Source organism: Phoenix dactylifera, chromosome 8, assembly GCF_051530095.1.
Source record: "Phoenix dactylifera cultivar Ajwa chromosome 8, Ajwa_hap1_PhDact_Kaust_v1.1, whole genome shotgun sequence".
NCBI lineage: Eukaryota > Viridiplantae > Streptophyta > Magnoliopsida > Arecales > Arecaceae > Phoenix > Phoenix dactylifera.
The window spans coordinates 747,148-818,284 of record NC_143197.1 but is presented as its reverse complement, the minus strand read 5'-3'; the positions used below and the strand labels follow the sequence as shown (position 1 = coordinate 818,284).

The 71,137-nt window shown below is 41.3% G+C and overlaps 5 protein-coding genes and 2 pseudogenes across 7 annotated transcripts; 3 read left to right on the top strand and 4 right to left on the bottom strand.

Moving 5' to 3' along the window:
- The first annotated feature begins 13,670 nt into the window (after positions 1-13,670).
- LOC148702601 (small polypeptide DEVIL 11 pseudogene) lies at positions 13,671-14,755 on the top strand (annotated as a pseudogene).
- Positions 14,756-24,181: 9,426 nt separating this feature from the next.
- Positions 24,182-26,927, top strand: LOC120110148 (zinc transporter 1). The gene is made up of 2 exons (XM_039124156.3): positions 24,182-25,442; positions 26,432-26,927. Exons 1-2 carry the CDS (start codon positions 24,197-24,199, stop codon positions 26,821-26,823), a joined length of 1,638 nt encoding a protein of 545 aa, XP_038980084.3. The 5' UTR covers positions 24,182-24,196; the 3' UTR covers positions 26,824-26,927.
- Positions 26,928-31,340: 4,413 nt separating this feature from the next.
- LOC103715658 (laccase-4) lies at positions 31,341-33,709 on the top strand. The gene is made up of 5 exons (XM_039124158.3): positions 31,341-31,694; positions 31,938-32,182; positions 32,275-32,403; positions 32,523-33,491; positions 33,579-33,709. Exons 1-5 carry the CDS (start codon positions 31,549-31,551, stop codon positions 33,707-33,709), a joined length of 1,620 nt encoding a protein of 539 aa, XP_038980086.3. The 5' UTR covers positions 31,341-31,548.
- Positions 33,710-35,304: 1,595 nt separating this feature from the next.
- On the bottom strand, positions 35,305-40,907 carry LOC103715660 (E3 ubiquitin-protein ligase SDIR1-like). The gene is made up of 9 exons (XM_008803369.6): positions 40,644-40,907; positions 40,157-40,325; positions 39,999-40,056; positions 39,845-39,897; positions 39,515-39,743; positions 39,219-39,354; positions 39,022-39,073; positions 35,923-36,048; positions 35,305-35,679 (listed from the first exon to the last, which is right to left on the bottom strand). Exons 2-9 carry the CDS (start codon positions 40,232-40,234, stop codon positions 35,554-35,556), a joined length of 858 nt encoding a protein of 285 aa, XP_008801591.3. The 5' UTR covers positions 40,235-40,325; positions 40,644-40,907; the 3' UTR covers positions 35,305-35,553.
- Positions 40,780-44,015, bottom strand: LOC120110149 (aspartic proteinase PCS1 pseudogene; annotated as a pseudogene). 2 transcript variants are annotated; one of them, XR_005510891.3, is made up of 2 exons: positions 42,102-44,015; positions 40,780-40,912 (listed from the first exon to the last, which is right to left on the bottom strand). The product of XR_005510891.3 is annotated as an aspartic proteinase PCS1 pseudogene, transcript variant X2 (transcript). The 2 variants fall into 2 exon arrangements; XR_015967691.2 differs by lacking the exon at positions 40,780-40,912 and having other exon boundaries at positions 41,951-44,013.
- An 8,950-nt stretch (positions 44,016-52,965) lies between these two features.
- On the bottom strand, positions 52,966-54,149 carry LOC120110139 (uncharacterized). Its single transcript, XM_039124084.3, has 2 exons — positions 53,788-54,149; positions 52,966-53,330 (listed from the first exon to the last, which is right to left on the bottom strand). The coding sequence occupies exons 1-2, from the start codon at positions 54,036-54,038 to the stop codon at positions 53,192-53,194; spliced, it is 390 nt and encodes a 129-aa protein (XP_038980012.3). The 5' UTR covers positions 54,039-54,149; the 3' UTR covers positions 52,966-53,191.
- A 3,939-nt stretch (positions 54,150-58,088) lies between these two features.
- LOC103715661 (putative E3 ubiquitin-protein ligase RHC2A) lies at positions 58,089-60,175 on the bottom strand. The gene has a single exon (XM_008803370.6). The coding sequence runs from the start codon at positions 59,590-59,592 to the stop codon at positions 58,396-58,398; it is 1,197 nt and encodes a 398-aa protein (XP_008801592.5). The 5' UTR covers positions 59,593-60,175; the 3' UTR covers positions 58,089-58,395.
- Between the last annotated feature and the right edge of the window lie 10,962 nt (positions 60,176-71,137).

Here is a 71,137-nt window from a genome sequence, read left to right as displayed (position 1 = left end):
CTGAGCCCTAATGCATGCTTAGTGCTAACGTCAACACTTTCCACCAAAACTTTCATAGGGAAAGACCATGCATTCTTCAAATTTTCCGGTAATTATATATGACCAATGGGTTGGGGGTGTATCTCCCACGCGAAAGAAGGATTCACCTTCGCATGGATCAACGTTGAATCACGCAATAGCCGCTTTAAGATCTGTGCAGATGGATGGTCGAAGGTGTTTAAGATGCTATCTTTGCAATAAGTCTTATCCTAGCAGTATTCAAAACTTGTAATTTTTGCATAGACGTTGTTAGCGTAATTTTAGAGATCACATAACAACTTATATCGGAACATATTATTTTTCTTTGTTAGCGAAATTCTGTATCAATCGGTTTTTTTTTTTGTTAGAATTATCTTGTTAGAGTGATTTTAGAGATCATATAATAACTGTATCAGAGAGTATAATTTTTTTTATTAGCATGATCTTATATCTGTCTATATTATTTTTCTTGTATAGAGTCAATATACAAGTATTTATAAACCTCGAGATGTACTAAATATGATGAAATAGAAAAATAAAATCATTTTTTCTCTCTTCTTTTCTTTTATTTTTCTCTTCTTCTGCAAATATTTTAACATGGTATCAGAGCCATCAATCACCTAATTTGTCGCCAGCATCTTTTTCATATTTGTTGTGGTCGCGTTGCCATATTTAGAAGCTTTGAAGACTCCCATTGCCAATCTATTGATCCATGTCCTCGCATAAATCAACACCCGAAGATCCTTTATTTTTTGGTAGATCCATAGATCCTTTGTTTTTCCGCACATCCTCTATTTTTGATAGATTAATACTCGAAAATTCTTTATTTTCAAATGGATCCGCAATTCTTCTCCACCACTTTTTTTCTTAGCTTCATATTTTCGATTGTCTCTCCTCACCATGGCTCAGCCTTTTTTCTCTCTCTGATTTTATTTGTTGCCTCTAGCTCCTTCACCATCTAGTTTGAAGTCTCTTGCTTCTCTTCCATGGTGCCTTCGTCTATGAGAACTATCAACTTTTAGTTGTCTTCTCTCTGAGCTCTGTTCTCGCTGCAACTATTATCTTTTATGTATCTTCTTACTGCCACATCATCGGACCAATCATTCAACTAATGCTTCTTTTCCATTGTGCCTCCGTCTATGAGAATTGTCGATCTTTAGTTGCCTTCTCGTTGTGCTTTGTCCTTATTGTAACTATCATCTTCTATTTGTCTTCTCACTGCAACACCATCAGACAAGTCAATCAGCCATATCGACAGACATGTCCGTCTGTCACGTCAGTCAAATATATCAATCTGCTATATCGGCTTTTAAGTTGTTATGTCAACTCCTAATATGCCACACCAGCTTTTAAGCTGCTATAACAGCTCTGTTCTACCTCATCAGGCTCTATGCTGCCACATCAACTCTTGATCTACCACCACATCCGTCGCTTAGCTGCTATGTCAGCTTCTAATCTATCACTTTAGTTTTTGAACTGCTACTTCAGCTTTTGATTTAGTACGTCAGTTTCTAGATATATTCGTGATCTAGTTTCTAAACTTAAGTTGCCATCATAATAGTACCATTTTGAGTTTGAAGGGCAATGTTAGTATAATTTTAGAAATCACTTAATAACTTGTTTCAGCTCATATTATTTTTCTTTGTTAGGGTGATCTTGTATTGGTCAATACTATTTTTTTTTGTTAGTATGATCTCATTAGAGTGATTTTAGGGATCACATAATAACTTATGTCAACGAGTATTATTTTTCTTTATCAACATGATCTAATATTAGCCTATATTATTTTTTTTTTGTATGGAGTCTGTATATGAGTATTTATAATCTCTAGGATGTACTGAATATGACAAATAAAGAAATAAAATGATTTTCCTCTCTCTCTTTTTTTAAAATTTTTTTCTTCTTCTGCAAATATTTTAATAGATGTTAACCTAACATAGCAATAATTTTTAAGAGGTGGTTTTGGTTCTGCAAGTTCCCATGCAGGCTATCAATTGTCTCGTTTATGGCAGAGGCAAAGAAAAATTACTATTGCAATTCCATAAGCATGACCAAATATTCATCTCCCTTGGTCTTGCTTTCACCCCGGAATTTAGTTGGACTGATCTCACCACCGTAATTCCAAACATCCTCGTCACCACTAGACCACAAGCTAGCTCTCACCCGTGACCTCCAATTTGAGCAACTTACCATCAATACATCATCTCACCAGCACTCCTTTGCACTACCCGCTTTTATAAGCAAAATGCTAAACTTATACGATCAAATAAATTCTCCTTCTCGAAACTGTTTTCAAATTATTGACCATCTTAAAGAGCAATCAAAGGAGTTATTCTTTACATTGTTTTGTCACTGATCTAGCCAATTAGTCATAGGGACACGTCTCTAAGCCTAGACTCTAGACATTAATACCTGGTGACGAAGAATGGACGAAGCTAGCTGGCGAGTGCGAACCTTGAGTTACCAGAACGGCAATGAGAAACCCCAACAACCCAAAGGGTGGAACCGTCACGAAGGAAACAGGTACATATTGAGCCACGCACCTCATGTGCTGGGATCGGTCTATTATTATTATGAAAGATTCTTTGGCTATCTAATGTTACACTTGATATGGAGAGTGGGAACCAAATGAGACTAGCTCAAAAGAGTTGAGAGGGAGAAAAAACCAGAGAGAGAGAGAGAGGGGTGGTGAGGGGGATATTTTGGTTTGGCGGTTCGGGGTTGTCAATTCGTGGCAGTCTCACGTTTGAATGCTTGCGGGAAACGCAACAGATCCTCCAAACCTAAAGACAGAGAGAGAGAGAGAGAGAGAGTGGGAGAGAGAGAGGAAGGGCGTGGAGGGGTTTCCTTTTTCTTTTTGCTCTTCTTGTGGTCTGGTGAGTTTCCATTCTGGGAAGGTTCTTCTCTCCCTCTTTTTCTCTCTTTTAATTGTTGGCGAAGGGTGGGTGGACGTCTGTGGCAAGTGACCGAGGTCAGGAAGGAGTAAAAGTCTTGGGGTTTTTGGGGAGCCATGGATTGAGATGTGTAACTGTTGCTGCTGGGGTACAATACTTCTCTGACACCACACGCACCCCACACAACCTCCATGAGGACTTCACCCCTTCTCGCTCTGCTTCAAACTTCATACTCACCAACCAATCCATCCACCACCACCTCACATCATCCTCAGGCACTATATTTATACCCCTCCTCCCCCCAAGCTCCTCATCACCCTGCTTCTCTTCTTCTTCTTCTCCTCCTAGCTAGCTCCATAGAGTTCTTTTAGCTCTCATAGGAGGTCATTCTTGTTTCTTCTTTTCACATTTCTTGTGGTTCTTATGCTACTGTTCCTCCCTCTTTTCCGTTTCTTGGTGGGCTTTGAACCAATGAAGGCCTTCTTTGTCTTCTCTTTCCTAGTGCTGGACTCTGTTGATCGAGAAGGTACTTTTGGCTTTTTCCCACTGTTCGCCTCCTACCTCCAATTTTTGTGCTTTAGGGTTAGGTTTAGGAGTATTAGGTTTTTGTCATGGCTGATGATGAGAGAAGAATATATTGATGGAAAGTTGCAGGCCTATTAATATGCGAAAGCTTCAACAGTCACTGTTTGCTGGTGTGGCATCATCAAGATTCACAAGCTCTTGCGGATAAAGCTCCACTCAATTCTGAGGGTTTTGATGCTCGGAAGAGAGGTTGAAAGAGAGATGAGAATCTTGATGATGCTGCATCGGCAATAAATGACTATTTCTGATACCTCCAAAAGCTCTCCAATGCTTCCACGTCAATGGAAGAGGAGGAAAGAAGGGAGAGATTTGCACAGGCAAAACCCTGGCTCCTTGTCTTCTTCTTTTCTAAGTAGAAAGATAAATTTTTTTTCTTGATGCGATGGATCATGATCTGAAGGCTTTCTTATTTGAATTTTATATGATTTTAATATTGTCCTATAAGAGCAGTGCACTGACTGAGATCTTGAGCAGGTCGTTATGGTGGACGTCGGACACTGTTAATATAAGCCGAACGTGGTAGAATATTATGAGCACAACGAGATGTATACATTAAGAGAGCATCCTTTATTCCATGGACACTCTGATCCCTGCATGGACTTTGAATTGAAAAATGCTGCTCCCTCTTCCCCTTCTCTCCCTCCCTCCCTCCCTCTCTCTCTCTCTCTCTTTCAAGTAGTAGCAGCTTTTCTGGGTTAATGCATGACGAAAAAGCGGTCTCATAGGCAATCATTCCTCAAGGATTCCGTACCTTAGAATCATGGGCTTTTGTTTGTGTGCTTGTTTCTTGAGGTGCATGCTTTGACGTGTTCTATTGCTAGGGGCTTTAGCATGCCTCCAAAATTCAGATAAAACCTTCCATGCCATTGCTACATCATGTATTTGTTGTCAAGAACTACATTACTATAGAGAGAGAGAGAGAGAGAGAGAGAGAGAAAGTGCTGCCTCTCAGTACAATGTTCTTATATTTTTTTTATTCTCCTGGTAGAAAAGAAGCTCTCTTATCTGATATTATGGTTACATCACCTAAGTGTGCATTATTTGGCCCAAATATTCGATTTGCAGAAGAGCACCACTGGCATTGCAAGCAAGATATTCAGCAATGTGGACCACAAAAGCTCCTCAATTGCCTTGAAGTACTTGGGATGCTCTTCTAGTGTGGCAATAATTGATTCCATCTATCTACTGAGTTCATATTGCCATAAACGTCCGTAGTCATGACCTATCATGGGTATGGTCTATGAATTAATCACCTTCTGGTATTTTGATCAATATCTTATACTAGTCATGCTTAATTAAACTCATTTTCTTTCATAGCGAGTATTTTCATCTTTATTTAGACAAATTTCTTCTACAATGAATTTCTGGTTGTAAGTAATATTTTACCGATAGCGTGCTAAAAGGCGGCTTGTCTGACAGTGTTCCAATTGCTTCACCCTTGTTTACATTCCTTGCTCCAGAAATGTATTCCACCGGCAGCACCATGGAGTAGAATTTAGAGCTTAATTCGAGGCAGTATGTTTTGAGACTTTGGCCCACAAAAAGCTGTTATAGGAATACTAAGGGACACTTATGATGTCGCAACGGATTCCATAAATCCACTGACTGCTCACACCGGTCATACTGAGTGACTGCTCACAGATACTTTATTGATCTCTTGCAGCTTCTTAATCAAATTTATGTTTTCGGCTGTTTATGGTGTTCCTATTTGTTACAGTTTCGTATTTGCTTTAGGAAGAAAAAATGATTCTATATCTTAAGAAGCTATTCAAAAAATTTCATCAATCTAAATTTTTGCATTATGATGTAGTTCGGAGTATTCATTACTTCTTAAATGCTTTGTAAAAGCAGATATCGACTACCCTATCACAACACCTTCATGCCGAAATTAAAGCGAGATTAAATATTTTGCTAGAAAACTTCATGATCAGTTCTACATCCTGCATTTCGATCGGTATCATATATATTGTCCTTATATTGCTACCATATGACATGGATTTCTTGCTTGAGATATCTTTTCTTGCCAATATAAAGGATGGAGGGAACTTATCCACAACTAATTGTTTCGAGCATAAGATAGTTTAACATTAAAATCCATGCAGCAGGAGTTGGCACGAAGCCTGGGTTTTGCAGCGGGAATTTGGAATAAGGCCCATGTTTAGAGCTTCACCTTCTATATATCCAGCCTGAGCTGCCTCACAACCTGATCGACAGTATAAAGCACTACGAGCACAAGCCTCCAGGCTACCCCTCCCTCCCCCTCCCTCTGGGAATATGTGCACATATGCCTCTGCATGTGTTCAAAAAATTATTACTTTGTGCATGGTTTTGTGGCAAATGCCACCTCCCGATCCGGTAGAAGTTCTTCCTGGAAACTATGGGAATTTAAAAGTTTGGAACGATTTCTGTAGATCTCTTGGACGTTAATCCATTCTCTCTTGATTTGTACGTGGGCTAGGTACTCTCTTCGAGGATCGTAGCTTCGCTCGACTTAGAGCCCGGCCTATCCAAGCCTGGGATAGCTGCACTGGGTTTCACCTCACCAGTGATGGCCTGTCTCGTAGTTAAATTCCCTGACGAGAAAATGACGTGAATTCCGGAGGCTACGTTGAAATTACCACCGAAGATGATAAAATAGAGTAACCCTTTTTGTTTTTTGCTTTTTGTTTTTGTTATTGGTAACAGGGAAGTGAGAAACCTTTTTGAGAACAACTTCTTTGATAATATAGATGTTATCACCTCCAAAGGTAATTACATAGCCAACAAGTTGCTTTATCGTAGAGCAACTTGTTTGCTATGTAACTGCCTTTGGAGGTGATAACATGCACCGATACCGTGAAAAATTGCAAACCTAATTAGAAATACCAAGGCTTAGAATCCATCACATTTTTATGTTTTTAATGTACAAATTTGGTTTCTTAGCATCATATAACATGTCATTCCTAAAGGCTTGATGCTTTGATTTAGCGAATGCATGGTGTCATAGAATATATTTTTTACAAACTAGCCCATTTTCAAGCTGAGTATATTGGTGATGCAAGCATGAGATGGTTGATGACCAAGAGTAAGTTAGTTTTCTCATGTTTTTCCCTCTCTCTTGGTAGTTTTGATAAACTTATTTGAACGTCACAACTATGCCATACGTGGGATAGTAAAATCTATGTCTACAATTCAGCAGAAGCATTTCTGTATGATAGGATTTATAATCTAGAGACTGAAGGTAGACTAAATAGACTGTACAATGCGTCAAATTTTTCTGTATAGCATACTTGTTAATTCTCACCCATTCTCCAAATGTTATAAATTTAATGAGAAGAAGAAGCGAGACTTGATTTCCTAGGCCATATATAAAGAGAACAATGGCTGGTCCGGTTAGTTTTCAGATCAGTTTTCAAATTGTTGGCTTGAATAAAGACCGAATTCAAATTGTATAGTGCATCAAAATTTATTTACATAACCCATTTTGACACGAGAAAAATAATGTAGACTAGAAATATCCTCTAATGATCTAAATTTAATTCTGAAAAGAATAACTTGGACTTGATTTCCTAATTTGGTTCATGAATAGTTAATTTAGTAAATCTTGCAATTCTTTTAGTTGGAATATTGCTAGTAGGAGCACTCATGCTGATCATCCCCTAAAGATCATCAAAATTTCTATGCCATTTTTGGGAACATCAAAACTAGGTCTACCAGGTCGGATGATAGCTGGAATGGACCACATATTCGTGTGGGCTTGGCAATAAACTTTAGAGTAAATTATAAAATCCCCCTTGAGATTTACGTTTGTTATGCTTACATCCAATAATTTGTAAAACCTATATTTATATCCAATTAAATTGATGTCGTTAGTAAAATTGTTTACCTCATATGAAAAGTCAAAAATGCCTTTGGATAAAGAGAGATGCATACGTTTTCTTATATCCTTTGATCGTTGTTATATCATTTAAGGTTATTTTGGTCATTTTTTAATTTTTTTTGATGTGATATCTGGGTCCTTTTTTAGGTTAACGATTTGAGTAATATTTTGTTAAATTATGGATTAAAGTGTTAGATGAAAATAAACTTTATAACCTGTTTAGAAAATCCAATAGGATTGAGCTGGATTTTCTATAAGAATGAAGCCGGTTAGCCTACTCAACCTGTTTTCTTTTGGAGGTTCGTCCTAGTTTTGGCCAAAATCTCATCGATCGGCATGTTGGATTGCAATGGGACATGTGGAGATCCTTTTCTTCTTCTAATAGGATTTGGGCTGGATAGGGATTACTTAGATATGGGCCTTACTTAAATAAATTATGTAATCCATGATCCTATGGAAATTTCAGTCCATTGCCACTAGATTTCCCAAACAGGCCCTTAGGATCTTTTTTGGATATTTCTGTAAGATTGGGCTGAAAATTCTGTAGGATTCATGAATTAGGCCGTCTATTTAAGCATAGCCCTGCAGCAACCAAATACCATCCATCTCAAATCCTATAGAAAGAAAAAAAAAAAAAGACTTTGCTCCATAGTCTTTTTCTTCTTCCTGTAGCCCAAAGGCTAGTACCTGGGCTGGGTTGTATAGGCTCTTGAAAAATGAAAGATAGATGGGCCAACAAGCCCATTTTCTACAGATTTTTTAGTCCCGTTATATATAAATATCCAAACAGACCCTTGTACTAGAGGGGTAAGTGAGTGTAGGCTTAATTTACTCCTAATCACACAACGTTTTTGTAATTTACTCTAAAGTGTATTAGCTTTAAGAACGCGTGCACCGGAGAATATAGAAATGGCTGACGGATTTCTTTCTGAATCGATGGGCTCCTCGATGGGCAAAAACAAGATGCCATAGAATAGAATTGGGTCAAAACACTTGTGGGCCGAATCTATAAAAAAAATTTACAAAGCCCATATTCTCCAATCTCTCTCTCTCTCTCTCGCTATATATATATATATATATATACGGGGCTTAAATAAAAGAAAGATGAGTAGACTATAGGTGGGAAAGACAAAGAAGATGATTAAACTAGCAGAACCTACTTCCCTCGGCTAATGAATAAATTCTCCCTTCCATGGAGTCTACCACTGCAAAGATAAATAAAAGGTCTACAAGTCATATTATATGTCTAGAAGGTACTTGGGCTTGGTTAAGAAAATCCAACTCGATATCTTTCGTGTTCTACAGTGCTGCAGTAAAGATTTGCTCTTTTCTTTCGTACACCTTGCCCCACTCTCAATGAGTAGCGTAGGTCTGAGGGTTTGGGTGAGAACTTGTGTGTAGGGTAACCGGCCTCTACTGCAGGCACGAATATGGACCATCACACTGTCCCCTGTGGGATCTCCTTGGCTGCTTGGACGCCACAGTGGCTTTATGCATGCCCCCTGCAGCCCATGCATGCCAAACAAAGACTATAGCAGCTGCCAGTACTAAACCAAAGGCCATGGCTTTGTCATCAACCATCCCTTTATCTCATGGGGCTGAGTAGGGAAAGGAAATGGGACCATGCATATGTGTTCACATGCTTCATGCTCCTTTGTGGTTGTTGCTGGACTAGAGAAAATAATGTATTCACTTTGCATGTAAAATTGGTGTTCAAATTAAAGTAGCTCCAGGAGTTGGCTGTATATGGCTTGTTTCTTGCATCAACTTTCTACAAAATATGGAATTTTTCTATTACCTGCTCTTTAGAAATAAAGCATGCATGATGTATTCATAAGTTCATGTCCAAGTCCTAGAAAAGGAGTGTATCTCCCCAAATTTATTCAGACCCTACCTCATTCTCTCTGGGAATCTTTGTAGAACCCTACGAGGCAGTCTGATTGCAATATTCAAGGAGGCATAACATTCTTTTACAGCGGAAAATCTGTTTTGTGGTAGATGTATTATCAATACTCCTAATTGTCTTGGGAGAAATTGATCAAATTTTGCTTGGCCACCTGCAACTTGCTTCGAGACAGCATCAATTAACTTGGATTTGATACTATAGAATGATATGAAGAAAGGCAGAAATGAGCTTGGAAGCTTAAATCTAACCAATCCAGGCATCAAACGTCTCTCCGTTACAGCATAACCAGCTCGCAGTTTCCCATTTCTCCTTTTCTTTTTCATGCGAGAAAACAAAGTCTTGGCATCTGTTGTTCTCCATATACAAAATATCACATCTAGTAGCTTAACTCATAACAATTTGGCTGCTTGGCAGAGCTCCATATAGGAGTTAAACTGATGCTGTCACATGATTAATAGCTGCTAAGTTTTCTTTAACAATGGAAAGAACGTAAGAAAGGAATCCCTAGCCGTAGTCCACAGTTCATGATATAATAGCTGTTTTTTTCTTTTAAATTCTAGACCAACTTCAATGGCCACATGGAGGAGTGAGGTTGGAATCTTAAGTCTCTTCCACTCTCGTAGATGTCCATGCATGTATGGGTACCAGCACTATTCTTATCATCGATCTAATGGATGTTAAGGTGCAGGGATTTATTTCTACTTTTGAACTTTTACTGGTCAAGCAACGTAGGAATCTTTATGTGCTTTTATTTTAAGAGACCGGCATATAGAAGGTAGAAGAAAGGAAACGGGTTCCAACCGAGTTTAATTTCATACAGGAGGAACACGAAGCAAGTAATCCATTGAACATGGCAGTCTCGTTATAAGCTTTTGCTTAATTATCTAATACGACAGAAAGTATCGATCCCAGTCAAGTTTCACATTTCTTTCAATCAGCTAGGCTTGAAATGCAACTCGATTTCCCAAGTATCATTGTGTATTGTGTACGCCGACGCCCAAGCACTGATCTACACGAGGAACCAAGGAAACTAGGAGTATTGGATCATATACCCCTTGCAAATATTAAGATCTGCTCTTCAAAAGATGATACAATTCTTGTTTTCTGTTTTTCTTCTAGTTTATACGCACTAACAGGTTGCTATTTTTTTGCTTTCTCATGAATTTGTTTGATTACGATTGACATCTATAGTTCTTCTGTAACAGACGGTCTACTTTCTTTAACTCATTTTCTCTGTAATTATCAATTCTTTTAATAAAGGCTTACAGGATTTTGCCTCTCTTAATATAAAAACAAGACATTAAGTCTATTTTCAAAAATATCCAAATATCAATTTATTTAAGATGCAATTTATATATGGCTTTCAGATAGTTTGGATCCTCTATCTACACTCCTTAATCTACCCTGTCATCCATTTGCGGAGGCTGTTTACTGATAAACAGAGTAAGATGGACCTCGTCAAATTGCCAGCCATTCATGGTACGTTGTTGTCATCCATTTGCGGAGGCTGTTTACTAATAAATAGAGTAAGATGGACCTCGTCAAATTGCCAGCCATTCATGATACGTTGTTTTTGAATATTTGATAGCCATCTATTTTCGGAATCAGATTATTTGGCGATGATAAAAAAATATACAGATTTCTGCACCCGCACGGCAGAGGTTCCGGCTCTTGCGTTTGCGTGTGCGTGCGTGTGCGTGTGTGTGTGAGAGAGGGGAGGTGCGCTTTACCGTGCAAGGGGATGGGCAAACGCGGCGCCGTACATCGCTTTAGTCCAAAGGCTATGGGAGTTTGTGTCCCCGAGTGGGCCATGACGTGAGGTGAGGAAGGTAAAGGAGATCTAAATATCGTGCTATGTGTACTCCCTGTTGTAACTCTGCTCTTAATCTGACATCCGTCGTATATCCTAGCCCCCTCCCCATCAGTTTGTGTGAGATGGGTTTTGTAATAATGCCATGATTACTCAAAGTTACAAGGGATGAGCACTTATTTTCATTTTGTAGTTAGAATTGTCAAAACGAGGAAATATATGAGCTCAAGTATACATTATATAGTATTGGACATCAGAGCAACTTATGTTGTTAGCCACAAGATGCCACAATGATCCGAATACTACTAATGTGTGGGTACAGTAGATTGGGCAATAATTGAATGGAGGCAGAAGGACACTTACAATGTTAGTAAAGGAAGATTTAACAATAACTGTGTGCAGACTTCTAAGACATGTGAGGTCATGTCACAGATTACTTTTTTTTTTCATGATATGATTTGTCTTTCCAAACTTCTTTGATGGTTAATTGGGCTTTGATGTGCCATCTCAAATCTTTACGTCATAAGCACTCGGTGCATGATTTATTATAAAACTGGCCAAACATTGCGTCCATGTTTCACTTAGACTGCATTTACAAGGACAGATTAAAATGTCTGATGTTAATGTTAGATGATACCGTGCAATCAGTTGCACTATATGATAGAACCTAGTGAGGTCATGATTAATTACGAGAACACAATCAATCAAGTGATCATGCAGACGAAAACGACAGCCGTCCGATCAAAGTCAAAGAAGATGGTCTTTGCGGGTACACCACACGTGGGCGACCACCTACTTAGGGTCCCAACGGAAATAGAAGGCGATGGTGGCTTTTGTGTGTGAGTTTGTGTTTGGGGGCATGTGCTCCCTTGAGGATAGCGCCAAGACCCTATTCCTGTGGGCGCCTCTATATTATAATATCTATGGTCCCCCCTGCACGGCCGCACCCTATGATGCCGACTCCACAAATCCTGTCCCTGTATCAGCCCCACGCCTTACTACCCCCTCTGGAGTCTGGACCCTGGACGCCTACGTGGCCCCGTAACGTCGTCCCATGTGTCATTGCGTCAGCTTCACGGGTCCATGCAACACAAACCATATATGGGACCACAACTTCCTTGTTGACCATTGACTAACGATGGATGGACTCCCAGTTACGGGGATCGCTCGTTCCTGCCGTCGGACACGTGTGAGCTCGACCAGGCCTTTTCGCCCCACTCGTGTGGCACACTCTCCCGCTCGTGCGGTCACCATCGGTTGGATCACCTCCACGGCCGAAGGAGACGGGCCTGTTTTGTAACAACCAGAGGAGAGCCGGGGGATGTTACTTCCATTTGCTACCTGTTAGACAGGGGGTGGGCCCGCTGATGGAGGTGTGATAGGCATCTAAAAGCTGCGGTTGGGGACCTTTGGGCTGCTCCCTCGTGTGCTCGGACGCACATCGGAGGGCTGTCATTGGATCAACGTCGCATCATGGAAGCAGGTAACCGGAGTAGCTCGCCTGTCACCATTTACAAGGCAGAGAGCTACACCTTTCGCATCACCACGTTGTGACATTTTTTTACTCCACACATCACCACCTTATCCTATCTTCTTCTCTCTCTTTTTCTTTGTTAAATGTCCTATCGTCTTCACCGTCCTTCTTCTTTTCTTTATTTTCTTTTTTTTTTTTTTTTTACTCCACAAAGGATACTTGCTGCTGAATTCTAATACCTGAGATGGGAGGAACAGCAGTGGGGTGGATTCTTCCACGGAGCACTCGAGAGCGGCAAGTACCAGCCACAGAAGTAAATACCCTGTCGTGCGGAGCAATAATGGGAGAAGCAATGGAGGACAGGGAAACGCTGCTATACAGTGAATTTATAGAAGTTTGGGAGGAAGGAGAGAAGGTCTTTCCTGGGCATCTACTGAGAAAGCGTCACCCAACAGTTGGTATTTCCCGTAGGAAACGGGAATTATGGACACAGAATAGTCGTCGGAATTTGGCAACAACATGGGCCAGTCGAGCCACAGTATAGATCCTGATCAGAGTTGCTAGGCCGGCTACTGTTACGTATGTACCACCTCACGTGGCCCAGGGTCCCACGATTTGCTTTTACCTGCACGCGCGTCGCGACGCGCGAACCAAAATATAGGTCCACCTGTCCATGGTTGACTGCTGTCCTGTGTGCGGGGTTGGGTAGCTGATCGAGCTTGATACGTTATAGTAAAAAAAAGCTTACGTTAACTGATGACTATAATAATAACGTTTTATTTACCAAAAAAAAGAATACTAGCGCTTTGAAGCTAGAAATAGGATGGCCGCGTCACGCTTGGGAGAGGGGGCCATGCAACGAGGAAGAACAGTAGGTGTTTTAGATCTTGATGTCTTCCCTGCTCTCGTGTTTTAATCCAAAGCTAGCCAGACGGAATGGATGGTAGAGCCGAAATGAATTAAGTTATATTATTTTCTTCTACTGCACGGCTTACCCTACACTATAGTTAAACGACCCAACGGTTCCCTTACGTTAGTCTCTGGACCAGACTCATTTAGAAAAGAATATATCTCTCCCATCTCGTTCGAGTGATGGAAAAGAAAATAGAGTGAGAATGGGGAGGCGGAGGAGTGGGGCTCCCGAGGCAGAAGGACCCAGGCGATCGATGCCCGCTTTCCACCACCCATCTCCTGCCCCTCCTCTCACTACCCACCCCTACCCTTCCCTCCCCCTTTATAAATATCCAACCCCCGCTTCCCGAATCACCTCACCGCACTAAAACCAGTCTCACAAACATAAACCAACACAAGTCCTCTGCTCCTCCTCTCTCTCTCTCTCTCTCTCTCTCTCGTTTTCTCTGCCGATTTCTCTCACACCCTGTTCTCACCCTCTTTCTACACCAAAACCATTCCAGTGCACTTCTATAAAACCTACCAAGAAGAAGGGAAAAGCGATCCAGATTCAGGGAAGAAGAGTAGTATAGATCTATGGAGCTGTACATGGACGAGAAATGGAAGCTTCCGAAGAAGGGGAGCAGGAGTAGCAGCTGCAGCTCGAGCAGGAGGGTGGTGGTGGGCGAAGGCGGGCCCTTCCTCAAGGAGTCCGCGAGTATGAGAGAGGGGAAGGCGAGCTCGGGCTCGCTGCGGTCCTTCTCAAGCCGGTGCGCCAGCCTCGTAAAAGAACAGAGGGCCAGGTTCTACATCATGCGCCGCTGCGTCATCATGCTCATCTGCTGGCGAGACTACCCTTAACATCGTTCAACAAACACTTGTTCATTCCCTTCTCAACGCCGAGAAGGAAGGAACGAAGCAAGGAAGCAAGAAGGTCGGAAGATAGATAGAGAGAGAGCGCGCCAGAGATGAAAGTAGAGATCGGACGTGTTCTTTTTCTTGTACATAGTTTGTATGTTGTTATTTTTACCTTGTTTTGGGTAGTTAGTTACCAGTGATTTCGGAGAGATTTTCGGGTCTCTCATTTGAGGTGCGGGGAGATGGATGGATCTGCTGTGATCTCTGGTGGCGACACGATGTGAAAGCCGGAAATGGGAAGGGAAGGTGAAACTGTGGAAGAGAATAGAGAGTTATATGATAGGTTTTTTCTCCGTTGGCATCCGTTTGGGAAATCAATAGATTTTTGGGTGCTCCGCCCACTCCTTACTGTACTCTTTTTCCCTTGTTTTTGGCTACCTCTTCTGTTGCTTGATTCAAACCAGGGATTGATTGATTGATGGATGTGAGAGAGAGAGAGTAAAAGAAGAGAGGAGGAGACAAAATTGAATGAATGAATGAGGATGAGGGTGTTGGTGATGGCATCACTCTGCCTACGGCTCTGCCGAGACCGGCGTGACGCACTGACACGTTGAATTATTGCACTTCGTAATTAGTTAATTCATTTATTTATTTATCCAAATAAGATACATTATTTCTTTTAGTACAATAATACGACAAAATATTAATGTGCTTCGTCGCTTCAACGTACGCGAGTGAAACAAAGTAAATGGAGTGGAAGGGAATCAATCAACGTGCGGGGTTGTGTCAGGGTGTGAGCGGCCTCCTCTTCCATTCCGTGATCCACCTTTCAAACTTTCCCTAATTCATTACTGTTATTTTTTCTTGTGAATAAATAAATTGTTCATGTTGATATTATTAAAAAAAATTAAGTCAGGAACGGGGAACGGGTCTCTACTTCTAGTACTGGACGCAGTTGAGGGGCTCCGCTAAGGGTTCGGGCGGAGGGGGTGAGATGGCGAGAACAACGATGGGCGTTCGCGGTTGCTGGGGAAAGCTGGCCCTGCTGCATTGGATTCCTTTAGATTTGACCTGTAAATGTAGTAGCCAGTGGTCATAAGACCAACTACAATACAAATAACAGGAATTATACTGTTTTGTTAAAATTTTTATTTAATGGATAATTTCTCTTTGAAGAAGTTAATGATCAGCAATAGGCATCCATGGTAGATGATGAAAATTTAGTTATGGCTAAAATTTCTTCAAAGAAAAAAAAAATTAAAATCAGTAATAGGCCAATCACCAACTTCTATGTCTCTCAATCAACCGGTGACAAGGAATGCTATCTGTTGAAAACTATATAGTGAAGGCATAAATTTTATTAGATCAAATACAATCCTAAGTTGAGATGGTGAGATGATGAGCTGAAAAATCTTTTCATCATGGACAGCTTTGAACCTTTTTTTGGACTGATCCAAGAAAAGACCACCCATGTGAGTTCAAACAAGACGTTTGCTGGCATGTCACTGTTGTCATCAGCCAAAGTTCATGTGCCTCCTTATTTACCTGATCTCCCTAGAGAATACAACCATAAATTTTTTTTTTTTTAAAAAAATAATTCCACGGGCTCCCAGCTGGCCTGGCGGTGTGACCCAAATTCCAACCTTTTCATCCCTTGCTTCTGCTACCACGTGCATCTCACGTGCATGATATTCTATAAACCTGGAATGATTGTTCTACCAAGCTGGCGGTACGATTGCCAATTAGGCCTCAGGAGGCTTCACACGTGGCTTTGTTATCAGCTTTACCCGAGCTCGAGGTTCTCCATCCCTTTTTAACCCTCCCTTCCCAACTAATTTAATTGATTTGATTTGATTTGATTAACTGGAAGGTTGATCGATCTACGGATCTAACATCTTAGCCGTTGGATCGCATGGAGAGAGGTGTCCCCAGGGACAAATGATCCGGATCCCACTATCCCAGTGGGGCGACTGACGACAGTTCGTACGATCCCGGTGGAGCGATCGAGACTCCTCGCCGATCCCTCGGTCCCGGAGACTCGCACGTGACAGGTGAATCTGGACAGCCTTTCTTTACTTTTTGTTTTAGCTGGTCCGGCCTCTGGGGTCCGGGAGAGGGAGGTGCACTGGTTATTGAAGGGTAGACCGCACGTGGGGGCGGGACCCCAGACCAGCAGTAAAAGGAGGGGGCGTGCACACCCAACTACCAGACCCGGATCCATAATTGCGATTTGACCGCACCCGGTACACGGGGGGCAAGGCGCGACCGCCTGAATGGGACGGTAGCGGGTGGGACCCAGTAAGCCCATCCCTCGGCGGGAGCACGCCGGGTAGTGGGGAAGGGGTCCGGTCAATCGTCACATCGGGGCGACAGGAACCCGGGCTGTACTGGAACGCATTCTCATTGGGCCACGTGGAGGTCCCTCGCTGGCTGGTACTCGATCGCTGATCCAGTACCGAGAGGTGGGCTTCGAGAATGTTGTATGTGTTACATCCTTGGGTAAGTCCAAAACAGAGAGCTATCATTAGAGATAGAAGTAATGTCGTATCAGAAAATTATGCATGATTTATAGCAGACTTCCATTCGACGCAGCTATATTATTATTAAATTAGATCTCTTATTCACAACTCTTCATCAATTGAGCTTTCATGAAACTTTGATGGATTAATGGGATTCTTGACTTAGCAACGGTGCTCTTTTTTTCCCCCACTTGTTTATTATTTATGTGCATGCACCATACAAGATGGTGAAAGTGGCAGCGGGTGTTAATGCATTGTCCGTATATCAGTTGGCCCGCTCATGCATGTCTATTTCGCATCTACTCTCTATTCATGGCTACGTTCTTCTATATGATCGATGCTCTTCAACGTAGTAGGCGATTCTTGTCTCTTATTTACATTTGACAAACAGGAAAAACAATTTGGATCTACCACATTTCTGCTCCTAATTAATTTAAAAATTATTTGGTTGTTCGATATATGCTTGAGAGACTAACAATAGGTGCATTTGTTTTTGGATGGCATGAATAGTGGCGGAGTTTTCAGTGAACTATCTACAAGGTGGAAAAAAAATAACAGGAACTTTCTCTAGGGTTTGATCGATATCTCCAAAAAAATCTACTTGCTTGTTTGGAGTACAGTGTGGCAACCTATGCTATATGGTGGTCCAAGGATTCAGCCTTTGTTATCGAGGCAAGGGGAATTTAACGTGAGACAAGCTGTTAAGTTCAAAAAAGAGCTAGATAATTTTTGGTCTCGTTGATGACAGTCAGATAAGGAGATGATAGGCTAGTCAGTATAGGCGTTCTTCACAAGCATCGTTCCTTCATTTGGAGAGCCATGTTCTCGCATGGTCCAATGACAGCATTTAGGTTCCGGTGGATGATAAGTGATGGATGGTCTGTTAATATTACGCATGATTCATGGATCTCTATATATCGTTCCTCTCGCATATTGTTCATATACTATTGATTTTGAGACCGTGGAGAACAAGATTGTGATTTAATGACAACTAGGGCAAGAACCTAGGACAGTGCCCCTCCTTAAGGCTCACTTTCTCGGCTAGTTATACCAAAGTTGATACCTAAGTTGCTAAGGCATTTTTTTTTGGAAAAATTACAGCAACCCTCCAAGTTTGGATCAATTAAACTTAGACTCCAAGAGGTTAAAAAGTTTCAATTAGCACCAAGTCTTTATTTTCATTGCAATGCAACCAACCGTCTTTCTGGATTTGACACCATTAAAGGAGTAAGACAAAAAGACCAAAAATACCCTTAACTTAGATATATCAGATCAAAGCTTTCATGCGATCTCAAAGCATGTTATCCTTTGCGATTCATCCACATGCACAGATCCTAAAGCGCTTCGTACTCTATCATACATACATATGCATAAATCCCAAAGCGCTCCACCCTCAATCATCGATCTACCTCACAAATCTTAAAACACTCCATATTCTATCATTCATTCGGAAGTACAAATATCAAACCATTCCTTCCTCTATCATCCATACGCTTGCAAAGATCTTAAAGCACTCTGTCCTTGTCATTCGTCCGCCTATATAGATCTCAAATGCTTCATTCTCTATCATCGATCTGCAAGGATCTCAAAGCACTCCATCATTCTGCATAAATTTCAAGGCACTGCTTTGCTATCGTCCATCCATCTTTATAGATCTCAAAGCACTTCATCCTCTGCTATTTATCCACATGCATAGATCTCAAAACACTCCATTATTCATCCATCTATCTATCCACCTACATAGATCTCAAAAAATTTACTTGTAGAGCATGAATTTATTCGAATCAAGGCAACCATAGTTTCTAGGGGACCGAATGCATAGGGGGGGTCCTTGCGCTTTCTGATGGGACAGAGTTGTATATTTCATGTAAAAGAAGGATTCACGTTTCTTCATGCGAATCAACTGCTACATTGTGTAATGGTTGTTTCAAGATCTGTATATACAATGAACAGAAACGTTTGAAGTGCTTTAAGATACATGCAAAATTGTATGATGTTGTGAAAGAGAATCGATCGTTCTTTCATGCGGAAGTTACAACCTCGCTATGTATTATTCAAGAAAACTTCAACATGGTCCGGTTGGTTTAGGGCACTAGCTCAAGCATTGACATAGAAGGGCAAGGGTTTGAATTTTGTTCCTGACAGTAAGCATCAGCTCCTATTAATTTATTGCTCCCCATGATTCAATCTAACTCCTTCTATATTATTTTCACCATTTGTTATCTTAATTTCCATTTTTATCCTCATCATTTTCTATTTAAATTATGTTCAAAATCATTGTCATTTTTTTTGCAAAAATAAAAAAGAAAAAACTATTTAACCATTTGTCATTTTCCTCTTAATTTTTTGACGGCAGCAACCTATTTGGTAGTCGCTACTGTTTTTCAATTTTTCCCAATAAAAATTTTAAAAATATGTTTGGTGAATGAAAAAAAAAGAAAGTTCTTTCACAGTATTTTTTCTACAATAGATGTTAAACATGCCACTGCTACAATTATTAGGTAGAAGATATATATATAATATAGCATAAATTGCACTACTATTTCTGCAGGTGGGCTAAATGTAAAAAGTTAGCAGTCGTCAGAAAGAAAAGAGGGAAATAAATAATGGCAGCTGGAACTCAATTTTATTCCATAGGTCAAAAAAGTTATTTTGGAAAATAATGTAAGCAAAAATTTTTGCTTCCACTTTTCTCATCAATTATGTAAGCTGCTTTTCAAAATTAAAAATTAAGAAAAGATCAGTCTTGATTAATTGGATTTCATGTTTTTATTTTTTTTATAAAAAAAAGGTGGTGCCGAACAGGTCCTTAGTTAAACCCTTTTATATTGTTTATCCTTTTTATTTTTTAATCTTTATTTTCATTTTTATCCTCATTTTCCATTAACTCCTTTCATGCACCCTTTCTAAGAGCCAATGATTAGTCTAATTCCTTTTATACTATTTCCCCCTCCTTGCTTTTCCACTTTTCATTTTTTATATTCACTTTCCATATAGACGCTAGCCATTGCAACGAACACAGGCAATTTGAGATTGGTCTTTTCTGGGTGCATTTGATAATTCCTGCTACATCACACCCTGGGCATCTGAATCATCCAAGCCCAATAATTGTGTGTCAATCACCAAAGTTATCCTAGTTTTGTAAATCAACATCTACATTGGGTTTCTTATGGATTGTGTTAGGTTAACATATGTAAACCAGGAAAACAGATTGTGTTGCCAGAGTCATGGAATTTTCTTATCAAAGAGGAGTCTGCCTATTGGGATTTTATAGATTTCCAAAGGGGCCGAGTCCAACTAAGATCTGAAGCAAGACTAGGGGAAACTTGACATGTTCATTATGCTAACATAGTTTTCTAGCTCGGCTCAAATTAGAGCTGATCATGGGCCAAGCTTTGGACCTAAATCATATTCTTTTTTAATTGGGCTTAAAGCCCGATCTATGTAAAATTTGATATTTTTTGTGTCTAAGGCTTCGCGATGATGAGCTCTAACCCAAATTTTGGGTTGGGTCATTTGGCCAACCGCAGCAAAGGGTTAACATGATAACCTTCGAAGTACAGAAGAGAATGCCGAGGAGTGGGAGGGTAGGGGAGTAAATCTAAATGTCCTCGTGAGAGAAGAGAATGGGGAAGGAATTGCCCAGGAGCTCCATCGCAACTACGCGAGGGATCAAATACATGCTGCCGAAACCGACACCAACATGGAAGAAGATATCCTTTCGAGGGTTTGGTATGTGGGAGTGAAGAAGCTCATCTGAGATTGCAGCCGTATGGGTATTAAAGATGTCTTTCGTTGGTGCAGGGGGATAAGATTAAATTGGAGACATTACTCCATAGCGGCCTGCCATGCGGTTCGGCTTATCACCTCAGCTGGAAAAATAGAAATGAACTTAACCAAGCACTCCATGCCTCCAAGAGGTCCTCCCGAGCGTTGCCCACCCTTTTCCCTTTTAAATCCCAGCTGCTCCTCCCCAGCGTCGCCCGCTTGCCGCGTCCTGCATGCGTCGTCTGCCTCCTGAGCGCCGCCTCAATAGATATTCCGAGGTTCAAGCTAGGTGGGCGACGCTCCAATATCAATTGGAGCGAACTAGTATAAAACCTCCGATCTCTTAGGGGTATTATTTCAAACACCAAACGCCAAACACAGTTCTATACTATTCTAACACAAATCACAAGGCAATCCATGGCTTCCTAAAAGATCATGTATAGTATACTAGATTTCTTATAACCATACGCACTCCTTCAACCAAAGCAAACTCACCTAAAAGAAAGAAACAGAGAAAGAATCATTCAGAAATCCATTATTTGTGTATATCCCACCCACTCGCCAACCTTATTTCACGGAGAGGACCTGTGAAGCTTAACATCAAAACCTACAAACCAATGCTTATCTTTCTGCCGTCCATCTACTCCACAACCGCTCTCTCGTTCTCTTCCGCCCCTATCGTTCAAATAACGTACGACACTTGGGTTCTCTTCCATCCAATAGGCCTGGCTTCAAAAGGTGGTTCCAACGTGGTGTTTCTCGCTAGTCCTTGTGGCAGGACTCCAACTGGAGATAGCTTTGGAGTGATGCACGTAGAGCGGGTACCGTCCAATTCCAACTCGCCTTATTCGCAGGAGCCGCTGCATTGTCCCTACTCACCCTTGAACGTCTTGATAGAAAGTTGCATCCCCCACCAATCTGCCCATCATCTCTGCCGCCCGCCCGTGAAGGAAAGAAGGATGGTAGTCGACTTGATGGAGGAGATGCCACAGAGAGATCCTGAAGGAGCGTATGAACCCATCCATGAAGTAGAATCTTCAGGCGGACAGGACTTTGGTTATGGATTTCTGATTTATCTTTTCTTACGCAGAGTTATGATGCTACTCGTGTTTGACGCTTAGTATCTCTCTGTAAAGATGAGCTAGCTATCATACTCTCTCTTATATCGCAGAATACCGGTTTTCACTATAGATAAAATCTTATAGGTTTAGAGAGCCACTCAGTGTGTTTCTTTACATAAGTATGCTTTGGTAATTTTCTCTCTCCTTCTGTTTTCCCCCGGGATAGTTTCGACACCAATCCTTTTTTTTTTTTTTTTATAGCAAATACAATGCCAGTCTTCATCATGCATGGTTTAATGTTATGCACCATTCGCGTCCAGGAAACTAAGCTTGTTTCCACGTTACGTAAATATGTAAACGTTTGTTTAACCCAAAACAGCACCATCTCACTGGCATTTGAGGACTCTTTGGAAAGTGCGTATATTAAGTTAAATATTTCGACAAACCGAGACGTATCTGGTCTTTGGCAATCTTTTGCACAAAGTGGTTATTCCATGACCCGAATCTACGCCATTGTTCTTGTCAGCCGAGTATTTTACTATTCTACTGAGCAATGATCCGGGCTATAGGGGACAATCGATGCCACTGAAAAATAACCAGTAAGAAGAAAAGAATAGTTTTTTTTTTCTCTTTTTTTGAAATGAAGAAGAAAAGAATAGTCAGCCTATGCCTGTGTGTGCGCTAGGCCGATCACTTTGGCTTAACTGTAGATCCAGGCAGAATAAATCCCACAATGTTCATTGTTCTTCTTTCTAGCCAAGGATGCAATCCCAATTGGCTAGAAAATTCAATCAAACCCTACATTCTGGTCAGTAGAGAGAGGGCTCAGGAGGGCCTTGACAAGTTAATTAAGCCTGATTGCCTTAATTAGTTTGCAACTTTCTGTTAATGTTGCTGTAATCAGCTGCTGTTATGTATATATAATTCCACTTTCATACGGGAGCATAGAGTAACAATGGACTGATAGGCCTAAGTTCTAGAATATGCTAATTTTTTCAGCAAACTGCATACTTAATTATGGATCCAGACATAAAATTCCAGCTCAAACTGCATCCAATTAATGATATTTGATGCATATGGGGGGAAAAGCAAACAACTAGAATACCAAAATCATGCATGTATTGTTCTTTCTACATCTGGTTACCATTATTCTGTCCCTAATTGCGTTGCAGAATTATGAACAGAGACACGGCATAAGCATGTTTAAATCATAATTAGCTGCCTTGGTTTCTAACTCGATCCTGGTGCGCTAGCTTATGTCCTCTTTCTGTGATGGCTACATTTATCTCCTTAGCATCAACCAATTTCTCTCCTCTATCCAGTGTCCATTTGTTTTTTTCACTAAGGGTCTTGCACCGAAATGCTTATTTACCTCTTGTGTTCAATATGTCAGCTGGTGAGCAATTCTATTGTAGAGTTCATTTTAGTTGTATTGCAAAGACTGCATCTATAGATTTGTTTGCATCTTTCACCAAAAAGCATGAATTGCCTTATCAACATTCTTCCTGTCCTTATAATAAGTTTGAGCAGATGTGCCAAGATATTGCTAGAGATATAAAATTATAATATTTGGATGAATCAGTTTGGAGGGAGATATGATTTTGTATTGTGGGATTTTGACAGGTTGATTAATGATGTATATGATTTTTATATGCTAGCCTTTGAATTGGTATATAATACACAAAAAGTTACTGTCATAACTTTATCTTCTACTTTTAGTGTACATATTATACCAACTTCCCCCCCACCCCTCTTCTTTTTTTTTTTAAGAAAAAAGGTGATTAAGGGGGTAGAAGCTAGCCTCCATTGGTCACTAGATTTTTTAGTAATCTACCAACTTTCTCATAAGATGATCTCAGTTTTTTTCCCAAATTTATTTGGAATGACACTTTTTTGAAAAAATGGTGTAAACTTGATAATTTTAGTTTTCTTTTTTCGAGAAATAACTTAATAATAAAGATTTCAGAAATTAGCTATTAATAGCATGGGAACCCATTTAATAAGAATTCACTAGGATTCTGAAGGTGGACAACAATAAGGATTGCTTGCTATTGTTTCAGAAAGCTAGTAGTGAAAATTATTATTGATGCAAACTAGTTAGGAAAGATGAGCTAATCCCATTTGATTTAGTAAATTGAATTGTAAAGAATTTCTCCGGTGGAGTGTTAGAATAAATTTTTTTTATTATCAATGCAGCTTGAAGCCTACGTAAATCATATGTCACTCGCACAGTTTGATGGATTAAAGTCAAACATTTTGATTTTAGGAGCAAGAATAACCCAAGAAACGTCTCTCCCGTAGCCGTTGGGATGTTATTGGGATAAGATTTTCGTACACACATATAAAAAAAATCAAGACTGAAGTTACGAAGGGAAATCGACATGATTTCTATCATTAATTAATACCTCCTTAAGTCTTGCACTCTCAAACAAATTATAGAATAACCGAAGAGGAATGTGCAGTACAACCTTCCAAAAGTCATAAGTGTACTGCACAGCAACCAAATAAAAAGTACCAATGCTATTCAATCATGCATGAATTTTTTTACGGCCCATGTACGCGATCCCCAAAATCAAAGGTAAACAAGGAAGAACCCATCAAAGAGGGAAGGAAGAGAGAGGAAGAGACGGGTCTCCCCCATCCCCAAACTCGTCCACGGCTTCAGCTCCAATGAAGGCCTCGAGGCATTTTAGGAAAATCTTGCTCCCCCTCTTCCTTTCTTTGTTCTCCCTCCAAGTAAGCGGCCATGAAGGCCACGACCATGGTGCCCCATCACTTGCCCCTACAGGTGCCCCAGGAGCTTCCTCCATCGCTCCAGCTTCAATGAAAACCTTGGGCCCTCTTTGGGGAGTATTGCTTCTACTGCTTATTCATTCTCTGTTATCCATCCAAGCACGAGCCCATGAAGGCCATGACCATGACACCCAACCCAGTGCCCCTGCGCCAGCCCCCAACAGTTCCCCCAGCTCCCCCTCATCCCCCAGCTTATCCATGGCTTCAGCTCCTATCAAAGCCTTGAGCCCTCTTTGGGCAGTCTTGCTCCTCCTTCCCTTCCTGTCCTTCCAAGCGAACACCAAATTATGCCACGACCATGACACCAACATTGATGCTGATGCGGCAAACTGCGGCGATCACCAAAGTACCGGTGCCCCTAGCTCTCCCTCGCCCTGCAAGTCACCAGTATTTTGGGCTCCTATGAAGGCCTCAAGGCCTCTATGCAAAACCTTGCTCCTCATCCTCTTCCTCGTTATGTCATTTTCCCAAGTGAGTGCCCATGGAGGCCACGACCATGATGCTAGTGGGGATGAGCAGGAAAACTTGCGGTCGAGAGGCCTGATCGCCGTGAAGATCTGGTGCCTTGTGATCCTTTTGGTGAGCACCTTCGCTGGTGGAGTCTCCCCCTACTTCTACAGATGGAATGAGAGCTTCCTTCTCATGGGGACCCAATTTGCCGGTGGGATCTTCTTGGGCACCTCACTCATACACTTCCTGGCGGATGCCAACAGCACCTTCGCTGATCTCACGTCCAAGACTTATCCTTTCGCATTTATGCTAGCATCAGTCGGTTACCTGATCACCATGTTTGGAGACTGCATCATTGTCTGGGTGACGCAGGGTGGAAGGAAGGAGGCGAGAGTGGAGGTGGAGGGAGGGAATCGCGGCGAAGGACATGGGGAGGAGATGAGGCCGGATCTCCATCCTACTTTCGTGAGGACCACATCGCTGGGAGACACGTTGCTGCTCATCCTAGCCCTTTGTTTTCACTCCGTGTTCGAAGGGATAGCTGTCGGAGTTGCTGGTATGTTGGTGATAAATTTTTCATGTCATTTAGAAAATCTCTTGGAGTCTTATGCGCAGGAGATGAAGGTGAGAAATAGTAAGGTAACACTGTCATTTATAATAGGAGTAGCTGTAAGGTCCAAGGAAAGTTACATTTGAACAAAAAATGAGAAGAAATAAAAAGGCTCCAAAGGATTCAGATTGCATGGTCTGACACTGTCATTTATAAAAGGGGTTGCTGTAAGGTCCAAGGGAAGTAATATTTGAACAAAAAATTAGGAAAAAAAAAAGGTTCCAAAGGAATCAGAGGAATCAAGGGATCGTGCGAGAACCAATAGTTAAGATGAACAAGAAGTTAGATATGCAGAAAATGACTGTGAATGAACAAAATTTTACTTCTAAGAAGTTAAATGCAAAGGATTTTGGTTTACAAACTCGCTCTGTCTAGTGAAAACAACATCAGGAATTGCAGGAATTCAGGTTGAATTCTCCTCTGTGAGGCAAAATTCCCTCCGCGGGTTGATTTTATTTGTTGGAAGGTGAACATGCAAGGATAAATAACTCTCCTTCAAGGAGCGCATCTCGTATTTTCTGACAGTAGGCCAACTTCGAAACTTGAGCTGGTTGAGCGAAAGCTGACTTGCTTTTTATGAATGAGAAATAAATCGTGGTTTAATTGTTGTAATGAATTCAGAAGAAATGGAAATCTGAAGTAGTCCTTACTGATCTTTATGAAGAACAATATTATAAATTCCAACGGGAGAGAAATTATACATCTTTCTTATGGAGCATCTCTAAATGTAACAGAAGTTTAATTCTATTTTCCATCTTTTCTGTGCTGATCTTGTCTCATCTTATTTATGAGTGAAGTGTGAGGTGGATTGTCACCATATTGCACCTTTGTTGACAAGAGAATAAGCTTATGCACCATAAAATTTCCAGCCACGGAAAAATTTTCTTGCTTTAGACAACGCCACGAAGCATAACTTCTATGGTATTCGATTCCAGATACAAAGACCAGTGCATGGAGGAACCTATGGACTATAAGCCTGCACAAAATCTTCGCTGCCATCGCCATGGGAATTGCACTGCTTAGGATGCTACCCAAGAGGCCGTTCTTGATGACCGTGGTCTACTCACTTGCCTTTGCCATTTCGAGCCCCATTGGTGTAGGAATTGGCATTGCCATTGATGCTACAACGCAAGGACCAGCGGCTGATTGGATCTACGCCATCTCCATGGGCCTTGCCTGTGGGGTGTTCATCTATGTGGCCATCAACCATCTCATTGCCAAGGGCTTCAAGCCGCAAGAACCAAGTTTCTTCGACACTCCCTTCTTCAAGTTCCTCGCAGTACTCATTGGAGTTGCCGTTATAGCTGTAGTCATGATATGGGATTGAGTGTAATTTTGCTTGCTGATCTTTCATATTATTCCCGATTTAAATAGACTAAGATCTGTGTGGTGTGGTGAAGTTTGGTTTGCTGATGTATTTATCTTGATTTACGTGCGGTGTGGCCTGTGGAAACAAACCATAAGTTCTTTAATAAGGAGTCAAAAATGCTTTTAAATCTCACGGTAAATGAGAAACCACCTTGTTTTTATTAATATCTTTTAACCACTTTTTCCTTGAGATTAAAAATATTTTGACAACTGTGGGATTTGAACTATTAGTAGCATTTCTGGACATGCATAACTCATTGATATGAAGAAAGAGAGCACGACAAACATATGGAGTACATACATAAGACAATGTACGTTGAGTTCTTGCTCTTCTCTTGTATTACTGTTTTTAATAATCAAATACCCGTGGGAAGGTTCCCCCTTCCTCCATTTCCATTCCGAAGAAACTGTTTTAGACAATCATTAGACATGTTTTTCTTAGCATGAAGCATTTTTTATTAAACAGTATCATGTCTGTGAAAAAAGTATGTGCATGGCAGTTAGGGCTGGCCCGACCGTTAGGCGAGATAGGCGGTCGCCTAAGGCCTTGGCCCAAAGAAAGGCCCCACTTCCCGGCCCAAGCTTCCAGAACCATCATTCATCTCTAAAATACCCCTAACTTTTCAAATTTTCTATTACAATAAAATAGGTGACCAATGCCATTTCAAGAGGTAGTGAGGGTATTTTAATAATTTCAACAAAGATATATAAGGGGGAGCGGTAGTTAGTCTTCGCCGTGTAGAAGCGAAACAAACCCTAACCCTCTAGATCTCAAATGGCATCGTTCGCGGAGGATCTTCTCGGCGATCCGAAGGCCGGGGAGAAGATCTTCAAGACCAAGTGCGCCCAGTGCCACACCGTCGAGAAGGGGGCCGGCCACAAGCAAGGTGAACCTCTTGGAGTGAGAAGAACTAAGGTGGTGGTGTTGCCAACACTCGAAAGGAAGGGATCGGGCTGATTCAGGCACAAGCAAGGTAAGTATCATGGGATTGATGCCTTTCTTGTGCTCTCACCGTGATTTGGGGTTTAAAGTGCTCATCTCTGAGGCCTTTGTCAGGATTTTCCGCTTCGATTCGAGAGGTAAACACCAAATAATATGATGTCTCTTGCATTTTATGGTAATATAATCAATGATTTCTGAGTTTTGGTTGGTCTTGAGTGGGATCTTGGGAAATTTGTGCATTTTTTTATGAAATCATGGTGCATCTACGAGTGCATTTGAATCCTTTATTTCTTTCCTCATCTTAAGTTTTTATTTTTTTCCCTATTGATGATAGACTCTATTCTATTTCTGGTACTTGTTGAATGTTTTTGAATGTTGTGATACTTCAGATCCTGCGAGCCAAGTAAAGGAGAAAGAAGGAGAGGAGAAGGCCAAAGAAGGGGAGAAATAAGAAGCTTTGGAGAAACTCTCCCAAGGATCCATTTGTGTGAGTTTTGTTACATTTTTCTCCACTTCTCTTCGTCATTGCTCTATTTTAAAACCATGTCTTCTCTGTTCACAGGGGTTTACCATTCTCTTCATTTTCCTTGTGGAATGGTGTTAGAAACAACTAAACAAAAAAGGAAATGAAGGAAGATAAGTCTTTACAAAAAGAAAGAAAGAAGAGCATAATGTAGAGAGCTTATCTTCTCCTCTGTTTTTCTTTTTTGCTGGGTATGAAGTGATTATCTTTTGAAGAAAATAAAAAGTTTTCAACAGGTGCTCTCTGGGGATCTTCCATCCAAACAGAAATAATATGAGATATTCTTATCTGATTTTCAATTATTAAGTCCTTTTAGTTCCATAAGTTTTTTTTTCTGCTTATCAAATACACATAGGGCTCGTTTGGTTCGCGGGAAAAGAAAGGAAAAAAGTGTGGTCAACGGAAAAGTAATGAGATGCCTCTTGTTTGGTTGGAGTTTTCAAATGAGAAAAATGAAAAAGTTGTATTCCCATATTTCATAGGAAAGTCTTTCCCATAAGAAACATGAAAAAGTTACTTTCCATGAGGCGGGAATCACTCCATCTTTATTTTTTTCTAAAAAGGCCCTTCATCATTAAAGAGGAATTAAAGACCTAATTTGTATTAAGGGTATAATAGGAATTGCATATAACTTTTTCAGAAAAGTGGATGGTCAACCAAACATAAGCACTCTGTAAAAATGCTTATGTAAACCAGGAAAAATGGTTCCCGAGAACCAAACGAGCCCATAGATTTTCTGATATTAAAGATCTTAGTCCGTTTACTGGGTATCCAAGAAGGAACGATTCATAAATAATGACGCAAAGTCCAGAGACAGAGAGAGCATAGGACTTGGGCCTTGGCCCACTTGGTGTTTGTAACGCTATTGTCTTGTTGATTGTTCATTTGTTGGCTACTTGCCTACTTGACTAGTTCGCTTGCTTAATTAGTAACTTAGTTACTCGGCTAGTTAACTTGGCTTCATCTAGTTGGCTAGTCAGTCTTCGACATGAATCTTGAGTACAAAAGTTTAATTTGATTAGTAATTTGCATCTCAAAAAGTTAGACGAATTATTTTTAAATAAATTTTTATAATATTTTATACTTATTAAAATTTTTTTATTATTAAAAAAAAGGCCTCTTTAGTGAGTTTATCTTAGGCCCCAAAATGCATTGGGCCGCCTCTGATGGCAGTAGATCTTGCTTAACCATGAAACACATGTAACATGTTTGTATCATTAAGTAGCTCCGGTCCTGTTCTTTAGGAGTAATTGTAGATTAAGAATCTATTTTGAAGGAAAATTTTAGAGGTCAATCAATTATTTTGAATGGTTTAGACATGAGAACAATGGCCGAGCAAGGACTCGGATTCAGTGGCTTTTTGAGACATTATATTTGTTTTAGGTCTTCCCATTAGATATCTTGATCCGAAGTTCCAAACGGTCAACATCCTTTAACCAAAGCGATCGAACATAGGGTTAGGGCCCGTCAATGATACGACTGGTGGGTGACCGCGGCAATTGTTAGCATCAACACTAACAGCAAATGCTGGTGAATTTTTCCGGTCTATTTTTCACCGTGGTCAAGGGCCCAGGGAAAGTTACAGCGTGTAAAATTAGGACCAAGCCACCAAAACCTAATTCACTACGATACATTTCTTTTAGGTGGTCTCCTTCATGTGGTGTCTCGCAGGTATCATAAGTTGATTTCGTAGCATGGAACCACAAAAAGAGTGCCATGAAAACAATCGCAGATTTCTTTAATCTTAAAGTAGGCAATCGTTTTTTTTTTCTTCTTTTTTTGATAGTGAAGGGAGGTATTACCACCCAGAAGTAGGTAATTGGTTAAATAAAAAAGAAAAAAAAGAGGATGCAATTGACTATGTCTTTCTATCTATTTATCTATCTATCTAGCATTTGACTATGTCAATCGGCACGTAGCCTGTGAGTTCCAATGAAGGAAGTGGATTGGTCCTAAATTAGTTACAAATAAATAAATAAATTTTACCAAGCATCCTGTCATCACTCATTCTTACTTCAACAAGGGACAGCCATTAATTGTGAGGCATTGTTTGATGTAGCACGATGATGACATCACGGAAAAACTCTTCCATATAAGAGAATGAGTGTACTTATCAAGCAGTTAATCCTTTTAGTGCAAAACTGACATCCACTCTGTCCTGCCTTTTTACCAACTATACACTCATGTGGTCGCATGATTTAAATGCCAAATTCTCGTGTAACTTATATGGTATCACGTAGCATCCAGAGGCCTTAGAAGTTGGTGATGAGCTTCACTTTGACAAGAGCACACAAAAGATTTACGGTTGCAAGTATAATTTGATGTATGTATTCTTGCCCCCGACCAACTATTGCCAGGTGAAGAGATAACTTAGATGAGTGAGCTGGGCCAAACATCCTTCTCTTGCTTAAAGAACCAGAGAATAGAGACTAAGAAAGACCATTACCAGCCCCAGCACCTGCAGGATCTCATGCCACGACTATTTTGACAGGTTGTATATTGGAGAGAGCGAGAGGAAAGAAATCACATTAAAAGGAAACAGCTAATGAAGCGGACGAAGGCATTTGTCCAAGAGTCTCTGTCCTGACCAAATTACAACAATGACAGTACTGAACAATAACAGCAAGTTTCTCTCTCTCGGAGAGAGAAAATACCATCACGATTGTTAGCTTTGGACATGCCGTAACTAGCAAGGATATAAACTCACAGCCTCGGAATATATTTGTCTGGCTTTGGCAACACTCCAAAGCTAAGCTGGACTAGCATCCCCCATGAAAGGAACTCCTCCATCTCTCTTTATTGAGTGGCAACATGGAGTCACCTAATCCATGATCGCAATATTAAACCGTCATCTCCCTCTATATATGCACTCCCTCGCAAGCTCCAAATTAAGCACAAACCTAGCTATTCACATATCTTCCCGTTGGTCTGCCTTCCAAGCAAGCTAGCTAGCAAACTAGCTAGTTACTTTGCAAAAGAGGGAGTGAGATGGATGCCTGCCTTCTTCACTCGAGAGCTCTGGCCGGTGCTCTGGTCTTTGCTTTCGGCACCTTTCTTCTCTTCCCGGAGCTTTCATGCGCGCAACAAACTGGCATTACCAGGCACTACAAATTTGATGTATGTATCCTTCCAGACATGCATGTTCATGTGTACGTAGCGTTCATTCCAATCACTTTTATCCTTGAATATGCATTGCTTTCTTAATTCCTCAGATCCAAATGACCAACGTCACACGGTTGTGCCACACGAAGAGCATGGTGACTGTCAATGGGCAGTTCCCGGGGCCTAGAATCGTGGCCAGAGAAGGTGACCGTGTCATTGTTAAGGTGGTTAACCATGTCCAGAGCAATGTCAGCATACACTGGTACGTAAGGAACTCCCAAAACATAATAGCAGAATGATTATTGTGTTAATATATGAAGTTCCCTGGAGCACCAACATACTAGGTGGTCCTTGCTTCTTATTTACATTTTCTCAAATAAAAACAGGCTGGATCTACCACCTTTCTTCTCCTATATATATATATATAAACCCGGTAGTTCGGTATATGTTTGAGACACTAACAATATAGATCGATGCACTTGTAATGAATGGTGGTGGGGTGAAGGCATGGGGTTCGGCAGCTGAGAAGTGGTTGGGCTGACGGGCCGGCATACGTGGCACAGTGCCCCATACGAACGGGCCAGAGCTACGTCTACAACTTCACGATTGTGGCCCAGAGGGGAACTCTCTTCTGGCATGCCCATATATCGTGGCTCAGAGCCAGCCTCTATGGGCCCATTGTCATCCTCCCCAAGCTTGGTGTCCCCTACCCATTCGCCAAACCCTACAAAGAAGTCCCTGTGATCTTTGGTATAATGTCTCGTCTTCCATTTAAATTCAGAATTTTCCATGACGAAGTCTTGCCAGGAGTTGAATAAACCAGCATTTGCTTTTACTTGTAGGGGAGTGGTGGAACGCCGACACTGAAGCTGTAATTAACCAGGCTCTTCAAACAGGTGGAGGCCCAAATGTCTCTGACGCCTATACCATGAATGGGCTACCAGGGCCGTGGTACAATTGCTCAGCTAAAGGTACTGTCATCACGCTTCTACGTACGCGAGGAAAAATGCGAATGGTGATAATATTAATACTTATTTAAGCCTCTTAAGGGTAGTGTAACCTATGACATGATGATGGTGGCAATTAACAGATACGTTCAAGCTAAGTGTAAAACCTGGGAGGACATACCTTCTTCGCATTATCAATGCTGCACTAAACGACGAACTCTTCTTCAGCATCGCTAATCACACCCTCACCATTGTTGAAGTTGATGCTGTGTACGTGAAGCCCTTCGATACCGACACTCTCATCACAGCCCCTGGCCAGACCGCCAATGTCCTCCTCCGCACTAAGCCCAGCTTCCCCGGTGCTACGTTCCTAATGCTAGCAAGACCCTATGCCACTGGCCAAGGTATCTTCGACAACACAATCACTGCCGGCATTCTCGAATACCGACACTCCGATGCTTCGTCATCACCCTCCTCCAGCAAGAAGCTCCCACTATTCAAACCAAGCCTCCCATCTCTTAACGACACAACGTTTGTTGCAAGCTTCACCAGCAAGCTGCGTAGCTTGGCAACCACACAATATCCGGCCAAGGTTCCTCAAACCGTCGATAGGCACTTCTTCTTCACTGTGGGGCTGGGGACGAGCCCGTGCCCCCGGAACCAGACATGCCAAGGGCCAAATGGGACCAAATTTGCCGCCACCATCAACAACGTATCGTTCTCAATGCCCGCCACAGCCCTTCTCCAGGCCCATTTCTTCGGCCAGTCGAAGGGAATCTACACCCCAGACTTCCCCATCACCCCTCTGATACCATTCAACTACACGGGGAGTCCTCCCAACAACACACTGGTGGCCAGTGGCACCAGGTTGGTGGTACTCCCATTCAACGCTAGCGTGGAGCTAGTGATGCAAGACACCAGCATTCTGGGGAACGAGAGCCATCCACTGCACCTCCATGGCTTCAACTTCTTCGTGGTCGGCCAGGGGTTCGGGAACCATGACCCGGCGAAGGACCCGGCCAAGTTTAACCTTGTGGACCCGGTCGAGAGGAACACGGTAAGCGTGCCCCCTGGAGGATGGGTGGCCATCCGATTCCTGGCTGATAATCCCGGTGAGTATGTGCATGGTACGCATGCACTAGCGCATGTAAGTTTTGCCTGATTTCGTTCCGTGATCATGATGTGGTGGGCCCATGCAGGTGTGTGGTTCATGCATTGCCACCTGGAGGTGCACACGAGTTGGGGTCTGAAGATGGCGTGGTTGGTGTTGGATGGGAACCTCCCAAACCAGAAGCTTCCCCCGCCCCCGTCGGATCTTCCCAAATGCTAGACTTTAGTTTGTTTATTTTGATAAGTTCATCAAGTTCTTTTTTTTTTTTCCTTCCATCTCGTTCTGGGGTTAACTTACGGTGGCCACTTTTGGACCGGCGGCTCTCTCTTTTCACATAAACAAGGGAGATGTCTGATGCAAGAGAGTCCCTTCCTGTAACTCCTAGTTGAAAGTTTTTGACTTCGACAATAACAATGAAGACTGAGTTGGTTTAGGTTCTATTTTTCTCGCTTAAAGTAACAAATTTTTATTATTACAAAATTGTTGCTGCTGTTATAAACTATGATCAAAGCTAGTTAATTGCCTAGAGGTAGTCCTCCAGGTTGGAGTTAGGATTCTCTCTTGTTCAGGATTGGACTGCAGAGAGCCTCTCTTAATCACAACCATGTCATCACATAATATACAAGCGGCCAGGAGTGAGAGATACTGATCCTCTTCCATCCATTACCAAATTGGAGAAGATCTCAACTGAATCAACAGAAACCCAACAGAATGCCATGCATATAGGCCATAATTTTATCCTACTAAGCAATTACTTTTTTTTTTTTTGGTTAAAACGGCAATTCATATAGCTCTAACGTGAGTACATCCTGCCAAACCTGCCAAATCAGAAGAAAGCAAAAGATGCAAATGTGGCGGTAGCAATTACAAAGCAATTACTTTATCATTGCATGCTTTACACCTACTCCGTCGAACCTACACTTCATTTCTTTCACAAATTCAGCTAATAGAAGCGAGACAGGATCGTGTGTATGCTTCTTGAACACATTACGACGTCAGGAAAAAATAGGGTACCATGCTATTTGCCAACCGTTAGAGATACGCCACCGACCTGCTAAAAAGGAGTGAAAGGAAAATAATAATAATAAGGATGCCTAACTTGGGGGCATTACCATGCTATTAATATTGACCTAACGAACTCATCCCTCGAAGTCAAAATTGGGCTCTCACGTTGAACCGCGGAGTCATAACCCATCCCAAATTAGGCATCCAAAGATTCAGACACCCAAGTTTTGGACCATCGGAAGCATCCATTGATGAGTAAATTGATCGGGCATCCAGTTTTTCCGATTTGATATATTTGGTTTTCGCCCATGCCATGACCTCAATCCTAAAATTTCTTTTAGTATAACTAATTATCTTTAAATATCTGATATAATACATCAACATGAACATAAGGGCTTATTTCGGGGTTCTTTATCAGTTACAAATGTTCAAGCATTGGGACATCCTCTGAAGGAGTTTGTTCATTTGAAGTAGGCCCCAAGGCTTGTCTGATAATACAGAGCAGGCAAAGCATTATAAGTTGCGACAAAAAATAATACGAAAAAAAGTAATCACTTTTACCGGCAGCGACGAGCAGGTCCATATTGTTCACCACAAGTGTAAAATACCAGAGAAGATCATGACATTGGCACATCGTTTTGCATGCTGCCATGGAACTCAAACACAGTAACTAAATATTATCGACAAAATCACATCTCTTAACCCAAGCTTGGACCTGATCAGATAAATTAAAGGAACATAGGCAGGTAAAATTGGGAACAAACTAGATCCTGCCCGCATCAGCATCCATCCATCACAATGCAACTACAAAGTCTCAAGAAGAATTTTTTACTAAATGACCTGGCACTCATCTATTACAGTTGATGTGAATACAAAATAAAAATGAGACAGCATAACTAACCTTAACTATATTTAGACCACATACCGACTGACTAAACCCAGAGCCACTTTTAGTTACAGCGTGCATAGGTTCATACGAGTGTGTATCCATATCTTGTACACGCATATGCTTAGCTACGTACTTAGCTACACGCTTTTAGGTGTCGCAATATCATGTACTAAACCATATTAGATGCATCCATTTCACCATCACCACTTTCATGCCACCCAGAGCTCACCCTATGTTTACAGACAGGGCATGTACCTTGCTGGCGCAACCATGGATCAATACAGTTCACATGAAACTGCAACAAAAAGTACAGTACTTTAGCAGACACTCTAATTGACAGTAAAGCATGAGTACAATCATGATGCATATAGCACTAAAAAATATGGGCAGGATAGCTTGAATTTAGACAAAGTATAGATCTCCTTGTAGGTCCAGGAGTGACGAAAATTTTGAATTTACATAGTTTCACTAGAGTTTTAGATTAAAAAAACAACAGAAAGTTCAGAAGTATCAATACTTGAAATGCCATATCAATTACCTGATGCAAGCACGGTAAACTTCTTATCAGTTCTCCCGTATTAACTTGCTCCAAGCAAACAGTGCACGTCAGTTCATCTTCTGAGGTTTTCATACTCCCATCTGCTTTGACACTGTCCTGCTTCTTCTGCTTGGCAATAGTGATAGAGATTAGAATGGACATTACTAGGAGAAAATGCACTGTTCAATAGATAAATTTCAACTTATGTATTCCTGATATCTAAATTGATAAGTTTTAAGGAGTCGAAGTTAATCGATGTAGTAGAACTTCAAGAGCTGAAGTAATTCTATCTAATACCCTATTTAAAAGCTGCTGGTCAAACGGCTTCAATTCTCGCCTCCGCTGCCCAGCAGCTATTGATAAATGGACAATGGTAGGCCCCTTCATATGGGCAAATGGCAACAAAGCTTTATTGGGACCCGTTTACTAGCTCACTCAGACGGTCAATTTCTTTCCACATTCTATATGCATATTGTGTTGAGAGAGGGGGGGGGGGGGGGAGCATGTCTTTGTCTCCACAGGTGTCCAGATATGCCGTACCGGCCTGAACTGGACAGTACGGGACGTATCATACCGTACTGGTTTGGTACCGATATCCGATACGGATAGCATAGCGACACTCGGTACGCCAAAAAAATCTGTACCGCACCTACCGACACTGTGTTAGTGTGGCACCAGTACAGGATCCAATACCGAAATGGAGAACCTTGGTCCAGGTGATGTGATTTTGCTACCCCTCAAGTAGATTATCATTTTTCTTTGCTTATTTTACTTATTTCTTTTTCCTTGCATTTTAAGAGTACTTTACCTATACATTTCAAGGAGCTACTTCCTCTCTTAAGTTATGCCTATTTCACCAATATTTATTAGCATTTCTTCTCCTATCATTTTCCTTTCTATAAAGGCTCCTATTTTAATTGTCTTTATATTAGCAGTTTTGCACCAAGATTTCAATAATTGTATTGTTACATTACATTGGATGCCACCACAACTACTACTAATATAGTGGCTATAATAACAACCACTAAAACAACATCATATCAAAAACTAATGAGCAATAATCAAAAAAATAAGGCATTGTTCAAATCCCTATTCACTCAAATAAAAATTTAATTATTTTTCTTACATGGTACAAACTTTTTAGATGAAAACTTAGTACAAATTTAGCCAAAAAAAGTTTCAAAAAAATATTTTATTTACTAAAAGAACTGAAAATATAAAACAATAGCCATTTTTCTAGTCATATAACAACCATTATAGTAAGACAACAAACAAATTGTGACCACCATTAAAAAACCTGTTATTAATATGTACAACATAACATGCCCTCTCAAAAACTATTATAACAACCATCTTTCCAAAATTTATCTTTTGTAACCCATTTTTCCTCACTTTCAAAGCTTGCAAACCTTCAATTATTAATTAATTAAAAGCATACAAATATATGTACCTATGTATCATGCTACATCAATGACTATATATTATAGTGATCTTAGAGATCTCTATTAACTTATTATAAAGAATGTCTAAAATAAATATTATTTAATTATAACTCTTGTATAACGTATATTATTAAACATATCAATAACTATGAAATGATCCAAATGATGAATGAAGATCCATAAATTTGACCCTAAATAGTTGGAAAAGGCTAGCTAAGACAAAGGCAAAAGACATTAAAATAATGCATATTGTGACTATAATTGATTAAGTGGTGTATATTATGACTATAAATGACTAAGCAGGATAATTACAGGTAATTCAGATAAACTCATGTCTTATCAGAACCCTTTTCCTTTCCCTTTTTGAGGGTTCAAAACAAGAGTAAATTTCTCTTACAGGCAAGACTTGATTCTTTGGAGAAGCACAATAGCATCAATGATCCAACCGAAGGCAATTTCTTATGCAGTGCAGTACAATTTTAAGAAAAAGGCATTTCCAGGCAATGGTTATTAATCATAAGGCTATGATATGTACTGTTCTGTTGACCACATATAAAAAGTTCAAAATGAATTGGCAGATAAAGAGGCAAAAACTAAAAATTTAGAAGATTTACACAAAGAGGGTTCAACAGAATTAGTGGCTTAGATATGACAAAGATAAAGACAGGTTTGCCTTTGCCAACTGACACAAAAACTTGAACTAGAAGCCAGAAGGCAGTGGCCCAAAAAGCTAGCATTGAAGTTACCAACCTCCGACTGACAAGAGGCCTCAAATGATATCACTAAGAGAATGCTATTACTTTTTCATTATCATCAAAGTTATAATCTTTGTAGAAATGCAAAGGCCCAAAAAGCAAGAACTGACAGAAACAACTGGGTGTCGGAAATCACATCACTGAAAGAAAGATAATATTATTCTATGACCAAGTGTTTCACCAACCCTATCAACTGTTTTGGAATTCTCTCAGCCTCACCAAGAAGAGTGCTACCAATTCCTGATATCCAACTTATTTATTATTTCCCTCCTCCATGACCAAGCATTCCTCCATGCTCTCCAAATTTTTGGTCACTTTCTCAAGAACCCGGATTGATATCGCAATCTTTATTTTGCAAAGCTCTTGCCTAGAGATACTCTCCAAGCCCCATCCATCACCCCTTCTGCTATACAAGAATTTCCTCATAAATCTTTCCTCACCCAGTGGCTGCAACCATTTCCCAGAACATGTTAACTGATCTTATGTTCCTGAAACTCACACAATCCTCCATGAAATACCCCACAACGCATGAATACTCACAAAACCCCCAAACAAGAATATCTTTTGATGACTTCCAGCTCGAGTTGACAGCAGAACAAATAAAAAATGCTCCAGTTGTTTACAATAGATATTACTGCAGGTGATTTCACAAGAAAGAAGGGAAAATCTATCTTGCAAGAGGAACACTCATCCAAGTTAAAGAAGAATTATTATAACTCATGTATGCAGTTAATATCATTATCCACATCAAGTGAAGGATGATTTTGTTTTTCGTGCTCAATGGTGAGTTACATATCAGAAGGTGAAGTCCTCATCTGGATCTCTATATATCAAATAAATGACAATATAGACATGGCAGAATTATGTTTTAAAAAATATAGACATGGCAGAAAATGACTAACCTCAGTTACAGATGCAGAAGATGATGATGCCTGTTGTGGCGATGACCCATCACTGCTCAACAAAAAAAATACTTAAAAATCAAAATTTTCTTTTGAATTACTTTACTTTCAGTAGGTCACACCAAAGACAGACAACTTGAAGAGCGAAAAAAAAAAATCAAGGTGCAAAAACATTGAGATAAAGTATCATTTCTTGCCTCTGTCGGCTTGATGAAGAACCCTTATGCAACCGAGCTTTGTACTTGTGCACAGGAAGAGCATTAATTTCTTCCTCGCTCATAGAAGGAGCATCAGGAGCATTATCAGCATCTAGCGCTCTCAGAGCATCATAATCTGTAAGATGATGAATTCCGGTGATTAGCATGCAAAAAGTCTTCCAAACAACCAAAATATTAAAAACATAAACAGCTAGCATTGCCCAAGCCAAGGAGCTTCATCCAGCATACCAGCAAGCATCTTTAATCAAGAAACCGAAAACAAAATTAAGCCGTACCTAAATCATCAAACTCCCGGTCAAGAAGAGCAAGTTGGAGCCTAAGGCTTTGCAATCGCCCTCTTGTCGCAAAGGCTATGGATGATGGCACATGGAGACGCAACTCAGTGTGCCCAAGCAATCCACCGGCAGCTGCAGCATGAGCTTGGGCTTGGGCTTGAAGTTGCTGGCATGTGGCATACATCCTAAGGCTGGTGGCCATGAGAAACACACCCAACACTAGCCAAAGCTACAGCAACAATACACCCCGAAAGAAAATTTCTTCAGTCGCATACAAAAAGTCATGTAGACTCATACAAAAGCGTATGCCATGATTGAAAAAAAAAATACCAGAAAGTTTGGTGACATCTGATGTGAATTCAATATCATGAACAGCAAAAGAACTGCAAGAATGGCAGCGTAGATGAAATCAGACAGAGCCATTAGATTAAAATATTAACCAAAAGCATTCAAACTCCATTAGTGAAAGAAGCCAACTCGATACCGGTGACGAGAAAAGCCATGGAGTTGGTATTAACAGGCCGACCAACCGGATGCATACGCTGAGATTGAGACGAAAAATCAGCCAGAAATTACGATACTCCAGGTTACGAAAACGGAAGGATTTACGGTGCAAAGAAAAAGTTATGTGAAGTGGCATACCGCAGCGCGCCTCTCCGGGATGAACCCGGGGAATCCACTCCCAATGTCTGCCCTGCTTCCCCGGAAAACAAAACTCATGATTCCAGATGCTAACAGCCGCCTTCACGAGCAATGCCTTCGTCTCTAATTAACACACCGCCCCCTTTCCCGACTGTGAAAACGACAGCGCCTATCGAGAAAAAAGAAGCAATTTCAGTAAATTTCCTCAGAATATTCGGGTCCAGAAGGCTTGACACAAGACGATGCCATTCAAAAAATTGATTTTTCTCGGAATTCTCGGGTTAAATTGCCGCGCTATGATCTCCAGAGATCAACGTTCAAGAATCTTCCGGCAATTCGACGGTATTGCCCCAAAACGATTGTTAAAAGAAGAAAAAGGGTTCGGAAAAGTTCGAAAATCTTTCTAAAAGAAACCCTAGAAGCGTCGAATCAAATCTAGGTACTTAAGAGTCGAAATTCGAAGAGATCTAGAGAGGACTGGACTTACCCGACGATCGAAGAGCAGTTTGCTTGTTTTTCTTGACAGGAACGGATCGATCGCTCGCAGAGTGAATTGATCTCTTCTTTCTTTGTCTTCGCTTTTTAAAGCGAGAAGGAGAGAGCAGCGTCTCTTCTTGCCTTGAAAGGGAGGAGGACACGAGGGCGAGGAGAGAAGGGAAAGCCGACGCGTTCCCTGTCCACGCGGAGGCGTCTAAGCTCCCCGGTAATTAACAGCTCCGACAATAGGATGAACAATAGTCCGTAAAACTTTACAAACTGTGAAACAATAAAACCATGTAATAACGAGTATTAGTTGTGGAGAAAAATTATACCGCGAAATATGCTAACTATGTCCAAGTCCGGTAACTTTGATTGGAAATTTGCGCTAAACCATATTTATGTTGATTTTTTGAATTTTGATTATTAAATATCTTTCAAAATTTTTTATTGTTAACACGAAATAATTTTTGTTTTAACATATTTTTATAATTTTATTGATATTGGAAGTATTTTCCGCTTCTTCTGCCCCCCCCCCCCCCTCCCCCTTTTTTTTTTTTCTCTCTCTCTTTTTTATCTCATATATTGGCCCTCAATTCATTTCAAACAACATCTCTAGCTAATGCTTTACTAACTTAGCAAAATTATCCAGAACTTTTCTACAGTCTTAAATCACCTGTATGATCCTATTTATTTCAGTTAGTTTAGTGGAAACAAGCTCCATCCATCATTAACTTGGCTCAACCCGAACTCAAAAAAAGGTTGGTTCGAGAAGCTCAAACATAGGGGTGGTCTAAACTACGTTGGAGTGAATTACAAATAACTTTTTCAAAAAAATAAATGGTTAACCAAACATAAGCACTCTGAAAATTTATCACTTTTTCGTGGTCAACCAAACATGTCAAAAGTATTTTTTCAAGCATCCTCTTTTTAGAAATATACTAAGAGAAAAAATATTTTCCACGAACCAAACGAGCCCTTACTGTCACGGAAAGAATAAAAAAAGATAGCAAAACCTTGACACCTATAGGCAGTTATAACCAAAACAAGAAGCCCCTTGTGGAAAGGATTAAGGGGAAGATGGAACAAGAACTACAAGAACAAGTCATCAGTTCAAATTGCATCTAGTAATTGATTCAATTAGATCTCTTGTGGATAGATATAGGAAATTATAGCTAGCAGTGTATGGATAACATAACATAAGATTATTATTCAGCTAATTAGATAGATATCATAGAAAAAGATACAAATAATTTTATCCGGACATATGGATAGCTTTAAACACCATCTCTGTTCTCATTTTTTTATCCTGGGTGGTTTTCTTTTTTTTTGTTTTAAATCATTTCTTTAGTAACATAGCATCCCTTTCATCTTTTGTAAGATAAAATGGTGACGATCAGAGGCACAACAAATGGGTAAATGCAAGGACCAAACCGGACGCGACAATATACAAATTAATTACACGTACACAGTATTCTGTATTCGAGATCAAAAAGGATGGGCCGATAGGGCGGCCCAACCCATCAGAGGCGCTGGGCGGCCTGGGCGCAGTGAACGGGCGCGAAGCCCACCCTGGAGTTGCGGAGGTCGTAGTCCACCCACACATCCTGCTGGTGGTGGTGCCCAATCACGTACGCCGACAGGGGCACCAGATCCGAGTTCCCGAAGGTAAAGCACCACACCGCGTCCCGCCCCCGCGCCTCTCCGGCCGCCCGGTACAGCAGCCGCTCGCCCGCCACCCTCACCTCCGCACCCCCGCGGAACATCAGCGTCACCGCCGGCAGCCGCCACGACGGCGGCGCAGCCCCCGCCGGGATCCGGAAGCACAGGTCGAACGCCCCCTGGAACACGAAGTCCGGCTCGTTCAGGACGGTCAGGACGCCCTTCGTCTGCCTCAAGAATTCGGCTTTCAAGGCGTCGTAGGCGGCGCCCAGGAGGAAGGTGAACTGGGTGCCGGAATCCACCATGGTCTGGCCGGCGCCGGTGTGGTCGGGGACGAGCACGGATTTGGGGATGGGGAGGAGGACGGCTGCCACGCGGATGCCGTCCAGCTGGACGGTGTAGGCCACGCGGTCGAAGTAGGGGAGCGGCAGTGAGATCTGGACGAGCGGGGTGTAGTGGAGGGGCATGAGAAAGGGAGGCGGGGCGTCGCCGAGGAGGAGGACCCCCGTGGCGGCTCCACCGGCGATGCAGTAAGAGAACCGCTGGATGGCGGTCTGGGTGACGAAGGAGAGGGATCCCCTGTTCATGCCCAGCAGACCGGCGGTGGTGGAGCCGTCGCCCCCGGAGGTCGAGGAATAGGCGGAGGCCATGCAGCCGAAGATGGTGGACAGACGAGTGGACTGGCCAAGGCGGAAGGAGTCGGCGGCGAGGGTGCCCTCGGAGGTGGAGGCGTCGGCGTAGGAGAGGGACACGTGGCAGAGGGAGGTGGCGTGGTCGCAGGAGGCCGGGATCGGAAGGTCGCGGGTGCCGTCGCGGCAGGTGGCGGAGGAGCACCGGACAGGAGCGTAGGAGGAGGAGGCGCGGGGGTGGAAGGAGGGGCCGCCAGCGGTGGCGTTGCAGAGGAGCCAGCAGAGCTCGCTGCCGGTGTCGAGCACCATGGAGACGTTCTGGGGCGGCGTTCCAACGGAGAGGGAGACGGTGAGGCTCACGTTGTGGTGGAATAGGAGCTTGTTGCGAGGCCCGGGGAGGGCCAAAGATGAGACCTTTTGGGTTCTCAGAGGTAAAATAAAGGGTTTTGGCTTTCCTCCCGTACTAGCACCGGCAGAGGCATTGCTGGTAGCCGTTACTGTCGTCGAGGAGAGGGAGATTAAGGGTTGGCAGAGAGCAAGAAAAATGAATAGGAGAAAAGTAGAAGGAGAAGCAGAAGCAAGTACTAGTTTTGGTATCATTGGGAACGAGGGATGATAAGGAATGGAAAGGAAAAAAGATTCGGAGGAAGGAGGGAGAAACTTGGAGCAGAGTTAAGTAGAAGCTAGTTAGCAGGAAGAGTTTATTAAGATAAGGGAGGGTGACGAGATGTGATTTGGTGCTAGAAAGGATTGGAGGGAGTAGGGTTGGTATAGGGTGAGAAAGGGGAGGCCGCGAGAGGTGGGAAATATTACTGTGTACGTGTGGACTCCAGGGGGTCTCCATCCTGTCTCTTTTGGATTTGCGGTGAGAGAGAGAGAGGGGGGGGCTCCGTTTTATTGGAGAGAGTCTCTGTATACCTGACTCTGTAGCCGTCGAGCCGGCTTAACCCGTTTCGGTGGCAGGGTCACGGTTCACCGGTTCAACGGCAAGTTGACCGCGATTCAACCGGACTGATTCCAGAAAAGATATTTCTCATCTGCAGTGCATGTGAGGTTCTCTTCTAAATGAATCCCCAAATCTCCCAGCAAGCTTAAGCGATTGGGAACGAAAAAAATTTTCTTCTCTGCGTCGGGGCAAGACTTCAAGGTATTAATAGAGTGCGAAATGGGCATCGAAGAGATTGCGATAGCAAAAAAATCTTTTTTTTTTGTTTGGAGCCGAGCCGGGATAAATGGCGGTTCACAGGTCGGGCGGGTCGACTCGTTCAACCGGAACGGATCTCCAAAACATTGACTGATATTAGATTATAATAGATTTGATGTCAGGACTTACGGAACAGAACATAACTGTTCTTGGCTCCGGTTCTCCGGAAGAGAAACAGACAACGATAGGCCAACTCTTTCTGCTCACCAAAATAAAGGCCTACAATTATTCCTCAGGGGAGCGATTTTTTTTTTTCGGTACATCTCAGTGTAGGTATTATATCACTGCCTACAAATTACCAAACCTTTCAAGCCTTCAGGAAGCACATGATTGGTCTAAGGATTTGCATGGAACAAAGGGGAATCACGGGGCACATTAATCTGCAGCGTTTACGTACAACCAGGAGGGTGAATGGGCCAGAGATGAACAGAAGTAGGACATAGAGGAGAAGAATACCATCCCGAAGACATCGCCGACCATCTGGTTGCGACTAAGATTGGAAGGTAATGGCCATCATTTCTCCGAGACAGAAAGCAAGAGGGTATTAAGAAGGATTTGAGCATCATGTGACACACCACCTTGTACGAGCCTTTACAGCCTCTTAGGCGCAGTCAATGTCAGCTCCTCGTGAACTAAAAGCAATGGTGAGTACATCTGGACCCAGCCTAACGGCCATTCTCTAGTAAAAGCTGTCTGCTGTACCAACCGAGACCACTGAGCCCCGTGCCCCATGGCTGGCCCTCTCGCATCCCGGAGAAGGTCCTCCGCTTTAGGTGGTGATGCCACCAAGAGATGCAGCCCTGGTGGGCCTATTAAGAAGAGCCCTGGTCTCAGGCTCTTCTTAGCCCAAAACCGATTTCATTGCTGCCCAGTGGACATTGACCATGAAACTTCCGAGTGACGGAGAACAATCTACCGCCATGATCTAGAAGAGGATGCTGTTCATGTATTGCAGCTGGCTCTTACAAGTTTGGAAGCTTTGGACTTCGGAGCATGCACTTTAGTCTGTCCAACTTTAAGAGAGCAATACATATAAGATTGTGACCAGGAATAAGAGGCCAACTAGGCCTGACTTTAGAGAAAGAGAAGCTGGCAACTGTGACCCTTTTTTTCCAAGACATATGGGAATAAAACCAACCACCTAGTACCACTTAGTCCAACTTTAAGAGAGCAATGGAAGAGTAATAAATTGTTGAGAGAGAGAGAGAGAGAGAGAGAGAGAGAATAATTTATTCCAGGACTGACAACACACAGGGAAACTGGATCGCTAAGCTTCACATATAGCAAGGATCGGAAAAAGTAACCACTATTCGGATCGGGATAAGCATGCATGGCCAGCGTTCCAAGAAGTGGACTTGTGAATCCTATCACCTCCCACGTGATAATAAGACCCGAAGAAAACTCTACAGCAGGGGTCGTGCGTGGGCCTCCAATGATTCTGTTCCTCCTCTATTGTATTGTTTTCTTTCCATTAGTTCAGCTGGCTATGCCTACGCAAGATTAGTATCATTAGCAACTGATGTACTGAAAAAAAAAAAAAAATCCTCCAGTTAGATCCAAGAAGGCAATCATTGCAGGGGTGACTCCAACGTGTCGCAACTATGCACCTGGTGGTGACAGGATCGTCTATCTTAATGAACTGCAGTAGTTTAACAATGATTATTAAGCTAACCCCACTGGTCCCTGGCGAAGAAATGATATTTAGAAAGCCAAGAGGAAGTCCATCACTGTGTAAATAATTTATTTGGTAGAAAAGCAAGTTTTCCAGCAATGCTGGTTTCTTGAGAAGGCTCTACCTACCGACATATACTTTCCTTGTCTACATCTCCCTCTTGTTGGGGTTTTAACTTAAAAAAAAAATAATTTCAAAAATAAATATATCAAATTTATCTCATAAATTTTAGATGCTTTAAAATATAGGATAAAGCTCTTATCCTTTTCTTTAGATGCTTCTTTTAGAAGAGCCTTGAAGCTTCAAGTCTATGATCCAGTCTATGCTATTTGCATGATGGAAAATAGTAGGAACTAGACATTAGAAGAATCCGCAAATGAATATTCTGAGGTGTGACTCCTGAAAATAATGTTTGAAAAAAGAACGTTAATTTTGGTTTCTGTAAGAATGCGTTGTTTCTGAAACATCGCATCTCCATAATTAATTCTAAACCAATCCAATCTCTCTCTCTCTTTCTCATTAATTGGTACCCAGTCTTCCAAAAAGTTTCTTCCACAATAGAATTCTTCTACTCTTCAACTTTCTACTTTTTATTTTTTTTATCTTTTCTAGACAATTGAAGAAGTCGGTCGGATCAAACCTTCTCAGCAATCGTGCTCGTTAGAGGAGGATCAAGCTAAGCCGGATTGTTGTAATTTGGAGATGAGATCGCCGCAAACCCATACATAGGGGGCAAATCATGTTCTTAGGATAATGTATATTACAAGCCTCGATCCAAACAAGCTCTTTTCATTCTTCAGAGTTTATTCTAGTATATTATTCATTTATAATACTTCTATAAAATAATAATATAGTAATTTTTAGGCAACCATTTTCTCCAATACCTCTGTTATACGATCAGAAGTTGCTATCAAACAACAGAAGGTGGCGCGTATAATTGCATCTCCTGAAAAGAAATTGTTTTATGCGGTGAAAGTTAAAAGTGATGCAGATGGATACCTACGTAGCAAATGAAAACACGTCACTTGGCCTTCAATAAACGATGAACATGGTTCCTATTGCCTGGGCCTCACAGTACTCGTTCAGCTTAAAAGCTCTCTCACCCTGAACTGTCCCATTGATGAGTACTGTTGCTCCAACTGGTAGTTAAAGTTAAAAATGATGGGTGCCGAAGGATGCTCTGCATGACGTCCCACAGTTTCTTTTATTTGTGTATGCTCACGACCTGCCTCCATTAGCGACAACTTGGAGCTCAGAAACTGAGCCGAAGAAGCAATCAGTGGGCAAAGTCCTCTTCTTTGGCTACAGTTAGGAGCAAATATTGGCTAAAATTTGTCTTCTAGTTCATTTCGCATTTGCGTAATCTTCTCTGCCAGGTGGCGCCACCGTATTGCCTGCATGCAATTGCTTACGTTGATTTATCCGGGGTTGCGACTGGCACCAGCACGGAAGCACCAACCAATTACTGGATGCTCATCAAGTCCTCTGCAGAACCAGATCCATGACTTCACCAATTGCCGGGTGGCTTATTTTGCATCCCTTTCATAAAAAAAAAGGGACTTCGCCAATTGTCTGCCGCAGCTAAGTTCCCATGAAACCCACAAAAATATGTTGGTTTTCTAGGGTTGGCCATGGTAAGTACGTACGTACACAGCCCAGCATCCACTTATGCGGATTAGAAGTTTGAAGAGATTAATGACATAATTCCAAATGAAATGTTTAATTCCAGCGGTCATCTTCATTCCCATCCACCTTTAAAGATGTACTAACGTCTGCTATTAATTCCAACCCAAGAGGTTATGATAGCCTTTAAGGTTCTGCCTCACTGCCACCCTCTCATCTGTCCTTTGTTTTGTTTTGTTTTTTATTTTTTATTTTTTATTTTTTTATACAACGGCAGCCCAAACAGTGTAAATACAACTAATAAAATTAAAAAAAAATAACGTAAATATAAAGAAATAGCTATATCAGTAGTTCATAGAATTACACCAATTAGCTGCCTTATTGGCCTTCCTGAAGACATGAACTGCTTGAAAGAAATCCAAATTTCCTACGAGTCGACAGATATCATGCAACAATGGGTGTCTACACCCATACTGGTTCTCTTTCCGAATCCAATCAATCATGATAGAAGAGTGCCCCTCAAGATACACTCTGTTCGCGCCAAGTACCTACCTCACGAAGGTGATACCCTCCCAAGCTGCTTGAAGCTCAGTCCCAATAGCAGTCATGCCCGAAAAATGCTATCCCCCTGCTGCAATCAATCTGGATGCATGATCCCTGATTATAAAACCAACTCCACCGCTAGCTCCATCGGCAAAGGCACTGTCATCAAAATTCATTTTGAAATAGTCGAAAGGTGGAGGCACCCAAAAGAAGAAGATAAACTGGACGTTGTTGCAATAGAGTAGGTGTCCCAAATTTTTCTAGCCATCCTAGATGATCCGCAGTGGTGGCTATAGTGAGCTCTGCAACATGTCGAAGAGTCCTATCTACAATCAACCTCACGTGCGTCCATCTACTCTCGAATAGATGGGCGTTTCTATCATATCAAATATGATAGGCTAGGTAAACACCTGGGATACCTCGCCTGCAGTATTTGGTCTCCGTATGGAGTCCTTCAGGAAATGAAGGAAAGCCTCAACCTGACACCCCAATACGCTGCACGAGAAAGAACGCATCCCTCCAAATCTGAATAGCCTGGAGACACTCGAAGATGACATGACTCATGCGGTTTTCTTTAAGCTAATTCTACAGAAAACATACCATTTTGGATTTTAGGATGCAATCGTGTTAAATTGATGGAGGCCAAATCTCCGCATAGTAACACGGATATCCAAATCAAGCCCATACCACCGCAATTATGGCACGACTCGAAAGTCCCATCCCTCCGTCGTAATCTCTCACAGCAACCAGTCCTAGACTGCACGTTGCACTGCTTGGATTCGAACTCTGCCTTGAGGCAGCTAGAATGATCAAAAATAGGCTTTTTCCCTTAAAGTCATTTACAGCCCAGGCTAAAACCAATATGGCAGCATTTATAGTCTAAAACAGTGGAAAATAAAGCATCCTATATATTTATCTATTTTATTATATAATAATTATCAGGATCACACATAATCTCATTCATTATAATATATGTACGATCTTAAATATCATAGTTGTCATATATTATACACAAAATCTTAGTATATCAGCTCAAAATAATCTCCAAAAAAATCATATTAAATACATAATCTTAGTATATCAACAGCGAAAAAGGCAACGGTTTTTTTTTTTGCTTACATAGTGGTTTTTAAGTTTTGGCTGTAGTTTTTCTATTTTAGGTAATGGTTCTTTTAGATTTTGACAGCGGTTTTTCTATTTAGGTAGTCATGACGGTTTTTAAGAGAATTTGACCGTGGTTTTCCTATTTTACACAAGTTATTTATATTTAGGTAGAGGTTTTCTAACAATTTTTACAATACATTATTTATTTTAGGCAGCAGTTTTTCATCTTTACCCAATGATATTTCTAGGTTAAGGCAACAGTTTTTCATGCTTAGACAATATATATATATATATATATATATATATATATATATATATTTAGGTAGCACTTTTTAATGTTCAAACAACGGTTCATTGTTTAAGCAACAATTTTCAAAAAGTTTTGCACAACCTTTTTTTATTATAGGCAATTGTTTTGTTAGAAGTTTTGGCTGCAATTTTTTTTTTATATTTAGGCAACAGATTTCTACCGCTGCATATCCCATTTTAAGCAACTGTTTGCGTATTCCATTTTTATATTCAAGTAAGTGCTTGCAATAGCTTTCGCAATGGTTTTATACTGCTGCACATTATTTGCTCAATAACCTATATTTCCCTAATATCATTAAATCCTAATAACACCTAACAATTGAAATTATATCTGCAAAATCTATTTATCAAAATAAAATCTTAACCGTGTACGAACATAATATCCAATCTCCAACTTAATATACCATCAACATTCAATAATAAAAATCCAAAAAAATATAAGAAACAACATTCCGTAATCAATATCTCTCCCTAGATGATCCCCTTCATGCTATGACAAATGATCCTCTCCCTCCAAATCATCATCTCCTCTTGAAGCATGTCTCTATCATGAATAAAAATAAAATATATAAGAACCAACATTCAACAATCAAAGTTCTAAAAAATATAGGCTTACTATATGTAATGAAAATTATTTTATTTATTTAGTAAACAACAAAAATATTTTGTTACATAGATAATTAATACACACGTATATGTAAAGAGGAAGAATCATATGCACCAGCTGAAATTTAGACTTTTATGCAACAGTGTCTGAAAACCGTTGCATAGCCGTGCATAATGTATATATCCGAGAGTAATGGTTTAAAACCACTGCTCTAAAACCGCTACTTAAAATTGGATTTGAAATAATGGTTTAAAAAACCACTGCCATAAACCCACGTATGCAACAGTTTTTTTTAGCTGCTGACTTCTAGCCATTGCCGAAAGACAATTTTGTTGTAATACAGGATTTTCCTCCACTATAAGAATAAGAAAAATTGTCGTTGAATTATCGACACTAGATAGAAGCATTGGAATATTAAGGGCTTCGACGACGCTGAGCAAAATGTCGGTGGAAGCTGTTAATTACCGACGCTTATAAGCATTGAAAGGCCTAAAAGATCCATCATTTTATGCAATAGCTACAAAATCCGCTAGTTAAAATTATAACTTTAGGCAACCATTACATTAACTGCGGCAAAAAAAAAAAAAAACACAGATAATGATGGTAATTAATCATTACTTATTGGCAGATTGTAAAAGCAACAGTGGCAAAAATTGCTGCTGAAATGTGAACTTTTATGCAACAAATCTGAAAACAACTGCATGGACATTGTATAATATATCTTAGGGCAACGTTTTAAAACTGCTGCTTTAACTGCTGTCTAAAATTGGATTTAAGACAGTGGTTAAAAAAACCACTGCCATAGAACCAATGCTTGTAACAGGTTTTTTACCTGCTATTTTCTAACTGTTGCCTAAAACTATTTTTACTTCCTTTTTTTGGTCCTTTTCCATCATTTTAAATAGCCCACCTATCCCACTATGCCCATTCAGAAGTTTTGAGAAGCTTGGAATTTCTATTCCCACACTTTCACGATTGCAATTTAATATGGAGGCCAGAAAAGCCATTTTTTGTTCTCTGCTGCTGGTGCTGCTGATCTTGGCTTCTGGTCTCTCTCTCTCTCTCTCTCTCTCTCTCTCTCTCTCATGCATGTTTTGTGTATAAATTTTGGTTTTGCGTAATAATACATGTTAAAAGAAATGGAGTCACCTCAGCTTTATTACATTAATAATCTCTAGATATCATGCAGGCCATTATAACATCACATAATTCTCAACCTATTCCTTATCCAAGTATATTTCTAAAGGAATTATATCATATTTTACAAACGATGAGCATGTCAATCAGCAATGTAATTTCGTTAGTAACTCTACAATAATTTTTATTATAATGGCTAATAATGACTTTTCTAGCACAGTAATAAAGGACCTGAAACTTTATTTCCATATATTTTCGCAAAATAGTGATCATCGATCAGAACCTTGAAAAGCAACAATTGTTTCAGGACTGGACCATTACATAGCCCTAACAAAACAAACAACACCTTGATATGCACAAATTGGACATGGAGAACGCAAGAAAATTCAATCAGTTTATGCCCAACGTGAGAATCTAAATGGCTACATATTTTCCATAACATGGATGTGGTTTAGCTTTTCAAGTTTCAGACATATTGTAAACTACTCTTCCGCGAGATATATGAAATCAGCACTCAGAATATGATGAATCTCATGATAGAATCCATGTTGGCATAAAAGGAATCTGCTTAAGGGATTGACGATGCTCTAGTAAGCGGAATAATTAGCTTGAGCATTGCAACTTGACTCTTATGATAAATTTATTCTTTTAAAGATGAATGTTGAATACCTATCCAAGAAACCTTGGGACAAGAGAGGACCCAGCATGAATTAAGAATAAGCAAATGATATTGGAGTACCCCTCCAAGGCCTCCCTAGTTTGGAACAAATTTGATTGAAGAGCGGGATTATATAAATTAAGGATAAGCTATTTGACATTGCCAACAAATGTATATATGAGAATATTGGTGATTGTTGCTTCTTTTGGTGTTGGCAGATGAGGTGACTACTGTTGAAGCCAAAAAGACTTGCTTGTTCTTCAGCCAGACTTACAAGACGTGGTTCTGCTTCAACAGTAGAAAATGCAAGAATGCATGCATTTCTGAGGGTTATCGAAAAGGAATATGCTGGCCTTACTTCATCTCTATACGCTGCATCTGTAGCAGTTGCTGAAAAAGTTTGCAATGGAGACTTCAACTCACACCACATTGTACTGTCTTCTTATTACTAAGTGGTTGATGGGTTTTGGTTTTGGACCCTACTTTCCTAATAAGGTTATCCATCTTTAGTAAATAAAGGTTCCTTTCATATTGCCTATTAAGCAATGAACATGGCCAAACATATTAATATGGATGCTATTAATTACATTGTATGTTAAGTAATGAACTTTTATGATAGTCGAGCATACTAATATCAATATCGTCACTATCCGTCAACTAATAATATCTTCGGTTGTAATGAAATCTAATGAAAATGAAGACCGACACTTTTTCTGTAAAACAAAAAGATTTTTATATCTCTAGTTATAATTTTTTAAAATTTATTATTTTAAAAAAATAAATAAAAGAAAATCTAGATTTTTGAGAAATAAATTTACTAACAAATTCTTTTTGGCAACTGAATATATATTAAATATTTTCTATTTGATCTTCTTTATACTATCGTGTAAAAAGTGCCTATGTTATGCTCACAAAAATTTACTCTTGACATATGGCATGAGAGGATCTGCGCGACTCGCAAAAACCGGAGGGATACAAAAGAAGACTAAATTTGGAGTTATGAAGTTAGTAACAAGTAGACTAAAGAAAATATTTTTACGTATTAGCAAGTGTCACAAAGCATTTTCCATGTAAAAGACCAACCGAATCAACTTCTCCCTCAATATACTGGAGGTTTTGAAGCCTTACCCCTGAAAGTTCCAGTGCTGTACTTTCATGGTGATTGACGTTACAATGCTGCCACGTTATGGTTAGCTTCTTCTTTGATTGAAGAACAGAGAAAAGTTATAGTTTACAAGAATAGAGGTATAATTTGTGACAAGAGAATACATAAGAGTAGGCACACCCAAATGGACAAATATAAACCGCTGGTCGGAATAGGAATGCATTCTTGAAGGAGAGATATGACCAAGAACTTCTAAATAATCCATATAGTTATATATGTCTTGTTTTGCTCAAAATACACTTGTCTTACTTATCTATTTGTCCTAATTTTCCAAGCCCATTGCAACGAGCACAGACAATTTGAGATTGGTCTTTTCTGGCTGCATTTGCCCTCAATGTCGCACCTGATTGCCTGATAAATCCTGCCCCATCACACTCTGGACATCTGAATCATCCAAGCCACAACAATTGTGTGTCAATCACCAAATTTGGCCTAGTTTCGTAAATCAACATCTACATTAGGTTGCTTATGGATTGCGTAAGGTAAACATATGTAAACCAAGAAAACAGGATGTGTTAAGAGCGTCATGGAATTTCCTTAAAAAAAAGGAGTCTCCAAATGCAATTAAGATCCAGCTGCTCTGAGTTGCAAGAACTTAATCTGAATTGGATTCATGTTTAGGATTTCATAGATTTCCAAACCCCTCAGGCCGAATCCGACTCAGACCTGAGGCCAGACTAGGTGAGACCTAAACCTGACAGGTTATTATACTAACACAGTGGTCTAGCTCGACCCAAATCATAGGCTGACTAAAAGCGAACAACTTTGTCGCAATGACCATAATAACCTCCAAGCAGAAGAAAGGAGGCCGGAGAGGGGGAGGGTAGGAGAGTAACTTTACATGTCCCTGCGAGAGAAGAGGATCGGGAAGGCGGTGCCGAGGAGCGCCACCGCGACCGCACCGGTGATCAAATACGTGTTGCCTTCCGCCGACACCTCCCCTACCGCCGAAACAGCCACCACCCTGGAAGACGATCTCCGCCCCGGTGAAGGGAGTCGCACGAGCGCCGGTCGCTGGGACGCCGTACCGGCGGTGGCTTGTGGTCGAGCGGAGGCGATCGACGGGGGTGAGAGTGGGGCCGCAGAAGCCATTTCGAGGGTGGGATTGAAGAAGCTCGTGCGAGATTGGAGTCGTATGGGTATTAAAGATATCTTTCGTCGGTGCGGCGGAAGAAGGTTAAATTGGGGCCTCAAGGAGAGGATAAGAACACGTAAGCGCTTCATGGCTCGGAGGTTGGCAGGTCTCTGTCCGATAGGTGCGGATGGAGCGGGCCCCGACATCTGATGGGGACATTTGGCATGGGTTTTCCTTAGATTTGCCTCAGACTTTCATAAATCCCCCCTTTATTTTCACTTCAACCCTCTTCAATGTTTTTTTTTAGCATTTTCCAGTTGTAGTTATAACACATGACCATGGTTTGATTAAGGAGCACAGGTAAAAGGATTAATCTGTACAGCAAAAAATAGTACAAGGATTAACATGTAAATATAAATATTGCAAGAAGTGATACATGAATATGGAAAGTTATAAATTCCTTTACATTACCAGGATAGGATGTTTCATTTTGCACTAGAAACTAATATTAACATGATCCGACAGCTCAAAGTCCATCCTATTTCTAAAAAGAAAAAAAGAAAAGAAAAGGGCCACCCCAGTTTTTCTCCTTTTAATGCATTGGTTTGGCACCTTTGAGGCTTTGAGGCATATCATTTATCACCAAAGCCTCAACGCTCATACCTTGGAGTTTTGAGACAGCAGCTGCAGCTAGGCATGATCAGCATCAAAGAGAATTGAATTCATGACCCTTGCAGGGCCTTCTGTTTTGCGTGCTTGATGCATGCAAAATATTGAAGGAACAGTCAATGGTGCATTAGAGGATCAGGAAATTTAAAAGGCTCTGGAGCTCAAGGGGGTCAGCCCATCAGCATGATAGATTCATAAGCTGTTTTGTCAACAACACATTGTTTGAAAGCCGTCCATCTTCTGAAGCATAGGTCCTTGAATTCTGCTGGTTTGCTCCATTCATCCACCTCTGATATCGGGTTCCAATTTCATCTGCAGACTGGATCTCAACTAAGACAATGACTTGCCATGACCTGCATCCAAGGGTTGGAGACTTCTCCCATTAAAAGAGGTAAAAGGAAAAGGAAATTTGCAGTCTCATATACAGAAGAAAAAGAGAAGCCAACAAACAACAGCATTTGAAATTTAAAATGGCAGAGGTTTTAGGGGAAGTGAATGGATGGCCTTTGGGTCCACAGGGGAGTGTGGTTCTCTCACATTGAAGGAGACGGGATCAATTCTCATGAAAAATAGACTTCCCTTCATCTCTAGTCGGATAAAAATCACCACCACAGCTCGCCTTCCACCTTAAAGGCCATGGATCATCTTCCATCAGGATTAATGTAAGTTCCGTAGAGAACCATTAGAATGTGGACCACACACTGACATGCAATAATACGCTCTAGCCCTCTCGACATAAGAAGAATAAAATGAACCTTAAGATACTGAAAACTAACATATGTTCTAAGTTCTAAACTATTTGGAAAGAATAAAGATACCATCAGCAACATAATTAAAAGGTGAGGTTGAGAGAGAGAGATCCTATGAATTTTTTGACCCGGTTGCACACAAGCCACCATAGACAATATCAAGATAATTTAAACATACAAGGAAAGAACATCTTAGCGTGAGCGATCCAATTAATGCAGGCATTTGTGTGAGAGAGGATAGAACAATGGCATCTTACGCTTTGGTACAGTTTCAGTCCCCTAGCTCAGAATCTTGTGGTTCTGTTCATTATATGCTTTGACCTTTACTAGCTTTTCTAAGAGCAGATCCACTATTGCAAGGCCTAGGGACAAATCAAGGGACAAAAGTTCAAGCCCCAAGAAATAGTTACTTTTGAAATCATAAAGAACCAATTATTTTACCAACTTCACCTAGGATGACATTTCCACCTTGCGAGAACATATATAATGTCTCAAGCTGCCATGCTTCTAATTTGTTTCTGCAGTTACTTTGCCCCTCTCTCTCACTGTGCAACTGTACTAAATTGAATTCGTTTCATTCACTGTTTCTAGTGTCAATTCTGCTTAACCCAACTTTTGGAACATTGCAAGGAGAAAATCTACTTTTGCCCCTGGTTAAACAAACCTAAAACTGGGAATCTGACGTTCAGATAAATGTTATTTCTTGAAATTTCAAAGGCAGGAAAAGTACTGTAAAAGGGGAGAAACCAGTGATTACCACTAGTCTGGCTGCCCTATGTTATCAGGATGAAACTTTTTGATGCAGCATATATACAGCACCAGCATTGGAACTCTCAGGCCAGCATAATATTTCAGTTTCAGGCCAATTGACCATAAAATCGTATAGCTAGTATAAGATTCAAACTATTCAATAGAAGTGTTTCAGGAAATGAACTTAATAATAAAACTCAACAAAGACTTGGTAGCCCATGCAGGGGAGAAATAACTATGCAGGCAATAGATCTGTGAAAGTAATTTCTAAGATCGAAGTGAGGATTCAAGTCTTAATTATGCTTAAGTCGGATGCATCATAACAGCATACAATAGAAATATCTAATACTATTGACAAGAAAGAACAATATGCTACAACACCACATGCCAACCAAGTGAGCTGGAGGCCAGATAGCAGACAAATTTTAATAAAAATTGAATCAATCATATCCCTTAATAATTAAATGAAGACAAAAACAATGAACACAGTTTTTAGGAAGGCGAAGCACCATCTATCACCCATTGCCAGCCTAAGCATACAAGAAGAGCTACAGGAACAATCATAAAAGGTCCCACAAAAAGGAGAAAAACAAGGCCTTCACAGAGAATGCCTCACATTGGTGCAGGTCAACCACTCTTAACAAAAGAAACACCGTTGCAGCAGCCTGAAGCTATTTGGGGTTCTATCCAGATGATATGAATGCAAAGAAACCATCAACCAAGACCCAGCAATGAAAAAATATATAACAGTGCGATCCATTAGGTGCAAGATGCGAATTTGCTAGTTACTATAGAAACATGAGGCAATAATATAGCATATGACGATTATCCATAACAGAGAAAATCTTCAAAGGCAAGTCAATGTCATATCTCGAACGAGAAGAAAAGCTATTGTCAACATGTTAAGAAGAACCTAGAGAATCTGAAACACAATATGTAATCGAGAGTTGTATTAGCATAAAATCACCAGGGAAAGTTGGACTTCTCAAATGACTACTATGTTAGCATCAGATCAATGTGATTAATATTTTTGTACAGCAGAAAGGACTATGCCAGCAGACACATTTGCAAATGAAATTACTCTCTCTCAAAAGAAAAAAAAGATACCAAGCTGATTTAGAAATAAAAGACCATGGATTCAGAAGGATCTGGAAAACAGGTCACGCTCTTAGATAGGACATCCCAGTAAACAGCAAGATAGAAATAACAAAGATCAACTCAGATGGGACAACAACATTTCTTACATTATTTAACAAATTAATGATTTGTAAGAAGCAAACAGCAATAAATGAATGCAAGTGTCCTACAGTGCTCTCCAAATAGGAGTATTAGACACCAAGGAAGTCAACAGAGCATCAATCCATATACCGATCATATCAAAGAATGTACACAATATCTCTACTATTACTGGTTTGCATATATTAGACACTGCAATTGATGCAACCTCAATGTCAAATTATTAATGCATATTTGAAAAGTCACATAATCAACTTCTCTTATGAGTAAGATTCAAACATCGCAACCCTTTAGTAGACCTAAATAAAGCAAGTTTTTAATCAAATCACCACATTTGTTATCCACAAAGAGTATGCATTCTAACTACAAAGCACATAGATCTTCAAGAATGCTCGAACCACATACCTATCTCACTGCTGTACATGACTGTGCGTAAGTCATCATTAACCAAAATCCAGTAACACCGTTGAAGAAAACTTGAAATGGGAAGCCTGGGAGTCTGTAGCCATAAAGTTCTCGATCCACCAAGAGCAAGCGAGGTTTAACTTTATTGCAGTGCACAATGAAAGAAAAATGGAGATCATACAAAAGCAGTATAGCATGACAAAAAAAAAAAAAGGAGGAACATAATGCTAACAAAAGCATCAGAAATAAATGCACAGCTTAAATATAAATGATGAATCTTATATTATTCACAGAGCATGTACCTTCCTAATATTACAAAGTCCAGCTCAAAAACTACAGCTGCTTAATCCCCAGCGGCAAAAGAGATCACAACTAGCAAGAAACTGCAAAAAAAATTTCCCGAATATCTTCTACTTACAACGGAATTATGGAGGAAAAAAACAATGATCTCCATCTGTTATGATCCTATTTTCCTCCTCTTACATGAAAGAAAAAACGGATAGCTACAACTATTGTAACTTGAAATTAGACAAAGGAGGCAAATTTTCTTCGACTTTTTCCTTTGTCACCATCTTGTAATTGCTCTAATATTCCCATCTTCCATTGCCCAACTCGAGCTGCGCCTTCGTGAACTCCTATCGAAGGCCAAATGTCTGAGGCGCCTCGGTGAAACAGTGGAACCAGAATCTGAACTCGATCTTGAAGAAGCGGACGAAGATGAGCGGAAGCGCCCAAAAAATGAGATGAAATTGCGAAATACGCGACCAATTCCTCTTCTCTCCCTCGACGGACTCCCTCTAGAGGTCCATGAGATCCTTCTGGGTGCACCACCGGTGGTGAATCCACCGTCCATCTCCGTGTAAACTCCCGGAAGCTCCCGCTCCCCGGCTATTCTCCCCCCTGAGAACCTCCCGATTGCAAACCCACCTCCCGGCAGCCTCCATATCGTGAGGCCGACCAAATCCTCCGCGTTCCCACCCATGGGAGCCTGTTCATCACCGTCCGTCTCCGCCGCACCCCTTCCACGGACATCTGCGGGCACCTCATGGCGGCACACAGGGCAAGAGTTCCGGAGCGAAAGCCATGGCAAGATGCAATCTTGATGGTATATATGTTTGCACGGCATCTCCCGAGCCTCGGTACCGAGCTCGAACGGTTCCTTGCAGACGGCGCAGTGGGCGTCCATCTTGACATGGCCGGCGGCGATCTCGATGGTGGGCATCGACTCGATGGCAGCCTTCGATGCGGGCGGGTGCTCGCACGCCCGGCCGCCATCAATACCGCGGATGTCGATTTGGGTGAGCTGCTCCAGGAGCCGCTCGAAGCCCGAGCCCATCAAGAAATCCGACACGCTTTCGGGCAAGGGCCGGAGGCCGGATCCCGCCCCGTCGTCGTAGTAGAACTCGAAGCTGGCAGCAGGGGCGCGGTCGGCATCCCCGCCGCCACCTGCGGACGGGCCGCGGAGGACGATGACCGGGTTGAAGCGGGAGCGGTCGCCCGCGGAGGTGCGACGGTGGCGGCGGAACCGAAGGTCGGCGTGCTGGTGGTAGGGGGGCGCGGCGCCATCATCGTTCGCCATATACCTCGCCGCGACAGGGGAGCGTCGCCTGCGAGACTCGCCGCCGGCGGTGGGGAAACGCGGAGGGGTCTCCACCTCCTCGAGGAATCCGCCGTCGCAGTGGGGGCAGACGACGGCGTCGTGCGGCCAGACCCTGACGAAGCGGCTGCAGCGGTAGCACCAGTAGGGCGAGGCCGTGTCCATAGCCGCAGAAGAGGAAGACTGAAGACAATTATCGAGGAAAACAAAGGCCCAGAAACAGATCGATTCGACCTTTCCTTCCAAATCCTCGCTGGATCTTCGAGGCCGCAAAAATCCGATCTTTCCTCTGATTTCGACAAGGAAACTAACCAAATCCCTTCAATTACGACAAGAATCCGATCTCCAAATAGAAATCCCCTCAAATTTCAAAGACAGAAAAATCGAAAGATGAAGAAGATAAAGATAATTCCTTCCCTCCTCCACGCACCAATCAAACCATCCGGATGGAGGGCGAAATGGAAACCCTAGAAAGGGGCGGAGGAGAAGAGGAGAAGTTTGGGGGGGGAAGCGGGAGGGGGTGGTGGGGATTATAAGGGGCTTGACGAAGCCTCAACGGCGGAACCGCGTGCGCGTGCTCCGTGAGCGGTGGTGGGCTCGTCGGTCGGTTCGGGAAACTGACGGCGTTAGGGAACCCGAATACGATACTCGATCGAGTTGGCCGAGCCGCGTCCGGGGGTGGGTAAACCTGGGCGACGACGCGTTGAAATGTGCACACGGTCTCCGCCGCCTTAAACAAGTCGTCCGTCTCTTCTTACCGGAAGAATGGCCCTGGGCATAGTTAAATGCCATGGGGCCTGGGGCACTCACACCGAAAGTTCCTTCCTTTGATGCACCGCACCAATTCTAGCGACTTGCATCGCCGTCGAATCTGAAACTTTTAGATGACTGGAATAAAAGTATTTCAGTCAAATTCTTTTATGGCACCATTTAGAATAATAATGGATGAATCTTTTCTTTCTTAAGTGAATTTTCTAGTTTACAAACAAAAATTACCACCATAAATAGAACTCAATTCTATGTACCAAAAGTCTATAAAATAAAATTATCATACATCCACGTCATATTGGGCTTAACCACCATACGTCTAACTAATTTTATAAAACAAAAATACTTAACCAATGGAAGTCCATATTTTGAAATTATTCTAATATTGGGCACTCTTCTAATGCTATTTTCCTATTTATTTCCTTTTGTTTCACATCAGGTTCTAACGAATTATTTAGTTTTTTAAGTGGATTGGGCTCAAGCAAGGCAAGATTTCAAGAAGTAAATAACCCAAAATTTTTGAATAAGTATTTTTTTTAATAATTATATAATTCTTTCTATGCTTCCAAGCATCTTCTTTATGCGAAGGGTTTAACGGAATAAGAACAAAACAAAGGGCGGTCAAAGGAGAGTTCGCAGAAGGCGCGGAGGACATTGGGTCCCTTTCGTGGAGGAGACCGCGCCCCACTTCGAGCGGGAAAGAGATTCCGACTTCTTCTCTAACAAAGAAGAAATCCTTTTTCCTTTTATTTTTCTTCCGTGTCCCCTCTTTTTTCTTTTCTTTTTTTATGTGGGGGCATTTCTTTCCGTTAGACAAAGTTTAGTCTGACTGCACGTGAGCTCACTATCTCAACACGTGTCAGATGCTCCCACAGGCTCCATGTAGTTATTTTTTTAATTTTTTTAAAATTTTTAATTCATCCATGCAAGTGGCTCTTGCTTGCTCAAACAATCAAAAATTGCGCAGCCAATGCTTACCCCGCTAGAACCCTAGCAATACCATGGGCTCCAGTCGATCATAAGGGGAGATAGGATGAATTATGGAAGCACAGATGAGGAAGTTGAGATCCTCCTACGTGTGATAATTAGGAGAAATTATATCCTACACTATATATTGTGCGCGAGGTGCACTGGTATAACAAATGTAGTGTATAATTTCTCGGGAATTGGTTCCTTCTATTATCATATATGTTGTAGAAGTCTTGTTATCATGCATTTATACTGCAACAGGTGGGGCAAAAGCAAGGCATAGTTTTTCTATGAAAAAAGTGAGTGCGACGCTTGTCGCGCACACTTTTATTGGCAATACGCATGCAAGGGTCCCTTTCTATTTTTTGGTGCAAAGTAGATTTTAGTGGTCGGTCTCTTGCTACTTGCCATGTTGTGGTCCTTCTCGTATACAGATTTTAACAAGAGGAATATCAGCAGGCATACCAAGAGTGCTTTTAGCGACGTGCCTCTCTTCCAACTTTTTTGGCTTTTTTTCCCTTCTGTAACAACAATACGAGGGGGGGGTTTGGCCCATGGTCGCCACAGAGAAAAAGTGGGAAAAAATGTGGAGTCTCCAAGGACTTGAATAAGAGCCTATCGAGATATATGAGAGGAAGACACATAAAAGACAAGGAAGTCATACTGGAAAACTTTCTCAATTTATGCACAGATACATGATGATAGGGTTATGCATTTCATATCAGGACGTCAAGAGTGTTGTGGTGAATCATGGTTTGGAGTTTTTGCTGGTGAAATCAATTGCCATGACCCGCCGTTCTTGGTTGGTTTAATTGCTCGTATATAGTCTACCAGCTTATTGTTTATATATAGTTTGGTCGACTAGGTATGATTACTACATAATTAAATTTGGTAGTTGCTCCAAGTTTGAAATTATCCCACAAAATTATTTCTCCATGCCTGCAAGTTCGGAACATGTGATAGAACTCGGTCCATATGACTTGGTCCTGTTCTAATTAGCACAGTATGGATCATGGGAGGTTGCATGATTTCTTGGTCTTCTCACTCAATAATGTTACTCGCATAATAATAACCTGGTTCGTGAGTAGCATGAAATAGAAATAAGTACGTATTTGCATGAGAAGACTTATTGAAGGGAAGGAGCATGTAATAGAAATTCAAGATCCAGATTTTTTTTTATGCAAGTGGTATTTAGAGCCATCTTGAATGAGATGGGCCGAAACCGTGATTGTTTTATTTACACAAACAGAGAGATATATAAACTCCAAAGGTGGAGGATGATATTCAAGTTGATGGAGAACTATTTGAACCCAGGAGACCGTACGGTTTTCACTGTTCCGTATCCCTGGTGGTCTCCGTCGTTAGGTTTATCGGGCCATCTACCCAAAACCAACCAACAGGACGAAGACGATGAGAGAAGCATCAATGCTCTTTTATTAAGGGATTGGTATGGCTGCAAGTCTGTTTCAGACCAGAAGAGCCACCCGTGTGGACGGAAACAGCTGCAATTGAGCTCCGCAAAGGCCGACTCAAGGTGGAGAATACTTGTCAGCTAGCCAGTTGACAATTCTGTTAATTAATGGCCAAAATCCTATGCATCCTACCTGCTTGTTGGATTGCCTGAATCATATATAAGTAACGGATAATAAGAATTAACAACAAAATTAGTATCTCATTCTGAAATTAGAGAATACAATAATATATAGGTTGAAATAGTCTTGGCTACCATTCCACGTCTGTGAAAAATAGGACTCTCATAGCAAACTTTGACTTCGTCCCATGTCGCTCTGCCCGTTGAGCTACAAGCCTCGGTCAAAGTCGAAGCCTGCGATAAGATCAGTGATGCCACGAGTTGCCGGCTGCAATAAAGAACATGAAACCCACCCACCTTCCCCTTCGGGGAACGTTCGTGTGGGGAAATGGCCTCGAAGGCACGCAAGAAGCTGGGCTTTTTTTGACGCAGCCTTAGCTCTCTTGCTCGACATCTGTTGCAAAGTTTTTCCAGTGGATTTATACCTTTGGTTGGCTAAAGAGAGGCACGACCTGCCACCAGGAGCCACTTGACAAGTGGACCGGATGCATGGAGATAGATTTATATTAATCTGGCATTTGGCATCTCGGTCACGAATTTTCAATGTATTAACTCTTGGAAGGTTCGAATGATAGATATGTTTGAAAGGGCAGTAATCAATGCGCCTCCTTCCGCCCTTGGTTTTTTCTCGCTGGTTAGGTTTTTTGTATACTTTTTTAAACAAGACGAATCAATCAAGCATATCTAGTATAAATACATCTAACAAAATCTAAGCTGGTTTGAGGTTTGACCCTTCTAGAAAGCCGACAAGCACCAACTCATATGATGTACTTTAGTTGCTCCTCATCCAGCATTATCATGGACTAACACCCAACTACGCAATAAAGAAATATATAAACCAATCTCCAGATAGCTATGAAAGCTTAAACCTATTGGTTTTGATGAAAGGACGATTGGAGGAGGAGGGCAGTAGCGCTGCAAATACTTGGAATCTTTCTTGGAGCTTAATTGATCGTATCGGCAAATATTTTGTTATTGTTTTCCGATCGAAGAGTTCTAAAAACACTGAAACCTCGCGTGGAAGGGATTAGACGAGTGACTGCAGCTTTGGTAATTTGCGTTGGCTGAACGACGGAAGATGGAAAGCAAGTAGAATAAATCATTCATTTTGGCCCTGCTCTTCTGTTTTTTTGCTTTTACATGCCAATCCTTTTGGAGGAAGTTTCACAAGCCGTTCTTAGCTTCTTTATCACCCAGCTACGTCACCAAAAGCTTGAGCTTTTCTTGATAAACCGGATGCATTAAATTAAACAAAAATAGATATACCTGTAGAAGTCAAAAAAATAAAATATTAAAAAACTGAACAGGAAGATCGTAGAGTCATACTCGGTAACATATAGTCTAGGGAAAATTTAAAACACATCTAGCTTAAAAATTATAATGGATTTAAAAGTAGAAATTGCCATAGGAACTCCATCATCAACCAATTGTTTTTGCTGCATGGGCTGCAGGTACGCTTGTAGAGCAGTACAGATTACACATGAATCCAACACCTTCGATTAAGATATGTTTTTGCTTGATTTTCTATGCAATAGAGATGTATGAGTACGCTGATCCAAGAGATTTATCTGGCCTCTTCACCCCAGCTACTTCTACAAGAAAACCTAAAAGACAAGAACAGGAGCAAGTTCTACAAGAATTTCGACACTATGAAATCTGACGGAGAAATATTCGTAGATGAAGTGGTGTTGGGTCTACCATCTTTCATCAAGACAAGGAGTCGGTCCAAATGGATTCTATGGATATGGTTCCATGCATGCATTTATGTGAATTATATAAATTTCCATTTACCGGAACCACCGTAAAAATTAATTCTAGCCAGGTGAAATCGTGGACCTTGCTTGAATCTTATGGGTTTTAAATACACTTTAAAATGTGTAAGTTTTTGAGTTCCTCAAAGCTAGAGATGCATATGGGCTGGGATTGGACCAATATTTATACCTAAAACTTCTAACTCCATATGCTCATCGACACCTGAATAATATGAAATAAGGCCTGTATAGGATACTAGAATAGCTTGTCCATTTCTACTAATACCTGCATGATCTAATGGCTTGGAGTCCATCCCGTTTTTATATTTTTCATGTCTTAGTTTGATGTTATAGAGGCAGATATCATGAATGGTATCGCCCAATCCAACTCTTGATTCTTTAGCAATCATCTCTAGTGACCACAGATAAATATTTTGTTATAAGAAGAAGAATTTAGGTTGGCTAGATCGTTTGAAAGATTGGATTAAAAAGAATTAAGGGATCAGATGAAAACTAAATGGACTATATGATAGTTTCCAGTTATTCAAAAGCATATACTTTAATGTTAAAGAAGGAATATAGATTTACGATATATACATGTGATTTAGATTTTATTATGAGAGGAGGAGCCAAGCCTTTATTTCTATTCTTTGGCAAGAGCAAGTGAATTTGGATTGATTGGGTCATTTGCAAAATCGGACTTTAGGATGCATGCATGCATGTACATATAGGTTAGGCTCAAGCCGCACCTGGTATAATTTTCTTAGTGTTGCAATTTTTTGAATTGGATGATAGAAATCCTATATTAACTTTAATTTTTATAGAGCTACTATATATATATATATATATATATATATATATATATATATAATCAGGTCCTTGTAATCTTACATCCATGGGCACAAAATGTGAACCATTTTCTTATATCCCATCTCTTTTATCAATTCCACGAAATTCTGTTCATTTTTTTGTTTTGTTTTTGGGAAGTTTAAATTTTGGGTCTCAGGTTGGCCCATTTGATGTTGTGGCTATGTAAAGTGAATCTGGCCCGTGGCTTAATAATGGTCCTTCACATACTAATCTTACTGGGCCGCTCTCTGGTTCGATCATAGATTTTATGGATCATTCGTGCGAGACTACGGGCGTGGATTAGGATCAGAAGATTTCGATGGTCTGAGACGGTGCTCGCAATATATAAATCATGCCTTGCGAAAAGAGTGGTGGTGTGTGTGTGTGTGTGTGTGTGTGTGTGTGTGTGTGGGGGGGGGGGGGGGGGGGGGGGGGGCGCTTTTGTAATACCCTGAAAAAGACCGGGCCCATCCCCTTATCACGATCGTGCCCTAGGCATGATCGTGGTGAACGAAGGGAGGGGGGCAAGGGGCGACGACGGCGGCGGCGGCATTGGAGAGGTGACTCCCCGGAGGAGACCGAGCGCCGGAGACCCGAGATCCGGGCGGCTGTGGGGAAGCCCTCCTCTTTTCTTCGGTGATTTGTAATCCGGATTGCTCACGGATTCTTCCACCCATCTCTTGCCGGAAAGATCGCCGGAACATCCCGTCGGACCGAGGTAAGTGTGGTTCCTCTCCTTGCATGTCATTTGCTAGATTTAGGGTGGCGTTGGAGGGGTTTTGGCCGCCGAAACCGTCGGAGAGGGATCCGAAACAGGGTACCCCTGTTTCGGCCCCTTCTTTTCGGTTTTTGGCTGCCGCCGGCCGCCGGGTTGGCCGGGATCCATGGCGGCGGGGTTGGTCGGGTGTGTGTGAGGGTCGGAGAGGGATTTTCTAGGGTTATTGGAGCAAGGGAGTGATGGATCCGAGGTCTTTTTCCTCGTGACTCCATCTCCTCCCTTCTCCCCTTTCCCTCTTGTCGGCGGTGAAGATGGCGACTGGCCACCGGCGGCGACGGTAGCGGCAGTCGTGGGCTGCTTGGGTTGCCGTCGGGTGGGAGGGGGACCGAGCCACTCTATGAGGGCTTTCGGTGGAAGAAAAAGAAGAAGAAGAAGAAGAAGAAGGAGGAGGAGGAGAAGAAGAAAAAAAAAAGAAAAAAAAAGGAGGAGGAGACCTCTTCTTCTCTCTTCCTCTTGGTTGGCCACCATCGCCGGCGACTGCAGCAGGGGCGGCCGGCAATGGTTCGGCCAGTGATGTTGTCGGGTTGGGGAAGGAGAGGGCACAGCCATCATGGCTGTTGTCCTTGGATCAAAAAGATTTGAGGGAGGGAGATGTTTTTCCAACCATGAAGAGAGAGGAATCATCCCTTTATGTTGTTCTCTTTACTGGGACCGGCCATCATCGCCGGCGTGGCAGCGGCCACGGCTGGCGACGACGTAGGCCGGTGGTACAAGGTGGGAGTCGGGCCACCCCGACTGCCCTAGATCTGGAGGGATTGAGATGTTTGGGGGCCTGGTGATGGACCCCATAGTAGATGTGAATTATGGTTTAGAATATTTAAATATTAAATGATTTAGTTTGTGATTTGTAATTAATGTTGTAGAGGAAGAGTCGGCGGTGCCAGGAGATTTTGATCAGGGGACTCAGCATCCCAGCGTGTAGGTTGTGATTCGGATCCATGTTTGAGTCAATCTACAATCTCGGAAAGATTCCTTGTACGCCAATCCGACATGATATAAATATTTTGCACTATATATATGTTTGATATACTATGATCCAGACAAAGCAAAAAAAAAAAAATAGTTTATATTAAATTATATTTTGGTCGTGTTGGCTTGTGGTTGATATTATGTTCGTATTCGCTTGTGGTTGGTATTATGATGGATGCATGCATGCACATAACCTACACCTACATAATTTGACTGATGGATGTGGTGCCCTAAAATAACCATGTGATATTGGTTGCCCCGTCACGGGCTGGAAACGTGACTGTGGTTAGTTTAAAGCCGGAAATAAATAAAAAGAAAATTGATGTGTGGATGTAAACTGGATTGTATGAAAAGGGACTTTGGGTTTATCTTGTTATTATGGTAGGCCCCGTCACAGGCTAAAAATGTGGTACTTTGGTAGGCCCCCTCACAGGCTAGAAATGTGGAACTATAATGTGCAGGCCCCGCCACAGGCTGAAAATATAATACTTTGGTAGGCCCCCTCACAGGCTAGAAATGTGGAACTATAATGTGCAGGCCCCGCCACAGGCTGAAAATGTGATACTTTGGTAGGCTCCCTCACAGGCTAGAAATGTGGAACTATAATGTGCAGGCCCCGCCACAGGCTGAAAATGTGATACTTTGGCAGGCCCCCTCACAGGCTAGAAATGTGGAACTATAATGTGCATGCCCCGCCACAGGCTCAAAATGTGATACTTTGGTAGGCCCCATCACAGGCTAGAAATGTGGAACTATAATGTGCAGGCCCTGCCACAGGCTGAAAATGTGATAATTTGGTTGCCCCACCACAGGCTGAGAAATGTGACTGAGATTTGACCCAAAGTCGGAAAGATAATTAATCCGGATCAAGTTGAAGAAAAGGCATTGAAACTATAATACAGGTTTATGAGCTATCATATGCTATATCATTCTTGTGTGGCTGGACTTTTATTGATGTTTGATGTACATACTTATATCAATTATTTGAGCTTTGATAGCCGGTTTATGACTTCATGATATGTGCATCGATTTGTCGTGGTTTTTCAGATTTATATTATTATTGTGTTGGTGTGGTGTGTAGGGATTCTTACTGGGCTGTAAAGCTCACCCCTTTTTCTTCTTTTTCTTTATCAGAGTTGCAGGATGCATAGATTTGGATGGGATGGGCGCAGAGTGCGAGTACCAGAGTCATTAGTTAGTTAGTTTGCTTATTCTTCTTTGATGCCGATGAACATTTGAGGATCTTGTAATTGAACCAATTTGTTTATTTGGATATGTCGGACTTGTCTATTTGAATTATTAAATTAATCGTGGATTTATTGGAATTTTGTTAAACATAGGCCTTGCATGATCTTTAGGGCACTGCTCTAGGGCTCATGCGGCCGGTCGCGTACCGGACCCGGGTGTTGGGTTCGGGGCGTGACAGAGTGGTATCAGAGCTTAAGGTTAAGATATCCTGAGGTTTAGGTTCAGGTGAGTGTGAGTGGGGAATTATGATAGAAAAACTATCAGAGCCTTGGTTTATAATCACCTGAGATTGTAACAGGAATGATATTATAATCTACGGTTTAAGACCACTAGGGACTGTAGCCTTAATGGCATTAGAGTTTGACGTTTAAGATCATTAGGGATTGTGACAGAAAAATATCATAGCTTAAGGTTATGATCATTTGGGACGTGACAATTAAATTCGGTGCTTAGGGTGTAAGATCACTGGGCATAGTGATAAAATGTATGCATCGGGTTTGGTTTTCGATGAGTGTGGAAGGAAAGTATAAATTGTCTTTGATCATGATAAAAAAAAAGAGGTTTGACCTAAGATAACTGTACGAAGGTCAACAATGGCATATCGGTTATACCATATTCAGATATTATTTAAATGACCTGAAAGTTCAAACTTGATATGGGTTATGATATGATCGTACTTTTGGTTTTGCTGCTAATTATTAGAGTGGGATTTGTACGTAGATCTTCCATAGTATTGGAGTGAGCTAAGAAGATTTCATAATATTGAAAGGAATGTTCTTCGAAGTTGAATATGTATGTGAATCTGTATGTGGTATTAGCATGTTTGGATATTACAAATAGGTCTATTTCCTATTGATATATTTGATTTTATTTTGAGGCTATTGAGTTGGCATATTGATGGGGAAATTCTAATTATTGAATTCATATATTTGGATTGGGCTACTGAATTTTTCTTATAATTGTTGGAGACTATTGGATGTGTTAACTTGAACTAAAGTGTAGATTTATGATCTAACCAGGAATCTTTGCCATTGAGTAGAGATTTAGATTTTGAGATGCTTATGTGAGTTATCATATGTAGCATTGATCATAAATATTAAGAATCTTGGTGAAGAAAGATTTGAAGGTTGATAGAGTTAATTTCTAATCATAGTGATATTGGCTCAATGATTTTTAACCCATTGAATTTGAAGTAAATTCTTTTGGAAGGAAGGTTAATCTAAATTATGTAATTGAATTGCTAAGAAATCCAGAGTTAATTAAATCTGGATATTTTGGATTCTAAGTTGTGGAGATCATGTAGTGACCTTAAACTTGATTAATGGCTTGAGGGTTAGTTATGGTTAGTATCTTCTACATAAATTTCAATTAAAGTTTTGAAATCTGGATTTTCTTATTCCTAGTGCAAAGTAATATTTTGGTCATAAATCATTTAGAGACCTTAGAGTATTTAATGGATTAAATCAGAGTGCACAGCGGAAGTGTGGTGGTTTGAGTTATTTTGAAATTGGTTAAGGACATTAATATTTGATGTAAAAGGTATTATGATGGAACACTTGAGTTAGTTTCTAGTAGAGGAGAATGGTGTTGATTCTATGGATGATCTAGAGGTAGGTATGTAACTTTCACCAATGGGTTCTTCTTTTGTTGACAACCTTTGGAAGAAACTTGGGCATCTTAAATTTAGTGTTAACGGTTGATGATTCCTTGGTTGGTTTTAGACTTGGAATGTTTTAACATGAATCTCCTACTCCTAGCTCCGACATTGTTAATCTACCAATTTGAAAAGGTTTGAGGTTTTCCTAAAACAAAGGTTGATCATTAAATCATGAGCGAAGTTAAGAGAAGAAGGAGGATTATAGATTATGAAGAGCATTTGATGCTAAAGCCTTCTCTTATTTATGTTTAGCCGATTATGATCTCTATGTAGAATCAAGAGAAATTAATTTCTTTGGGATATAATTATGGCATTTTAATCCAAGGTTGGGAGTTTGGAATTTTTTTGAAGGAGATCAAAAGAACTTACTACATGTGATAAATAGAAAGGATCAAGTTTTGAGATGCTGTGATTTTTGTATGTCAAAATCTTGTGAGTAGGTACTCCGAGAGGGAGACTATTTGAGATCTCAGGGATGATATAACGGATGCATATTTTTAAAGTTTGAGGCTTTAAGTAAGTTAATTTCGAGGACGAAATTTTTTTTTAAGGGGGAGAGTATGTAATACCCTGGAAAAAAAAAAGAAAAAAAAAAGGAAAGGGGGACGGGCCGGCCCGAAAAGACCGGGCCCATCCCCTTATCACGATCGTGCCCTAGGCATGATCGTGGTGAACGAAGGGAGGGGGGCAAGGGGCGACGACGGCGGCGGCGGCATTGGAGAGGTGACTCGCCGGAGGAGACCGAGCGCCGGAGACCCGAGATCCGGGCGGCTGCGGGGAAGCCCTCCTCTTTTCTTCGGTGATTTGTAATCCGGATTGCTCACGGATTCTTCCACCCATCTCTTGCCGGAAAGATCGCCGGAACATCCCGTCGGACCGAGGTAAGTGTGGTTCCTCTCCTTGCATGTCATTTGCTAGATTTAGGGTGGCGTTGGAGGGGTTTTGGCCGCCGAAACCGTCGGAGAGGGATCCGAAATAGGGTACCCCTGTTTCGGCCCCTTCTTTCCGGTTTTTGGCCGCCGCCGGCCGCCGGGTTGGCCGGGATCCATGGCGGCGGGGTTGGTCGGGTGTGTGTGAGGGTCGGAGAGGGATTTTCTAGGGTTATTGGAGCAAGGGAGTGATGGATCCGA

Bases quoted from the DNA above. Each gene is read 5' to 3' on its own strand.
- LOC120110148 (XM_039124156.3), top strand. From the start codon at position 24,197: ATGTACGCGATCCCCAAAATCAAAGGTAAACAAGGAAGAACCCATCAA. The intron at 25,443-26,431 runs GTATGTTGGTGA...ATTCGATTCCAG, and splicing joins GATAGCTGTCGGAGTTGCTG to ATACAAAGACCAGTGCATGG.
- LOC103715658 (XM_039124158.3), top strand. From the start codon at position 31,549: ATGACCAACGTCACACGGTTGTGCCACACGAAGAGCATGGTGACTGTC. The intron at 32,183-32,274 runs GTATAATGTCTC...TTTTACTTGTAG, and splicing joins AGAAGTCCCTGTGATCTTTG to GGGAGTGGTGGAACGCCGAC. The intron at 33,492-33,578 runs GTGAGTATGTGC...GGGCCCATGCAG, and splicing joins ATTCCTGGCTGATAATCCCG to GTGTGTGGTTCATGCATTGC.
- LOC103715660 (XM_008803369.6), bottom strand. From the start codon at position 40,234: ATGAGTTTTGTTTTCCGGGGAAGCAGGGCAGACATTGGGAGTGGATTC. The intron at 39,744-39,844 runs GTATTTTTTTTT...TTGTTGCTGTAG, and splicing joins AGATGTCACCAAACTTTCTG to CTTTGGCTAGTGTTGGGTGT. The intron at 39,355-39,514 runs GTACGGCTTAAT...ATCATCTTACAG, and splicing joins CCGGGAGTTTGATGATTTAG to ATTATGATGCTCTGAGAGCG.
- LOC120110139 (XM_039124084.3), bottom strand. From the start codon at position 54,038: ATGGCTTCTGCGGCCCCACTCTCACCCCCGTCGATCGCCTCCGCTCGA. The intron at 53,331-53,787 runs GTAAAGTTACTC...TGGATGATTCAG, and splicing joins CTCTTCTCTCGCAGGGACAT to ATGTCCAGAGTGTGATGGGG.
- LOC103715661 (XM_008803370.6), bottom strand. From the start codon at position 59,592: ATGGACACGGCCTCGCCCTACTGGTGCTACCGCTGCAGCCGCTTCGTC.